Genomic DNA, 72089 nt, shown 5'->3' with positions numbered 1-72089 from the left:
GCCGCATCCTTATTCTGTATAACAGTTTAACTAATTATTTTCGCTAGCAAGATCTCATTTGATTATCCATTCCATAAACCTACTGCCAGCAGGCAAGTTTAAAGAAATATAATCTGATTGATTGGGGTAATGAGGGACTTAAAATTAGCCTATAGATAACGCATTTAACTTGTCGGCGAGGCGATTGAGCCGTACTGCAATCTGTTAATAAAGTTTTAAATCAATTAATCAATCAATGCCGTTAGAGAATCAGGATCTCTGCTATCGATACATGCTGGCTTTTCAATTGAAGCGGCCGCGCGCACTTATCCTGGGTCTCAAGTCTGGTTCGAGTTAACGAGACTGAATCCACCTTCGAGGAACAGGAAAATCCCGGCTTCAAACATCGGGTTAACTGAATCTGGATAATGGGACTCTTGATCGACTTAGTTGAACCAGGTACGGGGAATAGGGCCCTGGTCTACAAGATACACTACACGACCAAGGTACCCATGTACATGTCAAAATACTCCCAAAGGTCAGTGAATACCACGATCACAACACCAGAGGGAGCTCCACAAATCATGTTAAACCCAGATTCGGCTCAAACAAGGGACTAAACACGTTTCGCAATTATGCCACATCAATGTGGAACGCCCTACCCAAAGCTGTAAAGGAATGTGAATCACTACCCACTTTCAAAACCACTCTCAAAGAACACCTACGGGAGACTGCAATTCGAAACTGGCCCATGTAAATGTCCTAACCCAACCCCCTCCAATGTACAGTAAATGACCAAGTATGGTTTTGTCAATATTCCAATGTACAGTTTTGCTTGTACAGTTGTACAGTGTTCCCCCCCCCCCCACCCCTCCTACCCATAAATGTATAGATGTAGCAGTACTGTCTATCTGTATGTCATGTATGTCATATGTGTGTTTCACCACACAGACTGGATTGTGTTCCGCGACACAGATAACATTAATGCCTACACGGAGACAGTGCTGGACTATGTTTGTACTAGGGTGAAAGAAACAATCCCCACTACCAAAATGAAAGTTTACCCAAATCAAAAACCCTGGGTAGACAAATCCGTCCGTGAAGCTCTGAGAGAGCGCACCAAAGCATACAATGACGGCCTAGTGGCAGGCAACATGAATGACCACAAGGTGGCGCGACACAACGTAAGGAGGACAGTGTCAGAGGCCAAACGGCGCTACAGGGATAAAATTGAACTCCAGTTTGAACAAGCTGACTCTAGAGCTATGTGGCAGGGGCTCAAAACGATGACAGACTACAAAGGCGCCTCCCTCAAACTGAACAGTGACATCTCCTTAGCAAACGACCTCAATACCTTCTATGCGAGGTTTGATGCTGGTAATAACAACACCAGCTCACAAGCCTCGGCAATGGGGGGGGGGGGGGGTCGGCTGCTGATGGAGGCGCAGTGTTCAGGGTAACAGAGCATGAGGTGAGGCGGACCTTTAAAAAAGTGAATATCAGGAAGGCAGCAGGTCCGGACGGCATCCCCGGCCGCGTCCTAAAAGTCTGTGCCGACCAACTGGCCCCAGTATTCACTGACATATTTAACCTGTCCCTAGAACAGGCTGTCATCCCCACCTGCCTGAAGAAGTCCACTATTATCCCTGTACCCAAAAAATCCAAGCCTGCTTGCCTCAACGACTACCGCCCTGTAGCTCTCACCTCCATAGCCATGAAGTGCTTTGAGAAGCTAGTAAAGGGCTACATCTGCTCCTCCCTCCCCATCAACATGGACCCCCTGCAATTTGCATACCGCCCCAACAGGTCCACGGAGGACGCCATATCCCATGTGCTGCACACAGCAGCATCACACCTGGACAAGAGGCAGGGGAACTATGTGAGAATGCTATTCATCGACTACAGCTCGGCATTCAATACCATAGTCCCCTCCATACTCATAGCCAAGCTCAGGGACCTGGGCTTGGGCTATGACCTCTGCCAGTGGGTCTTGGACTTCCTGACTGGCAGACCCCAGGTGGTGAGAGCAGGCAACTGCACCTCCTCATCCATCACCCTCAACATAGGGGCCCCCCAGGGCTGTGTTCTGAGTCCCCTCCTCTACTCCCTGTACACACACGACTGTGTGGCTCAGCGGAGTAGCAATACAATCGTCAAATTTGCTGACGACACAGTGGTGGTGGGCCTGATCTCTGCCAACGACGAGAGGGCCTACCTGGAAGAGGTCAAGGTCCTGGCGGGATGGTGCCAGGAAAACAGCCTCTCCCTGAACGTCAGCAAAACAAAGGAGATGATTGTGGACTTCAGGAGGTCGGGGGTCAAGGACTACAGCCCCCTCAGCATCGACGGGGCACCGGTTGAGAGAGTCAACAGCTTCAAGTACCTCGGAGCCTACATATCCGAGGACTTGACATGGACCACACACATTAACAGTGTGGTGAAGAAGGCACGACAACGCCTCTACTTCCTCAGGCGCCTAAGGAAGTTCCAAGTCAGCCAGAAGATCCTTAAGAACTTCTACTCATGTACAATAGAGAGCATCTTGACCGGCAACATCACCTCCTGGTTTGGGAATAGCACTGCAAAAGACCGAAGCAGACTACAAAGAGTGACACGTGCAGCCGAACGCACAATTGGAGGGGGGCTCCTCACCCTCCAGAACATTTACTACAAGCGTTGCAAGGGCAAGGCTAAGAGAATCATTAAAGACTCCAGTCACCCGAACAACTGCCTCTTTGAACTGCTGCGGTCAGGCAAGCGATACCGGAGTCTCAAGGCGAGCACAGAAAGACTCAGAAGTAGCTTCTATCCCCAGGCCATCAGGCTGCTAAACGAACAATGAATGAACACTACACAACAACAACCACCAAACGCACATAGCACACACATCCACACGCACACACTCACTTTAAACAAACACACTGTAGCACCCACTCCACACACTTTATAGCACACACCCACTTTAAACAAACACACTGTAGCACCCACTCCCCACACTTTATATTTATGGATGAAGGATTGCACTACAACTCGTACACCTTACTGTAAATTGTACCTAAAATTGTACCTCATCCCATTTCTGCTTTGCACTAGATAGTACTGTACATTAGTACACTGCATAGTATTGTGTATTGTATATTATATGGTAACTCAGAACATTGTACATATGTCTATACCGAACACTGTGACCTCATTTTCTTCTTCTAAATTCATGCTATATTATGTTATTATGTTATTTGATACTATCTTGTCTAGCACAGTCTCTGGAGCGTAACAGTAAGAAGCATTTTGTATGAAAGTATTCTGTACTTCTGTATGACAACTATTAAAGAACTTGAACTTGAACTTGAACTTGTCCTGATGAATTGAAAATGGGGGACCCTGATGTAAACAAGACGAAAGTCTTTCTCTGGTCTGCATCCCCTTAACAATTGTGTGTATTGAGCTGTACTGTATTGTACCCATTCTGCAATCTGTTAATAAAGTTTTCAATCAATCAATCAATCAATTATTAGTGCAGCATTTCCGTTTCCTATGTGTGCAGTGCAAGCGCTTTGATTAATTTCCTCACCCGCGTTATTTGTTCTTAGTCAGCATTCTAGATAGTAGTAACTGCACACGGCATGGGTTTAATGGAACAATAGCGGGGCAACAGGGTCTCGGTGTAACCACTGTAACTGAGGAATAGTCCGCCTATACTTTCAAACTATAGTCAAATAAAATCATGGGAGAATTGATATCTGATCATCAAGGTTTTATTCACCTTCTTCCTCTTTCCACTCCACAACACAACAACGAACCTGTCACAGGCGCAACTCCACCTAATAACGTAGGCATCAATAATAACATAGTGTAGCGCCGAAGAATAGGAGTCGGAGGCGGGGTGTCGAAAGACAACGCTAAATGTTTATTCAACATCAACGTCAACGTTTAAATTACTTGCTAGCTAACAGGAACTTGTTTGCCGACAGGAAAGTAACAAACAATAGCGTCCTCGCATATGAATGACTCACAGAGGCTGTTGTTGTTTCTCACTTTGGTTTATTATAACTCCAGTTACAGGTTTTCCGTACACAAGATGGGGTGCATCACCTCTGCTTGACATTAGGAGACTCATCTCCATAACTTTCCATACATCAAGAGAGAGCACCCTCAGGTGTACCACCCTCTTATACTTTCCCACAGGTCAGCCCCTGCCCCCTCCCCTCTACCAACCCTGGGCTTGCGTGACTAATAGCGTCGCCTGTCAGCCCCAGGTTGGTAGAGTGCAGAGTGACAGCTCGGCCGACCAATCACCCCAATCCCAGGGTCGCTACATTACCTCCCCACAACAAAGGACGAACAAAATGTCCCACCCCCAATACCTGCTAAACACAATACCCCCACCCACACAGTACCCAAATCTACAACTACATAACTGCTAAATACCAGTGCTCAAATCTCACACAGACATGGGCAGGTGGAACTACTGCTGTACACACGCTGCACACACAGACACGTGCAGGTGGCACTACTGCTGTACCAGCAGAGAGTTCCACTTAATCATGGCTCTGTACATGGCAGAGAGTTCCATTCCATCATGGCTCTGTACACATGGGGCATATGTCCGTACGCCCGCCGGGTCAGGCTTTCAATGTCATCGGCCAACCCCCGCAGTGGCTCCCCGGGTCTTCTGGCGTCCCCGCCATCGAGCCCGCCATGTGCCATTGACGCCGCCATGTTGGTTTGCATCCTGGTCACCTTTGACCCCCGACTAGCGGGAAGCGGAACCCCGTGAAGCCTCGGTGGAACACTCTTGCCTTGGCCGGCGGATAATTGGATGATCCCCTCTCACAAATCATTGTCCATGTCTTCCGACCACTCTTCTCCGTCCTCTCCTTTCTCATTCTTCACTTTCTCGCCGCAGAAATCCATGCTGCCGTGCTAAAACTGATGCTAACTGAAGCTAAGCTAGGCTACGCTAAGCTAACGCACTCCTCCCTCGAAAATTTCCCTAAACCTTAATTTTCTTTACTTCTGACACCAATGTAGCGTCCTCGCTAATGAATGACTCACAAGGCTGTTGTTGTTTCTCACTTTGGTTTATTATAAGTTCAGTTACAGGTTTTCCGTACACAAGACGGGATGCATCACCTCTGCTTGACATTAGTAAACTCCATTTGAACTTCCCATACACCAAGAGAGAGCACCCTCAGGTGTAACCACCTCTTATACCTTCCCACAGGACAGTCCTTGCCCCCTCCCCTCTACCAACCCCGGGCTTGCGCGACCAATAGCGTCGCCTGCCAGCCTCAGTGGCTCAGGAGGTAGAGCAGTCGTCTGGCAATCCGGAGGTTCCCGCTTCGATTCCCGCTCCTCCCGGGCAGCGTGTCGATGTGTCCTTGAGCAAGACACTTAACCCCTAATTGCTCCCGATGAGCAGGTTGGCACCTTGCATGGTTGCCTCCGCCGTCTGTGTGTGAATGTGGGAGTGAATGGGTAAAATGTGAGTAACAAATTGTAAAGCGCTTTGGATAAAAGCGCTATTTAAAAAAGCAGCCATTTAGAGTGCAGAGTGACAGCTCGGCCGACCAATCACCCTAATCCCAGGGTCGCTACAATATTGTCCGTGCGGAACCCTTATCCCCAACACATAGTTCCGTGGGTGAATTATGTTGATCCACCACAATAGAACACATTAAATAGCTTACGCCAACTTATGAGGCTGTAACTGAGTGGCGAGAGTAAACAAAAAAAAAAAATCGAGACTAAACAAAAAAGACTAAAACTAAAACGCTCAGACCTGTAGTTGACTAAAACTTGACTAAACGAAAAATAGATAAAGGTGACTAAATATGACGAAAACTAAAAAGAGCATTTGAGACATGATTAAGACTAAAACAAAATGTTTAAATAGCTGACGAAATTGACACTGGCTGCGACTTACGCTCTTTAACAGTTACTCAACAGTGCACTCGACCCGACCATCGAGGATGGAAAAAGGGCCTGGAAGCCGATCCATGATGGAGAACAAGCTCACGGCGGCCAAACTAAACCTGTTGAACCGTCTCAAGGAAGATAAGGAGCGTACGTTCATGTTGGTTCTTCAGAACCAGCGCTATCTTCTTCCCTTTCATGTACGCAGGCCTTTCTTTCCTCCGTGGGAACCAGCAGGTCTCAAAGAGATACATTTCAGGCATCATTAGAGGTCATTAGAGGTCATCGGGGTCCATGGCGTCGTCCCACAGACCAGTACAGCAGTTAAACGTTTACCCTGGGAGGTGAACTGAAAGCTCCTATAGTCCAGCTCCACCTCCATCACACCTGGTTCATATTGACCCATGTTGGTTTCATCTCCGTCCCTCTGCTTTACTGTCAGGGGCCCACAAGGCAGCATTTCAAACGTCTCTGAGAGATTATTGTGTCAGGGTGTAGTTGTACCAGGTAGGCCTACTCATGCTGCTCCTTCTGTGTGTGTGTGTGTGTGTGTGTGTGTGTGTGTGTGTGTGTGTGTGTGTGTGTGTGTGTGTGTGTGTGTGTGTGTGTGTGTGTGTGTGTGTGTGTGTGTGTGTGTGTGTGTGTGTGTGTGTGTGTGTGGGTGTGTGTGTGCATGTTCATGTGCATGTGCATGTGTATGCTGAAAGGAATACGCCAACATTATGGGAAATGCTCTCACTGTCTTCTCCAGAGTCAGACATGTAGATAAGATACCAAATTCCTTTCCGAGTTCAGTAGAAAGCTATCCGGCTGCAAGTTAGCCTAGCTTAGCACAAATGACCTGAAGCTGATACAGATCAGCTAGCCTAGCCGTTGGCCAAAAACACCTCTCCCGGGGTTTTAAGCTAGGCTAGTGGCACGTATCCACTTCCATTCATTTGTGCTAAGCTAGGCTAACTTGCAGCCCGATACAGTAGCTTTCTATTGAACGCACGGAGAGAAAACTGGTATCTATCTTCTTGTCTGACTCCGGAGAAGACAGTAAGCACATTTCCCATAATGTTGGCGTGTTCCTTTGAGGGAGAATGTATGACAGAGTGTTGTTACCTCACTCAGGAGTCATTGTGTGAGTCAGGCGTCAATGTGCTATGACATCATCAAGGAGTTGTGTAGGGGATATGACATCATCAAGGAGGTGTGTAGGGGATTTGGGGAGAGAGAGAGAGAGGGGGGGGGGGGGGGGGGTCTTTATCTGTTTGTAATTAAAAGTCCTGGCTGATATCATATGGCTGTCATATATGAAGACTTGCACAGCGTCCCAGGGCTGTAGTTAGACCATTAATCAAAAACAACCTTAAAAGGGTGAGGAGAGAAGCTATGTGCACTACTGGGAGCTACACACACACACACACACACACACACACACACACACACACACACACACGCACATACGCACAGACACGCACACACACACACACACACACACACACACACGCACACGCACACACACACACACACACACACACACACACACACACACACACACACACACACACACACACACACACACACACACACACACACACACACACACACACACACACACATCCAGAGAAACACAAACATATGCATGCGGTTATCTCATACTCACACACATAGACACACACACCCCGATGACCTACAATGTTTATTTGCCCATTGAGGACACAGTGTGACTCAACAGTACATGTATGAAGTGTAACTCAAGCCTAGTCGTCTTGGGGCCTGATCACGTTGAAACCCTGCGGCCTCAGAGGAAGAATGACTTTGTTGGACAGTTTACAACAAGGCGGTTGGAATTCATCTATATACAGGTTTCCTCTTCCTCTTCCTCCACACATGCACAGAGCCCGCTGCTGCACATATCCATTTTCATCAGAGAGGTCAGAGGTCAAGTTGCTTCCACGCCTTTCTCAATGGTGGCGGGGGCGCCATAATGTATGACATTTACATTTTGTCATTTAGCTGAACGTTTTTCATTCAAAGCAACTTACAAATTGTCACATTGACACAAACAAGTCAGCAGGAAGGGGTACAACTCTGACGTCTAAGGGTAAGTGATATTGTTTATCTAGCAGTGTTCAACTTGAGGGCATAGTAGTATAGAATAGTAGGTAGTAGTATAGGCATATTAGCATAGTAGGTAGTAGTATATAGTAGGTAGTAGTATAGACATATTAGCATAGTAGGTAGTAGTATAGACATATTAGCATAGTAGGTAGTAGTATAGACATATTAGCATAGTAGGTAGTAGTATAGACATATTAGCATAGTAGGTAGTAGTATAGACATAGTACATAGTAGATAGCAGTATAGACATAGTACATAGTAGATAGCAGTATAGACATAGTAGCATAGTAGATAGTAGTTTTGATTAATTGATTGAAAACTTTATTAACAGATTGCAGAATGGGTACAATACAGTACGGCTCAATACAAACAACTGATAAGAGGAGGCATACCAGAAAAATACTTTCACCTTGTTTACATAAGGGTCCTCCATTTTCAATTAATCAAGACATTTATGACATACAAGACATGCAAATATACAGTACTGTTTAAGAAAAATAGATCATAAAAAAATATACATCCGAAGGGGAAGAAACTGTACATTGGAGGGGGTTGAGTGGGGGGGAGGGGGGATTTTGGCATTTACCGGGGCCAGTTTCTAATTGCAGCCACCCGTTTCTAAGATTGACGAAAATAAGAATTTATCGAAAAAATGCTAATTCTATCTATCTTTTATCGTAAAACCGAAAGGAAATGACTAAATCCAGATTTAACACTGCCATTGGAAAGAGGAGCCTTTTCCCTATCCATAGATGTATATCATAATAAGGTCAAGGTCAAGTTCAAGGTCAAATATGATTTTTTTTTTTTTGTATTTTTTTTTTGTACACATAAACAAACATGACAACACACGATAAGATATACAAGCATTAGTTGTCAGTGCACACACAGGTCAAATATGAATTTATAATTAAAATGGATTATAATTTATTACTGTATCTAAGGGCGGCTGGGTGGCGCAGCGGACATTGCGCTCATCACCAAGTTGGATTCCAAGTTGGTGACACCAACGCAAGAGACACCGGGTTCGAATCCGGCTGTCGGCGTTGCCTCCGGCTTGGGCCGGCCGTCATACTAACTCAATTGGCAGAGTTAACGGGTGGAAGTCGATGGGTAGTAATCTGGACGTTGTGGACAGCGACTCCTACAGGTCGGTTGGGGGACGCCTGCACAGCAGAGACAGGAAATGGCGGGGGTAGTGTGAGCCTCCCACACGTTACACCTCGCCACTGAGAGTCCGCGCTGGCAGGTGAAAAGATGTGACAGGCTGCCTCCTCGTGTATCGGAGGGGACACGTGATGCAAGGCTTCTATCCTCCCTACAACCGGCCAGTGGGGGGCATATGCGAGCAACGTTCAAGACAGGGGAGGGGAGAATTGGCACAGCGAAATTGGGATGGGAGAAAAATAGGAGAAAAAGTGGATACAAAAAAATGTATTACTGTATCTACAAATCCTTCTGTTTAATCATCTTCCCTTGCACAATTTTAACATGGTGTTATTCACCGGCAAAGATGCAAACAAAATCATAATTTATATTTTCCTTTTGTTTCATCACAATTTACTCAAGCCTAGTAATAGACAGATATTTCTGACACTGGGAATACATACCCCCAGGTCCCTAGATGTTCCTAGATACCAAGAACATGCAAATTGACCATGTGGAAGTGGAGCAATCATCCATTTACTTGGGCATGTACCTTTAGGCGAAATTTCTGAAAATAGGGCTACAAGATACAAGATACAAGATACAAGAGTTTTATTTGTCACGGCATACAGGCATACAGTGAAATGCGGGGGGTCTTGCCCGCAACAATGTGCATAATACAATAGTAATAATATATAATAAGAATCCAACCAATAGAGCGACATTGTGCAATAAACAAGTAAACAAAGTAGGGCATATCGGTATCTGTACATGAGTTATTTACAGAGCATGGTAGGACATGCTAGACATACAGCTTAACAGGTTAGAAGATGCAGAGCATAGGGGTCTTGAGGGTGTTTAGTTAGAAGATGCAGAGCATAGGGGTCTTGAGGGTGTTTAGTTAGAAGATGCAGAGCTTAGGGGTCTTGAGGGTGTGTAGTTAGAAGATGCAGATCATAGGGGTATTGAGGGTGTGTAGTTAGAAGATGCAGAGCATAGGGGTCTTGAGGGTGTGTAGTTAGAAGATGCAGAGCGTATAGGTCTTGAGGGTGTGTAGTTAGAAGATGCAGAGCGTAGGGGTCTTGAGGGTGTGTAGTTAGAAGATGCAGATCGTAGGGGTCTTGAAAGTGTGTAGTTAGAAGATGCAGAGCATAGGGGTCTTGAGAGTGGGTAGTTAGAAGATGTAGAGCATAGGGGTCTTGAGTGTGTGTAGTTGGAAGATGCAGAGCATAGGGGTCTTGAGTGTGTGTAGTTGGAAAATGCAGAGCGTAGGGGTCTTGAAGGTGTGTAGTTAGAAGATGCAGAGCGTAGGGGTCTTGAGGGTGTGTAGTTAGAAGATGCAGAGCGTAGGGGTCTTGAGGGTGTGTAGTTTGACGATGCAGAGTGTAGGGGTCTTGAGAGTGTGTAGTTAGAAGATGCAGAGTGTAGGGGTCTTGAGGGTGTGTAGTTAGAAGATGCAGAGTGTAGGGGTCTTGAGGGTGTGTAGTTAGAAGATGTAGAGCATAGGGGTCTTGAGTGTGTGTAGTTAGAAGATGCAGAGTGTAGGGGTCTTGAGTGTGTGTAGTTAGAAGATGCAGAGTGTAGGGGTCTTGAGTGCTTGAGTGTGTGTAGTTAGAAGATGCAGAGCGCCTGTTAACCTGCAATGAGTCTCCTGGCCATTTTATTTTTCGTTTTTGAGGAGTGCATACTTTTTTTGCAAACCAAAACAACATACGTTATACTTATAGCACATGCATGAGCCTGGTCTCTTTTGAAAGATGACATTCTGAAAAATTCACTTTTAGTGCTAACGTAATAGAGTTACATAGGTCTGAACTTGAGTTGTAAAAAAAACTTGTTACTCAAGTTTTTCTGTAGTAGTTAGTAGTCCAGAGGTAGTATTTCCCCAGAAGGTGGTATGGCTTACAAATCCAGATGGAGCCATAGCCTGAAGCCTTATGTAGTACATATCCGATCCAATTTCATAAAGATCCATTCAGAAATGAGTGATTAGGAGTGATTTTGGTAAACTGTGTACAAAGAAAAACTCAGTTTTCTCATAGACTTCAATTAATTTGGCTTCCTGTTAAAGAATTTAGTTGTTCACCTAGATCCCTGATTCACACATCCCCACATGGGGTATCATTGGAAGCCACAGTCATTGGCTACAACGATCCACAATCATTTTCGAGATCGGATCTAGATTGACGGAACTACTGCAGCCTGAGTCGGTAGTGGTATTTTGCGCAATACCGTGTACTTTGCACAAGCCTCAAATACAGGCATGTAACTCGAGTACCGCTGAACGGATTTTGTCGGATTTTGTTGCTATCGACAGGCAACAAATAAGCCTTCAATTCGATATATATATTGTATTACAAAATATGCACAACCGAGCCACTAGGGGTTGCCAAAGTGCCGGTTGCAAAAAACTTCCCATTTGTGAAAGAACAGGAAGTGTTAGGAGCACGCACACACACAATGTGTGTGTGTGTGTGTGTGTGTGTGTGTGTGTGTGTGTGTGTGTGTGTGTGTGTGTGTGTGTGTGTGTGTGTGTGTGCGCGCGTGTGTGTGTGTGTTTATCACTGGATAAACATGCAAGCAAGGCGTTGAACAGAAGGGCTTGGATATGAAGATGATTAGATGAGTCATCTAGGTCAAAGTCATAAACCACACTGTATTGTGCATTGTTTCTGTACAATAAAGCAGTACCTATTATTGTTCCAATATTATTTGGAAATGTGTGGAGAGCTGTGTAACTGTATCTCAATCCATACATAGATCTGTAAATGTGTACATAGATCTGTAAATGTGTACATAGATCTGTAAATATGTACATAGATCTGTAAATTCATACATAGATCTGTAAATCCGTACATAGATCTATAAATCTGTACATAGATCTGTAAATCTGTACATAGATCAGTAAATACATATATAGATCTCTAAATATGTTCATAGATCTGTAAATCCATAGATAGATCTGTAAATCCATACATAGATCTCTAAATCCTTACATAAATCAGTAAATCTGTACACAGATCTGTTAATGGACTCTACAGTATATCATCAATTATAAGGCAGGCCTCTCAAAGTCTTTTTACATGTGATTTTGTTACACTTCTGCTGTGGCAGAGATCTGAGGCCTGTGGTGATTTACATGTGTGGATATTTATGTTCATGTGAAATATAGGGACATTACATAGACTAACATTCATTCTGTAACTAACCTAACCCTAACGTACGGTTATGTCTATAACCATAGTTATATGAGTATAGCGGACGCTCTGCGTCTACTGGAATAAATCCCTGTATCAGTACTAGCACTGAATAAATCTCCACATGCACCTTTACACACCTGTTTGCCTGGCCACACCCCCATCCGCTCCTCTACATAAGCAGGGGTGTGGCCATACTAACAGCTCCTTCCCAAGTCTTTCACCACCAAGGCGAAGACCACAGGGTCCTCAGTGAGTCCGACGCAGAGCGTCCGCTATACTCATATAACTATGGTTATAGACATAACCGTACGTTATATATCGTATAGCTACCGCTCTGCGTCTACTGGAATACCGGAGCTGAGCAGAGCGGAAGCTCGACAAATGTACCCGCTGAGGCCCCCCACAACCATCAGAACCGGGGAGGACCCGAGCCCCCCAGACCCCCCTAGTGGAATCCGACTGTGCGAAGAGGGGTTTAGCAACTCAAACGCACAGGGTGAGCAGACCGTGGGACTTACCTTCCCACAGAAGAACCCACGACTACACAAACGTGCAACCCACATGCCACTAGGGATCGAACAGGAAGAATAAAACCCCCGTCACAACCCCTAACATCACGGGGTCAAGGGCAAAAACCCAACCCCGTGGCAAGGCCGTAGCAGCGGAGCGCGAAGGAGGACCCGGCCCCAGGAAGGGACCCCCCGGAAAAGGGGGCCTGGAGAGGCCAACGACGCCGCTGGATCGAGACCCCACCAGGCGGTCACTAGTGACACCACCCCCCACATCGCCAGCGTATTCGGACAGGGCCCATCCAAGAGCAGGCCCTTCCCCCCTACAGCACGCCGCCCTGAAGCACTCAAGAGGTCACAACCACAGCGGGATCAGGCAGCGCACCGGGGAGACAAACCCCAAAAAGAGGTCGATCCCTCAATCCAGGCAACAGGTCACTCGACCCAAGCCTGGAGCACTGCGGACTAGACAGGCGCCAAAGGGGTCTGCTGAAACAGCACCCCGGCGGAAGGGGCGTACGGTATGCTGTGCACCATGTCGCAGCCTCCACAAAAAAAACTCTAGAGGGGCCGAGGCAGAGAAGGCAGACACGATTGGCAGACATCATGAAAAGTGCGGGGGCACACTCACAGGCAGACGGGGTCAAAACCCGGCCTAACCCGAGAGTTGACTCCGCTACCAACACACCTGGAAACCAACCACCACCTAGGTTCTAACAGGAGGCGGTTGTTTCTATAACCCCCCAAGAAAAAACTCCAAAACACAACTGTGGGTATACACTGGCTATACAGCAGTACCAGTGTTTCAGTTTCCAAGAAGGGGTTAACCCAGGCTAACAGGTCGACGAGAACAAGTTCGGACCTGGGCCCGGCGGACCGGGACGTACACAGGGATGCCAGAGGGGTACAAGAACCACCTTTTCAGCCCCGTCCCAGCCCCGCCAAGCAGGAGAAGAAAGGGGCGAAAAAAGAATGGAGAAGGACCAGGCTCCTTAGCACAGCGCAAGGTACAACACAATATGGACCAAGCAAAAGTGAGGGATAACACGCAGTAACATAACCACGAACACCTCCATAACATCAAACCCTGCAACGCCCGGGCCGACCCGGCATTTTCCCCCCGAAAAAGCACAAGTCCCTCAGGGTACCAGAACAGCAGATCTGCGCCCCGGCGGACAACGGGTTAACTGACCTGGTCCGGCGTGACCAGAACCAGTCCTGTGCAATGTTCCCCCTAAGGTGCGCCCGTGCGCGTGCGCGCACATGGCAAAACGCTCCCGCGCACATCTGAGATCTGTCGCGCACAGAAGCGTTTGTGTAAAATATGCATGTAGTTAAATTGACTGCCGCGTTGCACCGAATACTACGGTAACCTGTTGCGTGTGACGTCACCAAGAGAAGCCTCGCTTTCAGTGCTTTGTGGGCGTCGCTACTGCGCGCTCACACAGACACACACAACAGATGAGGAAGTGGACAGATCTGACCAGCATCGCTGGCTCCTCCAATGCCAACGCGAAAATGTACATTACAGATTAACTCCAGAGAAAATTCCCAAGTTATCGTCCCGGTCTAGACTAATTGGAAGCGGAGTGCAACGCGTGCAAAGCTTGACCATATGTTTCTGTGTCTAATAAAAGTGGTGGCGATCTCAAAGCTCACATGGACACAGAAAAACATTACAAACAAAGCAGTGCGAGGCGAGAGTTTGATGGCAAAGTTGACCGAATTGATTGAAGTATGCAGCTATACAGAGGGAGAAAAAAAATTATTGAAAACTATTTTGATGCCTCAAAATGATGTTTTGGTTTGATAAGATGCTTGTTATGATACAATCATTCTAAGGATTATGTGTGTAATAAATTAGTTTAGTACACTAATTGCAACAAATCTGAAACTGCATAGTGCACTTTTAAATTAGTATCTTTGTGAGGTTACTGTTTTATAATTTACATTACATTGAAAAGATACAAAGATATATTTTTTAAGCTGGATTTTCTAATACAGAAGAAGTATTATTTAGAACATTACTTCATATTTTTCTTGTTGTTTATTTTGTCCAGTAAGACTTGAAAATATATATTATTTTGTCATAGTGAGGGGTGACGTTGCGAGCTCTCGAACCCCCGATGAAGACATTATAGCTTAGCCTTTTCTCTTAAAAACAAGAAATAATGTCTACGCAGCTCCTCTTCAATTATTTCACTAACTCAAAGTGGTGTATACAGACACTCGTCGTGGTGAAAACAAGGAAGGAGCTGTTAGTATGGCCACACCCCTGCTTATGTAGAGGAGCGGATGGGGGTGTGGCCAGGCGAATAGGTGTGTAAAGGTGCATGTGGAGATTTATTCAGTGCTAGTACTGATACAGGGATGTATTCCAGTAGACACAGAGCGGTAGCTATACGATATATAACTGTGACATTAAGATAGCTTGTCAAACAAAACCAGGACATGTCTTCATTTGGTCCCCAAATGTCCTGATTCCATGGTGTATTCGCAAAGTTGGTCTTGGTCTTTGACATAAACGTGTGCCACCTCCCCCACACTAAATACTTCATTTCGTTTATGAGTTCACATGTCATGCAATGAGTTACACGATGAGTTTTCAGATGACATGTTTTTAAAAAAATTCAGAATTCTACAGTAAGGTGTAAGAATGGGGGGGGGGGGTCGAGGTGTGAAGACATTGGTCCATGTTGCCGCCTCAGACCTCCTGGCCGCCTCAGACCTACTCCTATCCAAGCTCCCGGAGGGTCATCAAAGAGAAGCCGCCTATTCTCAGTCCTTGCCCCACAATGGTGGAATGAACTACCCATCCCAGTTAGGACAGCCGAATCCCGTCCAATCTTTCGCCGTCGACTAAAGACTCACTTCTTCAACCATTATCTGAAATGATTAAAAAAAAAAAAAAAAAAAAAAAAATCTAACCCTGACTAACCTTACTGTCATGCACTTGTCCTAATAAACTAACCTACACTGTAACACGCAACACTTGATGAACATTGTTACTCAGCTGATAGAGTTGTACCCTTCTTGCTGTCTTGTCGTACAGAACTTGTAAGTCGCTTTGGATAAAAGCGTCAGCTAAATGACTAAATGTAAATGTAAATGTAATGTTGCTCTGGTCTGAGAGGAGCCCCACTGACGAACGTAAACACAGTGGAGAGGTCGCTTATTGCTTATTAACAGCGGAGGAGTGCTGCCGAGTGCTTCCGCATTTTCCCTGATTGGCTGCGACACGCCCCGCGGCAGGCGCGGCAGCCGCAGAGCGGAGCGGCAGAGCTTGCGGCAGAGCTTGCGGCATTATGTAGCCGTAATCCGCAATGATTTTCATTCAAAGCAGCGCTGGCAGCCTGGCAGCCTGGCAGCGCTGCGGTCCGTGGTGACAAGTTCGAATCCCATCCTTTTTTTTTTTTTCGTGTATTCTTTCGCCGGTTAAGGTTAGGCATGGTTAAGGTTAAGGTTAAGGTTAGGCATTGTTTCGGAGTTGGTTAAGGTTAGAAGGGTTAAGTTTAGGCGCTGTTAAGGAGCTGGTTAAGGTTAGAGTTTGTCTTAGAGAATGGCAATATTCTTTCTATGGTTAAGGTTAAGGTTAGGCATGGTTAAGGTTAAGGTTAAGGTTAGGCATTGTTTCGGAGTTGGTTAAGGTTAGAAGGGTTAAGTTTAGGCGCTGTTAAGGAGCTGGTTAAGGTTAGCGTTTGTCTTAGAGAATGGCAATAGACAGCCTATTTCCGCACTGCCGCTCTCTCGCGCTGCCGCGGTCACATTGTCACATTCTTGCACTCCTGTTTGAGTCAGGCCACCTTCTTCTGCAGAAATGTACCGTTCCCATGTGTCTACTGCCACCTAGAGGCTTGGATCTATTCTGTCATGAGGTTACTGATCCCCATCACTCTTTCCACTGAGTGGCAGTAATGTGTAAAGGTATGTGTAGAGTTCTCTGAATCTCTGAGCGGCGCGGCAGCTATGAGAACTACCCCCTTTAGCTGTGTAGATGTAACATGTAACAACCCATCATCTACACTCATTCCACACACATCCACATGCACACACTCACTTATAAACAAACACTCACCGTAACACTCACTTTAGACACTTTAACACTACATTATATTTACCTATTTATTAAAGAGATTTGCACTACATTCATACCCCATTTGCATTTGCACCTTAAAGTTGTGTACCTCATTGTCTGTATTTGTACCTCACTGTCAGTGATGCCACAGATTACTTGTACAAATAATCTGATTACTGATTACTCCTTTAAAAAGTAATCTAGTTACTTTACTGATTACTTGATTAAAGTAACTAGGTTACGAAGTCGTCGTCTTTTTTGCTTCTGCGAAGCAACATCACCCATCTCATTAGGTAAGTGATAACGTTATCCAGTCTATCTCTCTCTACCTCTACCTCTCTCTCTCTACCAAATCCATTCTGAGACAACGGACTCAGTGCGTACTCCGCAAGTCGCACGTAACATGAATCTCTCTCTCACTCTCACTCTCACTCTCTCTCTCAAGTACCTGAAGTACACTATAAAACGAACTGGATAGTTGATTTAACTTCATGCTGAAGCCATTCTAAAATCAGCTATAAACGTAAACATGTGTGTGTGGCTGTGTGCGTGCGTGCACGAGCGCACGTCCCATCTCCGGTCTAGCTGACTGTAGGGGAGAGTGGGGTGAGAAGTGCCACTTTTTACTTAAATTGCCTTTAAAGCAAGGGGATTACAGTAATGCCCCCAACTAAAATATGTACATATAGTTTAGGATGTTGTGCATCCCTGGGGACAATCACTTTGGATCTTAAATAAACTGTTTCAGAAATATAGCTTTCGAAAAAAAAAGTGGTTTTGTGGCACAACTTGCCCCCGGTGCGGGGTAAGTTGTGACATTAGAGAGAATACACTGGGGTAAATTGTGCCATTGATAATTTTACATAAAACATATCATTTTAATCTCAAAAGCGGTAAAAGCATCCTGCAGATCTTCATCTCCTTTCCAACCTGACGTATAGTCTTCCCCTGTTGCACCTCTTTCACTGCTCTTTCCAACTTCTCAAGAGGAGTTGAAACCCTGTCTGTGCCATCCATGCCTTTATCTCAAGCCAACTCGACTACTGTAATGCACTCCTTACCGGCCTCCCGAAAAAATCCGATGATAACTATTTTATTGCAATGCACTATTGCATTATTTTATTCTATTTTACTAACTATTTTATTGCACTGCACTATTTTACTTTGTATCAGTGAATCATAGACGCCTGGCCATAAGAGCATTCGGAGCATCTCTGCTCTCCCACTATTGAACTTGGGGGAGCAAAGGTATGCTCTTGCTCCACCACTTTTTGATCATATGAAAAATATGATATATCCCCCCCCAATATATAAATCTAACCATAACTACGTTATGGTTAACTGAGTTTTATAGTGAAAAGAGCAGCTTTATTGGTCAAGATTGAAGGCTCTATATTGCAGGAAATTGCACATACAGGTTCATTAAATAAAAAAATAAAAAATTGCCGTGGAGGGGGTCGTGCTTGACCCCCTCCAAACCACCCTTGCCTGCCAAGAAAAATTTATAAAAAAAAGCGGGCACCAATCTGGGCTAAGCCCCGGATCTCCTACAATCCTAAATCCGCCCCTGCTACTCACCCCGCTCTCCCCTACCCCTGGCTCTCTTATCATCAGCATTATGAGATAGTAACTAAATAGTAATGCACATCCACTTGGAAAAGTAACTGTAATCAGATTACTGGCTTGTAAAAAGCACCAAGTTAGATTACTATTTACTGAAAAAAAAAGTTATCAGATTAGAGTAACTAGTTACTTGGTAACTAGTTACTGGCATCACTGCTCACTGTTTCCTAATTTTTACTCACTGTACTTCGATTGTACTTAGGCTGTACTTTAGATTGTATATTGTATTATTGTATATTGTATATTCCTCTTTTACTTACTGTGACAACCCTCCCCCACACTGTGTTGTCTTCCTCTGCTCTGGCTGGCAAAGCAGAGCTGGGGAAGGCTCGTCAGCTAATTGGTGCACACCTGGGCCAGTGTGTCCCAGGCACAGGATGTCAGAGAGAGGCTGCCTCTGATCTCTGGCGAACTCCCCATTTTGTTTTTGGTTCTTTGTTTGTCTGGTTGCTGTTTGTTGGTTATTTGGTTCTTTGGTCATTTGGCTGTTAATTTTGGTTCGTTTTTCTTTTGGTTGCTTTTCTTTGCTTTTACACCTACACATTTATGCTGCACATACACTCATCCACACACTGCTGACACACTGATACTCATATATATTGGCTGCTCCTTTAAATGACTTATAATAAATTCTTTGTTATTTCTTAAATTGTGCCTGTGTCTCCCTATTCTTGTTGCGAGCTTGAGCCAGTTCGTAACAGATGGTGGAGGTAAACGGTACTCTATCCCCCCCTCTCACAGTGAGCTGTGGTGTTCCACAAGGAAGCATACTAGGACCGCTACTGTTCCTAATTTATGCAAATTGAATGTCGTCAGTTTGTGACTGCAACTTGTTCTTGTTCGCGGACGACTCAGCCCTACTGGTCTCTGACAAGAACAAGTTACAGGTTGAAAAAACCCTCAGCTCTGAACTCGGCAGAATCTGCACCTGGCTCGCTGATAACAAACTATCATTACACCTGGGTAAAACAGAGTCCATTCTCTTCGGATCAAATAACAACCTCAGCAAGATCGACGGCTTCTCAGTTACAGTGGGTGACAATATTGTCACAAGGAAAGATGAAATTACATACCTAGGTTCCATCCTAGAGGCAAATCTTTCCTGTGACAAAATGGCATCCAAGGTAATAAAAAAAGTCAACCAACAAACTAGATTTTTTTTTTATCTACTTTTTCTCCTCATTGTCTATTTTTCTCCCTTTCCCCAATTTCATATTTGTCCAATTCTACCCCTCCCCTGTCTCGAACATTGTTAGGCCATGCCTCCGACAGGTCGGCTGCAATGTGGACGAAGCCTTGCATCACGTGTCTCCTCCGGTACACGAGGAGGCAGCCGTCGCATCTTTTCACCTTCACAGCTCGATCTCTCAGCGGCGAGGGTCTGCGTGGGAGGGACACACCGCCCCTGTTGCTTCCTGATTCTGCTGCGCAGGCGCACCAACCGACCTGTAATGGGAGTCGCTGTCCACAACGTCCGATCCCCACCCACCAGCTTCCCACCCCCTAATACTGCCAATTGTATTAGTATGAACGACCAGCCAAGCTGGTAGCAACGCCGAGAGCTGGGCTCGAACCCAGCATCTCCCGCGTTAGTGGCGAGCACCTTGCCCACTGCGCCACTTAGCCACCTACGAACTAGATTCTTGTACCGGATCTCCTCTCTGGTAAACAAGAATACCCTGAAGACTCTGGCAGGAGCACTTATTCAAGGGTACTACGACTATGCTTGCACCTCATGGTACCAAAGCACCTCAAAGTCGCTAAAACAAGATTACAAACATCACAAAACAAACTGGTCAGACTTCTACTTGACCTGACCCCTAGAACCCACCTAACCCCTGCCCACTTTGACAACCTAGGATGACTTAGAGTAGACGACAGAGTACAGCAACTTGCAATGGGCCTGGTCTCTACAAGATACACTATACGACTAAGGTACCCATGTACATGTCAAAATGTACATTCCCAAAGGTCAGTGAATACCACGACCACAACACCAGAGGAAGCTCAACAAATCATGTTAAACCCAGATTCGGCTCAAACAAGGGACTAAACACGTTTCGCAATTATGCCACATCAATGTGGAACACCCTACCCAAAGCTGTAAACGAATGTGAATCCCTACCCACATTCAAAACCGCTCTTAAAGAGCACCTACGGGAGGCTGCCATTCGAAACTGGCCACCGTAAATGTCCAAACCCCCCCACCCCCACCCCCTCCTAATAGACGGTCTCCTCCCCACCGCATGTATATATTCTCTCCCCACCGTATGTATATTTCTCTCCCACCCACCCACCCCCTCCTAATGTACAGTCTCCTCCCCATCATATGTATATATTCTCTCCCCACCATATATATATTTCTCTCCCACCCGCCCACCCCCTCCTAATGTACAGTCCCCTCCCCATCATATGTATATACTCTGTCAGGATCTATGGGTAACAGTACTGTATATTTGCATATCGTATATGTCACAAATGTAACAGTATGTCCCTATGCCATAAATGTCATGTATGTTGTGTATGTCATAAATGTCACTATGAATTGAAAATGGGGGACCCTGATGTAAACAAGATGAAAGTCTTTCTCTGGTCTGCATCCCCTTAACAATTGTGTGTATTGAGCCGTACTGTATTGTACCCATTCTGCAATCTGTTAAATAAAGTTTTCATTCATTAATTCATCATTCATTCATTCATTCATTCATTCATTCATTCATTCATTCATTCATTCATTCATTCCCTCCCTCTCAGGGGCTCATACAGAACCAAGCATTTTGCTGTAAATGACATGTATTTTATTGTGACAACTAATAAACAAACTTGAAACTTGAACTTGAAACTAGATCAGGAACTACCCCCTCTAGCTGTGTAGATCAGGAACTACCCCATCTAGCTGTATATAGAGGAACTACCCCCTCTAGCTGTGTATAGAGGAACTACCCCCTCTAGCTGTATATAGAGGACCTACCCCCTCTAGCTGTGTAGATAGGAACTACCCCCTCTAGCTGTGTATAGAGGAACTACCCCCTCTAGCTGTGTAGATAGGAACTACCCCCTCTAGCTGTGTAGAGGAACTACCCCCTCTAGCTGTGTAGATTAGGAACTACCCCCTCTAGCTGTATAGATAGGAACTACCCCCTCTAGCTGTGTAGAGAGAAACTACCCCCTCTAGCTGTGTAGAGAGGAACTACCCCCTCTAGCTGTGTATAGAGGACCTACCCCCTCTAGCTGTGTAGATAGGAACTACCCCCTCTAGCTGTGTATAGAGGAACTACCCCCTCTAGCTGTGTAGATAGGAACTACCCCCTCTAGCTGTGTAGATCAGGAACTACCCCCTCTAGCTGTATAGATTAGGAACTACCCCCTCTAGCTGTGTAGATTAGGAACTACCCCCTCTAGCTGTGTAGAGGAACTACCCCCCCTAGCTGTGTAGATTAGGAACTACCCCCTCTAGCTGTATAGATAGGAACTACCCCCTCTAGCTGTGTAGAGAGAAACTACCCCCTCTAGCTGTGTAGAGAGGAACTACCCCCTCTAGCTGTGTAGATCAGGAAATACCCTGTCTAACCTAAACCACTTCCTGGTTTGTGTGTCTTCTGTCCAGGTGGAGGATGATTTCCAAAGGCAGCGGGGTGGAGAGCCCGACCAATGGGGTGCTCGGCGTCCCCCAGGGCGACCGTGACATCAACCAGGAACAGGAAGTGGGTCTGCCCATCAAGAATCTCAAGGTCAAAGTTCAACAAAAGGAGGGGGAGGTGGAGGTCATGTGTGATAAAGAGAAGTCCTCTGTGGACCAGAGAGCGGGCATCGGGGACCTGAGTAAAGATGACCTGCTGAGGCTGCTGGGCGTCATGGAGGGAGAGGTTCAGGTGAGTTCTCTATGTGGTTCTCAACATGCGCTCTGACTCTGGGGACCTCCTGGGGTCCTTTAGGGGGTTCCAGGAGGTCCTCAGCTAAATTAAATAGAGTGTACTTTCATTGTTACTTTATTGAGTAGAAGTTGTGGAACTCTTTGCCTCCACATATTTTGGATTTCTATTTTCTGAAGTTTAAAAGAGCACTGAAATCTCATCTCCTAGCTCACCAATGTTTTCCATATGGGCTCCCTTTAGAAACTGTGGTCTGATGGCTTGTTGTATTTTGTTAATTTCTTCCTGTCATTATTTGTAGTTTCTTTACTTTCTTTTTTCTAAACTTGAGTGCCTACTTCAGTGTCTATCTGTAGATCTGCTTGTATGTATTATGAATTAATGTTCCTTGTGTGTGTTTGGGGAGGGGGGTTATTTATTAATATTTTATATTGATGATAATCTCAGTATAATTTTCCTTCTTGGAGAATGCCACATACAAGCCCCTAGAGGGTTTTTAGGCAATTCTCCCTCACATCTTTTTGTGATTATATTGTATCATATGTAATTGTTTTATATGTGTAAATAAACTAAACAAAACAAACAAAACAAAGTTGAAGCCCAATAAGAGAAGGTATGAGAGATGAGAGATGTTCTCTCCACCTACATCACAACTAAAGACCTCTGAGACGGAGGTCCCTGCGGCCTCATCAGTCCTGAAGCAGGCTGAGAGCCACAGCTGTACACCGTGAGAACCCACACCTTCTGACATCCAGGGTCAAGGGCCTAACATGGGTGTAACATTCAATTAGTTTGTGAATGAAAGGCCTCTAACAGAGTTCTCTTGTAAACAGTCCTCTTTAGTTTATAATCACATCTCCACCCAAATAGACAGAGTTTTCTATTGTCGTTCTATGATCTACGGTCTACATTTCCTACCTCATATAATTTTTTGCAACGTCCATTATCGCCGTTTTCACTTTTGGTTTTGGTGAAGTTGTAATGAGTCTGACCTCCTGACCTCCTAGCCTGTCAGACAGAAGCACAGGGTCATTGTTTACATTACTTTACCTCTAGTGCACTCTTTTAGCTAAGAAGTCACCCCGTGCTCGTGGTGTGCATGTGTGTCCTTGTGTTGGAAGAACACATGATATATGATTTTTGTTGATAGCTTTCCTTCTACTGTGCTCTATAGCGCCAATTTCAGCAAGTTGCAACAACTCCATTTGACACATTTAAGTATGTATTGTATGTCACCTTTAAGTATGTATTGTACTGTATGTGACACATTTAAGTATGTGTCATCTTTAACCCTTTAAAACGCCTAAATCTGCGATTTATTATACTTTATACTTATAGCACATGCATGAGTCTGGTCCCTTTTGAAAGGTAACATTCTGAAGTGTCTTACACAATAAATAAGAATAACTTTGAGCGCTAATGTAATAGAGAAACAGAGGTTTTAACACACCAAAATAAAGTATTTGCTCCTTACTTTTCAGTTGACTTGTAGAAGGGTCTGTACCTCTTTGTGGTCTTTTTTTGCACTGTAGCACCATCTAGTGGCTGATGTTGGCAGTAACACGTTCCAGAAAAAATAGACAGAGTTATGTCTGGTCCACAGCCTGTGTCTCTTTTCAGATCCCATCAATGTCATAATGAATTACCGTACATAATCAACGGGGAACATAGATCCTAAGTACACAGTACATTATAATATTTTGGTACTGAAGTGTGTATCTGGTGTGTGTTACAGGCCAGAGAAGATGTCATCTGTGTCCTCAAGTCCAAACAGACCAGTCCGGAGGCTCTGGAGTCCCGCTACGGTTCGGCAGCTGTCAGCCCAGCCCTGCAGGCCCTGCAGAGGGACGGTGTCCTCGCCAACACCCAGCCCCACAGCCATGTCTACCGCCGGCCCCTGGCCGAGGTCAGAGCACCACCGTACTGTCAGCGACCATGGTGCATGTTTCTGCCGTCACGTTGAGAGACCTTGTAACTTCAACTAGTCCCCGATGTCACATTAAAACCTTGTAACTTCAACTAGTCCCTGAAGTCACTTCAACTAGTCCCTGACGTCACATTAAAACCTTGTAACTTCAACTAGTCCCTGAAGTCACATTAAAACCTTGTAACTTCAACTAGTCCCTGAAGTCACATTAAAACCTTGTAACTTCAACTAGTCCCTGAAGTCACATTAAAACCTTGTAACTTCAACTAGTCCCTGAAGTCACATTAAAACCTTGTAACTTTATCTAGTCCCTGAAGTCACATTAAAACCTTGTAACTTCAACTAGTCCCTGAAGTCACATTAAAACCTTGTAACTTCAACTAGTCCCTGAAGTCACATTAAAACCTTGTAACTTCAACTAGTCCCTGAAGTCACATTAAAACCTTGTAACTTTATCTAGTCCCTGAAGTCACATTAAAACCTTGTAACTTCAACTAGTCCCTGAAGTCACATTAAAACCTTGTAACTTCAACTAGTCCCTGAAGTCACATTAAAACCTTGTGACTTCAACTAGTCCCCAAAGTCACATTAAAACCTTGTAACTTCAACTAGTCCCCAAAGTCACATTAAAACCTTGTAACTTCAACTAATAATAATAATAATAATTCATTTAATTTATATAGCGCTTCTCAATAACCCGAAGTCGCTGACAGTAGTCGGGAGCAGGGGTACAAACAAAGAAACGAAAGCAAAGAAACAAAAACAAAACAACAAAGAAACAAAAACAAAAGGAACATGAGACCATGGGGGGAACGGGGGAGACAGCCTGATGGCACAAAAAAAAAGACTGGAGACATATCAATCAGGTTGGAGGGGAGGGGGGGGTTTAGGGGTGGGGGGGGTTGAAGGCAAGGGAGAACAGGTGGGTTTTGAGGCGAGCTTTGAAGGTGGAGAGTGTAGGGGAGTCTCTGATGGACTGAGGGAGGGAGTTCCAGAGTCGGGGTGCAGTGCGAGAGAAGGCCCGATCTCCAAAGTTTTTAAGCTTGGATGTCGGGACAGTGAGGGAGGCAGTGGAGGAGGACCGGAGGGAACGGGTGGGGCGGTAGGGGAGAAGGAGATCAGTCAGGTAGGGGGGGGCCAGGCTGTGGAGGGCTTTGAAGGTGAGGAGTAGTGTTTTAAAGTTAATGCGGTGTTTGATCGGGAGCCAATGGAGGGAGTGGAGGACAGGAGTGATGTGTTCGCGGGACCGGGTGTTAGTGAGGAGGCGGGCGGCTGAATTTTGGACCATTTGCAGTTTATGGAGGGAGCGGGAGGTGATACCAGTGAGGAGGGAGTTGCAGTAGTCCAGGCGGGAGGAGATGAAGGCGTGAATGAGGGATTCAGCAGCGGGGGGGGAGAGGCAGTGACGGATTTTTGCGATGTTGCGGAGGTGAAAGTAGGATGTTTTCACGATGGAGCGGACGTGGGGGTCAAATGAGAGGGTGGGGTCAAGGAGGACACCAAGGTTGCGGACTAGGGGGGAGGGGGTGATGGTGGAGTCGTTGATGGTGAGTGTGATGGGTCCGGATCTGGTGAGGGTGGTTTTGGTGCCAATGTGAAGTCACATTAAAACCTTGTGACTTCAACTAGTCCCCAAAGTCACATTAAAACCTTGTAACTTCAACTAGTCCCTGAAGTCACATTAAAACCTTGTGACTTCAACTAGTCCCTGAAGTCACATTAAAACCTTGTGACTTCAACTAGTCCCCAAAGTCACATTAAAACCTTGTAACTTCAACTAGTCCCTGAAGTCACATTAAAACCTTGTGACTTCAACTAGTCCCTGAAGTCACATTAAAACCTTGTGACTTCAACTAGTCCCCAAAGTCACATTAAAACCTTGTGACTTCAACTAGTCCCCAAAGTCACATTAAAACCTTGTAACTTCAACTAGTCCCTGAAGTCACATTAAAACCTTGTAACTTCAACTAGTCCCCAAAGTCACATTAAAACCTTGTAACTTCAACTAGTCCCTGAAGTCACATTAAAACCTTGTAACTTCAACTAGTCCCTGAAGTCACATTAAAACCTTGTGACTTCAACTAGTCCCTGAAGTCACATTAAAACCTTGTAACTTCAACTAGTCCCTGAAGTCACATTAAAACCTTGTAACTTTATCTAGTCCCTGAAGTCACATTAAAACCTTGTAACTTCAACTAGTCCCTGAAGTCACATTAAAACCTTGTGACTTCAACTAGTCCCCAAAGTTACATTAAAACCTTGTGACTTCAACTAGTCCCCAAAGTCACATTAAAACCTTGTAACTTCAACTAGTCCCCAAAGTCACATTAAAACCTTGTAACTTCAACTAATAATAATAATAATAATTCATTTAATTTATATAGCGCTTCTCAATAACCCGAAGTCGCTGACAGTAGTCGGGAGCAGGGGTACAAACAAAGAAACGAAAGCAAAGAAACAAAAACAAAACAACAAAGAAACAAAAACAAAAGGAACATGAGACCATGGGGGGAACGGGGGAGACAGCCTGATGGCACAAAAAAAAAGACTGGAGACATATCAATCAGGTTGGAGGGGGGGGTTTAGGGGTGGGGGGGGTTGAAGGCAAGGGAGAACAGGTGGGTTTTGAGGCGAGCTTTGAAGGTGGAGAGTGTAGGGGAGTCTCTGATGGACTGGGGGAGGGAGTTCCAGAGTCGGGGTGCAGTGCGAGAGAAGGCCCGATCACCGAAGTTTTTAAGCTTGGATGTCGGGACAGTGAGGGAGGCAGTGGAGGAGGACCGGAGGGAACGGGTGGGGCGGTAGGGGAGAAGGAGATCAGTCAGGTAGGGGGGGCCAGGCTGTGGAGGGCTTTGAAGGTGAGGAGTAGTGTTTTAAAGTTAATGCTGTGTTTGATCGGGAGCCAATGGAGGGAGTGGAGGACAGGAGTGATGTGTTCGCGGGACCGGGTGTTAGTGAGGAGGCGGGCGGCTGAATTTTGGACCATTTGCAGTTTATGGAGGGAGCGGGAGGTGATACCAGTGAGGAGGGAGTTGCAGTAGTCCAGGCGGGAGGAGATGAAGGCGTGAATGAGGGATTCAGCAGCGGGGGGGAGAGGCAGTGACGGATTTTTGCGATGTTGCGGAGGTGAAAGTAGGATGTTTTCACGATGGAGCGGACGTGGGGGTCAAATGAGAGGGTGGGGTCAAGGAGGACACCAAGGTTGCGGACTAGGGGGGAGGGGGTGATGGTGGAGTCGTTGATGGTGAGTGTGATGGGTCCGGATCTGGTGAGGGTGGTTTTGGTGCCAATGTGAAGTCACATTAAAACCTTGTGACTTCAACTAGTCCCCAAAGTCACATTAAAACCTTGTAACTTCAACTAGTCCCTGAAGTCACATTAAAACCTTGTGACTTCAACTAGTCCCCAAAGTCACATTAAAACCTTGTAACTTCAACTAGTCCCCAAAGTCACATTAAAACCTTGTAACTTCAACTAGTCCCTGAAGTCACATTAAAACCTTGTGACTTCAACTAGTCCCTGAGGTCACATTAAAACCTTGTAACTTCAACTAGTCCCCAAAGTCACATTAAAACCTTGTAACTTCAACTAGTCCCTGAAGTCACATTAAAACCTTGTGACTTCAACTAGTCCCTGAGGTCACATTAAAACCTTGTAACTTCAACTAGTCCCCGAAGTCACATTAAAACCTTGTAACTTCAACTAGTCCCCAAAGTCACATTAAAACCTTGTAACTTCAACTAGTCCCTGAAGTCACATTAAAACCTTGTGACTTCAACTAGTCCCTGAAGTCACATTAAAACCTTGTGACTTCAACTAGTCCCCAAAGTCACATTAAAACCTTGTAACTTCAACTAGTCCCTGAAGTCACATTAAAACCTTGTGACTTCAACTAGTCCCCAAAGTCACATTAAAACCTTGTAACTTCAACTAGTCCCCAAAGTCACATTAAAACCTTGTAACTTCAACTAGTCCCTGAAGTCACATTAAAACCTTGTAACTTCAACTAGTCCCTGAAGTCACATTAAAACCTTGTGACTACAACTAGTCCCCAAAGTCACATTAAAACCTTGTAACTTCAACTAGTCCCTGAAGTCACATTAAAACCTTGTGACTTCAACTAGTCCCCAAAGTCACATTAAAACCTTGTAACTTCAACTAGTCCCTGAAGTCACATTAAGTAAGGGATAATGTATAGCTACGAGGTCATTGTCGCAAAATAATTGACCGACACGGAGTTTAAAATACCGAGCCGCTTCGGCGAGGTGTTTTAAACGTCAGTGAAGGTCAATTATTTTGCGACAATGACCGAGTATAGCTATACATTATCCCGCTTATTACATGGCTAACTTACTAACAATATACCTAATTCATTTTACATCGACTCGCAACACTGGTTCTGGCTGCGTTCTGGCTCCGCTCGTCGCTCCGCCCCCTGTCATCGCCGGCAGCAGAACACCGGCAGTGTCTAATTGCACTGAAACAGTGTGTGTCAGTGGGCTTGATTGCGAACAGCTGCGCACAGCGGTCATTATTGAAAAAACAGCGGTCATTATTGAAAAATAATGACCGCTGTCGGGGGGCTATTGACCAATCACAAGCAAGCATTTCGGCGAATGTGAAAACGCCATGTAATAAAACCTTGTAACTTCCACTAGTCCCTGAAGTCACATTAAAACCTTGTAACTTCCACTAGTCCCTGAAGTCACATTAAAACCTTGTGACTTCAACTAGTCCTCGAAGTCACATTAAAACCTTGTAACTTCAACTAGTCCCTGAAGTCACATTAAAACCTTGTAACTTCAACTAGTCCCTGAAGTCACATTAAAACCTTGTAACTTCAACTAGACCCCAAAGTCACATTAAAACCTTGTGACTTCAACTAGTCCCTGAAGTCACATTAAAACCTTGTAACTTCAACTAGTCCCTGAAGTCACATTAAAACCTTGTGACTTCAACTAGTCCCCAAAGTCACATTAAAACCTTGTAACTTCAACTAGTCCCTGAAGTCACATTAAAACCTTGTGACTTCAACTAGTCCCTGAAGTCACATTAAAACCTTGTAACTTCAACTAGTCCCCAAAGTCACATTAAAACCTTGTAACTTCAACTAGTCCCTGAAGTCACATTAAAACCTTGTGACTTCAACTAGTCCCTGAAGTCACATTAAAACCTTGTAACTTCAACTAGTCCCTGAAGTCACATTAAAACCTTGTGACTTCAACTAGTCCCTGAAGTCACATTAAAACCTTGTAACTTCAACTAGTCCCTGAAGTCACATTAAAACCTTGTGACTTCAACTAGTCCCTGAAGTCACATTAAAACCTTGTAACTTCAACTAGTCCCCGAAGTCACATTAAAACCTTGTGACTTCAACTAGTCCCTGAAGTCACATTAAAACCTTGTAACTTCAACTAGTCCCCGAAGTCACATTAAAACCTTGTAACTTCAACTAGTCCCTGAAGTCACATTAAAACCTTGAAACTTCAACTAGTCCCTGAAGTCACATTAAAACCTTGTAACTTCAACTAGTCCCCGAAGTCACATTAAAACCTTGTAACTTCAACTAGTCCCCAAAGTCACATTAAAACCTTGTAACTTCAACTAGTCCCCAAAGTCACATTAAAACCTTGTAACTTCAACTAGTCCCTGAAGTCACATTAAAACCTTGTAACTTCAACTAGTCCCTGAAGTCACATTAAAACCTTGTGACTACAACTAGTCCCCAAAGTCACATTAAAACCTTGTAACTTCAACTAGTCCCTGAAGTCACATTAAAACCTTGTGACTTCAACTAGTCCCCAAAGTCACATTAAAACCTTGTAACTTCAACTAGTCCCTGAAGTCACATTAAGTAAGGGATAATGTATAGCTACGAGGTCATTGTCGCAAAATAATTGACCGACACGGAGTTTAAAATACCGAGCCGCTTCGGCGAGGTGTTTTAAACGTCAGTGAAGGTCAATTATTTTGCGACAATGACCGAGTATAGCTATACATTATCCCGCTTATTACATGGCTAACTTACTAACAATATACCTAATTCATTTTACATCGACTCGCAACACTGGTTCTGGCTGCGTTCTGGCTCCGCTCGTCGCTCCGCCCCCTGTCATCGCCGGCAGCAGAACACCGGCAGTGTCTAATTGCACTGAAACAGTGTGTGTCAGTGGGCTTGATTGCGAACAGCTGCGCACAGCGGTCATTATTGAAAAAACAGCGGTCATTATTGAAAAATAATGACCGCTGTCGGGGGGCTATTGACCAATCACAAGCAAGCATTTCGGCGAATGTGAAAACGCCATGTAATAAAACCTTGTAACTTCCACTAGTCCCTAAAGTCACATTAAAACCTTGTGACTTCAACTAGTCCTCGAAGTCACATTAAAACCTTGTAACTTCAACTAGTCCCTGAAGTCACATTAAAACCTTGTAACTTCAACTAGTCCCTGAAGTCACATTAAAACCTTGTAACTTCAACTAGACCCCAAAGTCACATTAAAACCTTGTAACTTCAACTAGTCCCCGAAGTCACATTAAAACCTTGTAACTTCAACTAGTCCCTGAAGTCACATTAAAACCTTGTAACTTCAACTAGTCCCTGAAGTCACATTAAAACCTTGTAACTTCAACTAGTCCCCAAAGTCACATTAAAACCTTGTAACTTCAACTAGTCCCTGAAGTCACATTAAAACCTTGTAACTTCAACTAGTCCCCAAAGTCACATTAAAACCTTGTAACTTCAACTAGTCCCTGAAGTCACATTAAAACCTTGTAACTTCAACTAGTCCCCAAAGTCACATTAAAACCTTGTAACTTCAACTAGACCCCAAAGTCACATTAAAACCTTGTGACTTCAACTAGTCCCTGAAGTCACATTAAAACCTTGTAACTTCAACTAGTCCCTGAAGTCACATTAAAACCTTGTAACTTCAACTAGTCCCTGAAGTCACATTAAAACCTTGTAACTTCAACTAGTCCCCAAAGTCACATTAAAACATTGTAACTTCAACTAGTCCCTGAAGTCACATTAAAACCTTGTAACTTCAACTAGTCCCCGAAGTCACATTAAAACATTGTAACTTCAACTAGTCCCTGAAGTCACATTAAAACCTTGTAACTTCAACTAGTCCCTGAAGTCACATTAAAACCTTGTAACTTCAACTAGTCCCCAAAGTCACATTAAAACCTTGTAACTTCAACTAGTCCCTGAAGTCACATTAAAACCTTGTAACTTCAACTAGTCCCTGAAGTCACATTAAAACCTTGTAACTTCAACTAGTCCCTGAAGTCACATTAAAACATTGTAACTTCAACTAGTCCCTGAAGTCACATTAAAACCTTGTAACTTCAACTAGTCCCTGAAGTCACATTAAAACCTTGTAACTTCAACTAGTCCCCAAAGTCACATTAAAACATTGTAACTTCAACTAGTCCCTGAAGTCACATTAAAACCTTGTAACTTCAACTAGTCCCCGAAGTCACATTAAAACATTGTAACTTCAACTAGTCCCTGAAGTCACATTAAAACCTTGTAACTTCAACTAGTCCCTGAAGTCACATTAAAACCTTGTAACTTCAACTAGTCCCCAAAGTCACATTAAAACCTTGTAACTTCAACTAGTCCCTGAAGTCACATTAAAACCTTGTAACTTCAACTAGTCCCTGAAGTCACATTAAAACCTTGTAACTTCAACTAGTCCCTGAAGTCACATTAAAACATTGTAACTTCAACTAGTCCCTGAAGTCACATTAAAACCTTGTAACTTCAACTAGTCCCTGAAGTCACATTAAAACCTTGTAACTTCAACTAGTCCCCAAAGTCACATTAAAACCTTGTAACTTCAACTAGTCCCTGAAGTCACATTAAAACCTTGTAACTTCAACTAGTCCCTGAAGTCACATTAAAACCTTGTAACTTCAACTAGTCCCCAAAGTCACATTAAAACCTTGTAACTTCAACTAGTCCCTGAAGTCACATTAAAACCTTGTAACTTCAACTAGTCCCTGAAGTCACATTAAAACCTTGTGACTTCAACTAGTCCCTGAAGTCACATTAAAACCTTGTGACTTCCACTAGTCCCTGAAGTCACATTAAAACCTTGTGACTTCAACTAGTCCCTGAAGTCACATTAATACCTTGTGACTTCAAAAAGTCAATGTCAGCAGGAATTAAGAAAATAAAAGCCTGCCTTTCAGATTAATGGCCATGGATTTATGTATAGTATACAATTAATCTTGTACAGTATATAAGTGTTGTATTGGTTTATAGGTCAGGCTCAACCTAAGCATTCAAGAAAAGCACAGAAATCTGTGTGTGATGCTAAGATGCTAAAATCAGATACTGAAAATAACTGTGATGTGATCATAACATTGTTAACCTCTCCCTGCAATAGACTTTTCACCAATATAGATGCTTTTAACTTGACAACATAAACATTCTAAAAGCACCAGGGTTTACTTCCTGTTGCAATGTTTCATATAAATAACTGACAGGAAATAAACATGGCTCCAAACTGTTCCCTAGCAACACAATTCCAGCAAAACTGTCACTTCATTACTCTGTACTCGTACTTGTGCAATGACAATGAATTTAATCGAATCTATACTCAAAACTAGAAAATACTCCAAAACTATCTGCCATGTTAAGGTAAACCTAAGGAAATGTAGACATGCTTAATGTGAGGTTCAGTATGATATTTAGACATGGTAAATGTGGGGTTCAGTGTGATATTTAGACATGGTAAATGTGGGGTTCAGTGTGATATTTAGACATGGTAAATGTGGGGTTCAGTGTGATATTTAGACATGGTAAATGTGGGGTTCAGTATGATATTTAGACGTGGTAGGACATGAAGGAACGTAATGTAACATAACGTAACTTTATTTAACTTAACTTAACTGTTAATATGTTACTGCATGTGGCTGTAGGCCTGTTAGTACTGGATGGGGTGGCAGTACAGTGTGAAGGTAGAGAGGTTGCCCTTGAGCAAGGCCCTGAACCCCAAACTGCACCAGGGCTGCTCCACTGTGGGTGACCCTGACCTCTGACCTATCTCATGAAATGCATGTATGTAGGAAGGAATAAAGACACATTTGTGTCCTTGTGTCAGTTGACAATGAAGATGTTTATTGTTTAAAAGGATCCCCATTAGCTGTCACCTAAGTGGCGAGCTAGTCTTCCTGGGGTCCACATAGAAAGACAACAGAAAACACAAAACATAACAACATGAGTTACATATGACAATCACAATTAACAATGATAATCTAAAAACAGTAAAACATTGTAGACATCATTATCAACATCAGAATATTTTGCTCACATATTTAAGTAGTGCATTCTCAGGTGGTATTTGAAAGACACTTTACTATTCAATTTGCTTATGTTCAGTGGGCAGTTATTCCAATGATTGATGGCACGATAAACAACAGTCCTCTTTAAAGCATTTGATTTTGGACGTGGTAACATAATCTGTCCATCATCAGCTGACCTAGTAAAATAAGAATGAACCTGACTGCACCTGACAATTTGTTTGTATAAGAAAACAGGTTGAGACAAAAAGACAGTGTTCCTGAAAAATGTAACTGTGTTGAAAACCAGCCTATTCTCTACCGTTAACCATGAGAGTTGCCGGTGCATAGTGATGGTGTTTGTTCTCATGGAACAATGTAAAACTAACCTTGCCGCTCTGTTCTGGGCAGTTTGCAATTTCTTTAGTTGACCTTTGGATGCAGAGGACCATACTGGTGCACAATAATCTAGGTGACATAAAATTAAAGATTTCGCCACCTGTCCCACAATATATGTAGGGACATAAGAAAGACATTTCCTCACCATGGAGATACCACTCCCCATCTTCTTCACTATGGTATCAATGTGTTCTGCCCATGACAGCTGGCTATCAATTATTATGCCCAGTAGTTTTACTTTATTTACCTGTTCTATGGGTTCGTCAGACACGTTCAAACTCATTTTTGGTATTGATGACAATTTATGACTCGAACCCAAGATAATTGATTTGGTTTTTGAGATGTTTAGTACCAACTTATTCCGTTTTATCCAATCAAACACCATATTTAACTCAGCTGATAAAACATTGTCCAGTTCACTGACAGTTTTTGCAGCATAGTACAAACGTCTTTCTAATGATACAATATACAATATAACAATACAATATAACAATGTAACAATATACAATACAACAATATACAATATAACAATATATAACAATATACAATATACAATATAACTATATACAATATACAATATGACAAATATAACAATATAACAATATACAATATACAATATAACAATATCCAATAGAACAATCTGTGCTAGTGATATTTGGCCTTATTGCTATTGTATATTGTCTGTGTACATAACATGTACTGTGTGTGTATGCGCGCGCATGCGTGTGTGTGTGTGTGTGTGCGTGTGTGTGTGTGCATGTGTGTGTGTGTGTGTGTCTGTGTGTGTGTGTGTGTCTGTGTGTGTGTGTGTGTGTGCATGTGTGTGTGTGTGTGTGTGCGTGTGTGTGTGTCTCAGCTGGAGAAGCTCCAGGAGAAGCACACAGAGACCTACAGGCGCATGCTGGGGCAGCTTCTCCTGGCAGAGAAGTGCCACCGGCGCACCGTTCAGGAGCTGGAGACGGAGAAACACAAACATGCCGACTACATGGACAAGAGCGACGACTTCACCAACCTACTGGAGCAGGAGAGAGAGAGGTGAGAGAGAGAGAATACAAAAAAGAGCAATTAACTTTTGGACACACCTAAAACAAAGTGACCCCCTCTCGTACCATTATCAAGCCCTGCAGTGCCAAGAGCTGAGGAGCATCAGGAACCACCTTACCCAGCTGGTCCTGAGGCTGAGTCCACAAACCTGCTCTCTTAACACACCTCAGGAACAGAACACATCACCAATCAGAATAAATCAAATTACTACACAGCTAAAACAAAACTACATCACCTATTGGAAAACACAAACAAAAGCACAGAGCAAAATTCAGTGCTATCTGGCTCTAAATCGACAGTACACCATAGCAGATTATTTGAGCATGGTGACTGATCAACAACTAAAAAGAACCTTGCCAAAATACAGACTGAGTGAGCACAGCCTCGCTGTTGAAAAGGGGAGGTACAGGAAAACCTGGCTTCCTGCATAGCAAAGGCTGTGCTGTCATTGCATCCGCAGTGAGCCTGAAACTGAGTTGCACTTCCTCACCAAATGTGAAAAATATAAATATATTAGAGAAACGCATTTAAAAAAAATTGAATTAATAACAAAAGGTTTTCTTGCACTACCAGATACAGAAAAACGACCAGTCCTACTAGGGGAGGACTCAACAAGCTGTGAGCTAGCAGCAGCCTATGTTGCTGCCTGCCATAGACTGAGGGACAGTGAGTGACAGTCACCTGACATGTTTATGCCGTAATATTTGATGTTTTATTTTATGATGATAATTTTTGTATGTACTATGACATTAATATCTGTTTTGTAATCCATGTTTATGTTATTATTAATCATTTGCTTTGGCAACATGTACAAGTTGCGTCATGCCAATAAAGCCATTTGAATTGAATTGAATTGAGAGAGAGAGAGAGAGAGAGAGAGAGAGAGAGAGAGAGAGAGAGAGAGAGAGAGAGAGAGAGAGAGAGAGAGAGAGAGAGAGAGGTGAGAGAGAGAGAGAGAGAGCATACCAAGTCCTCACCAAGTAGAGACAAACAGAGAAAGAGGGAGAGAGAGAAAGAGACAAGCAGAGAAAGAGGGAGATAAAGAGAAAGAGACAAACAGGGAAAAAGAGGGAGAGAGAAAGAGACAAACAGAGAAAGATGGAGAGAGAGAGAAAGAGAGAGAGAGAGAGAGAGAGAGAGAGAGAAAGAGACAAACAGGGAAAGAGGGAGAAAGAGAAAGAGACAAGCAGAGAAAGAGGGAGAGAGAGACAAACACAGAAAGAGGGAGAGAGAGAGAAAGAGACAAACTGAGAAAGAGGGAGAGATAAAGAGACAAACAGAGAAAGAGGGAGAGAGAGAGAAAGAGACAAACGGGGAAAGAGGGAGAGAGAGAAAGAGACAAACAGAGAAAGAGGGAGAGAGAGAAAGAGACCAACAGAGAAAGAGTGAGAGAGCGAAAGAGACAAACAGAGAAAGAGAGAGAGAGAAAGACAAACAGAGAAAGAAGGAGGCACACAAGTTCTGACACTAGTTGACCTTCATGGGGTCATGATTACATTGAGTGTGTAGGGAGCCTCAAACACGCAAGATAGAAATTAAGTGAGAGAGAGAGTGTGTGTGGCCCCACTAATTAATCTGCTCTGACAGAGATGAAAGGGCTCAGCTGACCATAGCTTGTCTGTGTGTGTGTGACCCGTCCCAGGCCTCAGTCTAAACGATGCTAGTTAGCAACACATACCCTGAGCTCAGCAGAGCAGTCACAGCACTGTGACGTACTTCTCTCTAATGGTGAATAAAACTCACTATGGAATAATTTATTGAAGTTGATATCAGCTATGTTTTGACCTTTGTCTCGTATTTTTTAATTTTTTAATATTGAATGAACTACGATTTTTAAAACGTCTTGTTTTTCCAACATAGTAAAGGTAGCAAGGACATAATCTGTCACAATTTGTTTAGGTTTATTAAGATAATTCTCAATACGGGCCTCCTTGTAACAAGCCAAGGAGTTTTGACAAAGCTCCTTGGCTTGTGTATAAAAATGTCATCTGTATTACAAATATGTTTATATCTCAAAATCTGACTGAATGGAAGGCTCCTCTTGAGCTCTGGTGGGTGATAACTGCTATAATGGAGAAACAAATTACGATCCATCTCTTTTTTTTAAACTTCGGTATGGACAATATTGTCTCTCTTTTTCACCAATACATCAAGGAATGCTATGGAATGTGAGTCATAATTCAAAGTCAACTTAATAGTCTCTTTCTGAGTTAATTTAGATTTAGAATCTTTATTTATGTCCACATAAAGACAATGTTTAAAGGACACAAATATTATCAGTGCACTTGTACATTGTGGGTTATTCTGATACAGTCGTGCCCAAATTGACAATGGCAACCAAAGTTACACACACACATGGATGATGAACCTGACAATCTACACACAGCTCATGGATACAGATAGCAGCGTCTTCTCCAAATTGCCCGGCTGCCAATAATTGCTGACACTGAGCAATATCTTGCTAATTGTTTGGCTCTTCTCTTCGGAAGACCGGCCATCTGAAGGCCTCTAACACCCAACTTATGGACATGACCCAGGCTTCCAAATATGAAGACTAAAAGTTTACAGTTGTAGCCGAGTTGTGATATGGTATGGTCTAACAGTTGATATTTTGGTTGTAAAGGCTTCCTCTAGACGGTAGTCAAACGTGCAGCCAACTTCTAGGATGAGAACCTCTCTGTTATTCTCATTAACAATAACAACATCGGGGGTGTTTGCTGAAATATCAGAGAACAATGAATTGTCCCTACACAGATTGAGCATATATGGCTTCACACTGGTGTGCTTATACAGCTTATATGTTGCAGGTGACCCGAGTGTGGAACTGACAGTGTCTGCAATCAGATCCACGATCCTATCATGCCTACAAATGTAGAGCCCTTTGTATGCATGACAGCCATTGAGTATGTGAGACATGGTTTCTGTTGTCTGTTCGTGACCATGGTGTATGCAGTGTGGGCTATGACTGCCAGGGAACCAGATGGAAAGGTTGAGCATTGATGGTAAAACCTGTAGCCTAGCTTTTAAAGTAAAAATTATGATGCTCTCATCTATAGCTACATTTTTTAAAACTGCGTGCGAGACAGAGTGGTCAGCGGCAGGGAGACAGGCAAGCTTCCCTTGCAGTTTAAGCTCAGTCCAGTGTTGACGTTGGCGTTGTTGTTGTGCCGACATGAGATGGCCACGGGCATTGGTAAGTGGCAGTTCCTGCCACGTTCCACAGATGTCAATGGTGGCCTTCACAGAGATGGTAGGGTCAGAGATGATCTCCTCAGAAACATTAACAGCGTCTGAGTCCGGCCCCACCCACTCCAGGGCCACGTTGGACCAGCCGCATAGGTCATTCAGGTCTGGCCAGTCAGACCACACCCCGAATCCGGGGGCACGGCTGTCCAGCTTTCCACTTGCTTTCTTCTTGTAACCCAGGAAGTTTGGATCCGACCCACACGCCAGGGGGACCTTGCGTCTCTGCAGGTCTAAGAACAGAGAGGCTCTGGCCTGCTCTCTGATGCGCTGGTCGTCACTGTTCAGCATGTGAGAAGATGACTGAGTCTCGTGGCAATGTACGTCCATTCAAAGTTGGGAACACCCAGGCCGCCCCTCCGCATGGTATGGAATATGATGTCCCGTGTTGAGTGAGTGTTCAGTCCAGTCCATTGTCTCACCATCTGTACAGTTTTATTGTTCATCTCACAAAGGAATTTGCGAGGAATATGTACATTTGAGAATAGGTGCTGAACTTTGACCAGGGCTATCTGTCTGACTGCTTCAAGCTTCATGATGAGTGGCATCAATTAAAAAGTGGAATCAATTAAATCTAATCTGGTTGAGTAATCAGAGATAATTTCACTCACTTGTTGTTCCCATTCACCTGCCATATTAAATTTATGACCCAGATAGGTATATGTTTCATGACGTGCGTAGACTCTCAGTGGCTTGTTATCAACTGTAAATGTGAGAATTATATCTGATTTTGCTCGGTACCAGCGGTTTCCCCCGCTCCGCCTCTCATAGAATACAGCACATTTAGCATATTTGACCTCTAATCCAGACCACTCTAGGAAGGAGTCGGTTCTGGAGAGCATGGTGTTTATGACAACCTCCTGTCTGGAGGCTATTATTACATCGTCTGCATATCCCTGGACGGGGTTAGGGGAAATTACATTAGGGGGAGCGCAACTACAAAGCCATTTTAACCATGAGTTGATAGCGAGTACAAAGTTAACTACACTCCATGGACAGCCTGTCTTTATACCTACTTGGAGTGGGATTGGGTCTGTGAGCTGTTTGCCACAAATCACCTGTATGTATGAACCAGAGTAAACATCCCTAACAATGTCAATGAAAACCTGGGGTAGATGTATTTCCTCAAGGGCTGTCAGCATGACATTGTGTGCTAGGGTTCCAAAAGCATCATGGAAATACAGAAACACTGAATAAAATTGACTGGACTCGTGTTTGAAATCATTAATGCCTGTTTTGAGACAGAACACATGCTCATTCATGCCCTGCCTGTTGATATAGGCCTTTTATTTGGGAGACAGTATGTTTTCATCAACAAACCAAGGCAAGACACGGTCAAGGATACATTTCATATACCTTGTAGATGGTAGGAAGAAGTGAAATGTCTCTCCAGGTTGATGGGTTGTCCGGGATATTGTCTTTTTTGGGAATTCTGTGGACGAGAGCACCCTTCCATGACTCAGGCACTCTTTTGTTCTCCAGGCAGGCATTAAAGATTGATGTTAGGATACCTGGCTGCGTGGCTTTGAGTGACTCATAAGTGACACCGTCCATGTCACTCGATTTATTGTTAGGGAGAGCGCGCAGCACTGTCTCCACCTCCTCCTGCCTAGAATGCGCGGTGTTCGGGGAACAGACTGGCTCCGTGGGGGATAGCGTGTGATGCCATGGTGGTAAAGGGAGAGGGTCGCCAATACGCATTTCTCCCTGACATTTTTTGCTGATAATAAGATTGCTCGCAGTTACTGGGGCACGGAGGGGGGCTGGGATATTCACTGTTGTTTAACACAATCTGAATGGCTTTAGAACGTTTGTGTTGCCACACACACACACACACACACACACACACACACACACACACACACACACACACACACACACACACACACACACACACACACACACACACACACACACACACACACACACACACACACACACACACACACACACACACACACACACACACACACACACACACACACACACACACACACACACACACACACACGTGCATAGTATGTCTGGGAAACCAGTGTTTTTACAGCCGCTGTGACATTGAGTTGTCAGTGTCCCATCCTTCATCTTGTTCCTATCGATGTGAGTGTGAAAGTGAAAGGCTCCTCTGCCAGACCTCTACAGGAATGTGGCGAGTAGGAACCAGGAGGAGACCTCAGCCTGACTTGTAGCCATCAGCGACTATTTCTCATTCAGTTAACAGGCCAATTTGCATGTCAAGAGGTGAGAATATTTAACTGGCACACAGGTATGTGAGATACTCCATGGAAGGAATACCTCCCGGTGCTCTTCTCTGGGCATGCCTGTCATGTCATGTAAGTCATGCATGGATATTACAGTTGATTAGAGTTGATGCAGGTCTACAGTATAGTGATGACGATTAATAATCCATCATTCCACCAAAGTTTCATCGTAAACAGACCTTTTACAGCCACAGAATAGGCCTATTCTATTCTTATTCTTAGGCAATTTGTTTTGTTATTCTTATTCGTGACTTTGTTCTGATTAAATGTCTAAATGTTTACTGTGAGCAATTTGTAGTGTCAAAAAGGGATGATTAAAGTATTTCTATTCTATACAGCAAATGCTGCATATTTACCTATTAGTGTTAGTCCTTGTATCAAAGAGCTCAGTCATATTTAGCAGTTGTCTAGTGTTAGTCTTTGTATCAAAGAGCTCAGTCATTTACCTGTTGTCTAGTGTTTGTCTTTGTATCAAAAAGCTCAATCATATGTACCTGTTGTCTAGTGTTAGTCTTTGTATCAAAAAGCTCAATCATAATTATGTACCTGTTGTCTAGTGTTAGTCCTTGTATAGAAGAGCTGTCATATTTAGCAGTTGTCTAGTGTTAGTCTTTGTATCAATGATCAGTTAACTAGTTAACTATAACTATACACACTAGCACTGTACTGCACACACTATCACTGCACTGTACACACTATCACTATACTGTACTGTACACACTATCACTATACTGTACTGTACTGTACACACTATCACTGTACTGTACACACTACCACTATACTGTACACACTATACTGTAATGTACACACTGTATTGTACACACTACCACTATACTGTACACACTATACTGTAATGTACACACTGTACTGTACTGTACACACTGTACTGTACACACTATCACTGTACTGTACACACTATACTGTACACACTATCACTATACTGCATAGTACACACTATCACTGTACTGTACACACTGTACTGTACACACTATCACTGTACTGTACACACTATCACTGTACTGTACACACTATCACTGTACTGTACACACTGTACTGTACACACTATCACTGTACTGTACACACTATCACTGTACTGTACACACTATACTGTACACACTATCACTGTACTGTACACACTATCACTGTACTGTACACACTGTACTGTACACACTATCACTGTACTGTACACACTATCACTGTACTGTACACACTATCACTGTACTGTACACACTGTACTGTACACACTATCACTGTACTGTACACACTATCACTGTACTGTACACACTGTACTGTACACACTATCACTGTACTGTACACACTATCACTGTACTGTACACACTATCACTGTACTGTACACACTATCACTGCACTGTACACACTGTACTGTACACACTATCACTGTACTGTACACACTATCACTGTACTGTACACACTGTACTGTACACACTACCACTATACTGTACACACCATCACTATACTATACACACTATACCATATACCATTATGCCAATACCTTCGGCTTCAAACCTATCCTTTTCGTTTGTTTATTTATTTATTTATTTGTAAACATTCGAATTAAAAATAATTCATTCATTCACTATACTGTACACACCATCACTTTACTGTAGTGCACACACTATACTGTACTATACACACTACCACTATACTGTACACACTGTACACACTACCACTATACTGTAATGTACACACTGTACTGTACACACTGTACTGTACACACTATCACTGTACTGTACACACTATACTGTACTGTACACACTATACTGTAATGTACACACTGTACTGTACACACTACCACTGCACTGTACACACCATCACTTTACTGTACACACTATACTGTACTGTACACACTATACTGTACACACCATCACTTTACTGTAGTGCACACACTATACTGTACTATACACACTATCACTATACTGTACACACTGTACACACTACCACTATACTGTAATGTACACACTGTACTGTACACACTGTACTGTACACACTATCACTGTACTGTACACACTATACTGTACTGTACACACTATACTGTAATGTACACACTGTACTGTACACACTACCACTGCACTGTACACACCATCACTTTACTGTACACACTATACTGTACTGTACACACTATACTGTACACACTATCACTGCACTGTAGTGTACACAATATCACTGCACTGTACACACTATCACTGTACTGTACACACTGTACTGTACACACTATCACTGCACTGTACACACTATACTGTACTGTACACACTATACTGTACTGTACACACTATCACTGCACTGTAGTGTACACAATATCACTATACTGTACATACTATCACTGTACTGTAGTGTACACAATATCACTGCACTGTACACACTATCACTGTACTGTACACACTGTACTGTACTGTTCACACTATCACTGCACTGTACACACTATCACTGTACTGTACACACTGTACTGTACTGTACACACTATACTGTACTGTACACACTATCACTGCACTGTAGTGTACACAATATCACTATACTGTACATACTATCACTGTACTGTAGTGTACACAATATCACTGCACTGTACACACTGTACTGTACACACTATCACTGTACTGTAGTATACACACTACTACTGCACTGTACACACTATACTGTACAAACTATCACTGTACACACTATACTGTACAAACTATCACTGTACACACATTACTGTCGTGCTCTTACTGAGCACTTCATGTTTTTATTTGTGAAGGCGGTCATTACAGTAGAACACATTGTTTCGATAGCTCTTTGGCGTCATGTCAGCTTTAATACACAGCCTCTTGACAGACAAGTCGCAGGTGCGTTTTTGTTCTGTCCTGTATCATATACCAGTCACTGTCCTGTCTCATATACCAGTCACTGTCCTGTGTCATATACCAGTCACTGTCCTGTCTCATATACCAGTCACTGTCCTGTGTCATATACCAGTCACTGTCCTGTCTCATATACCAGTCACTGTCCTGTCTCATATACTGTACCAGTCACTGTCCTGTCTCATATACTGTACCAGTCACTGTCCTGTCTCATATACCAGTCACTGTCCTGTCTCATATACCAGTCACTGTCCTGTCTCATATACCAGTCACTGTCCTGTCTCATATACCAGTCACTGTCCTGTCTCATATACCAGTCACTGTCCTGTCTCATATACCAGTCACTGTCCTGTCTCATATACTGTACCAGTCACTGTCCTGTCTCATATACCAGTCACTGTCCTGTTTCATATACCAGTCACTGTCCTGTCTCATATACCAGTCACTGTCCTGTCTCATATACCACTGTCCTGTCTCATATACCAGTCACTGTCCTGTCTCATATACCAGTCACTGTCCTGTCTCATATACCAGTCACTGTTGGGATGGTTTAGGTCATCTCTTGTTTTGCATCATTATTTCTTGTAACTACTACATGAGCAAAGTGATCAAATCTCTTCATAAAGGTCTTTGTCTGTAGAAACATGAAAAAGGAGCAGATTTAGGGGGAGTGGCAGAGGGCCTCCCTTAGCCGGGGTCCCGCCCCCCTTCACAGAGTCTAGGCTAGAGCAGCACACAACACACAGCCCTGCCATATATGGGCGAGGTGACATCATCAGCCAGAAGTCCGTTGGTGCTCCACTGTATTTATTCACCTTTCATTGTCTCGATGACACGCTTGGAATGTGACATGAGAACGGGCCCCTGTCAGCTCTCATGTACTCTCAGAGGATTCTGGACAAGGGCAAATGTGTATCAGCAACTTGTAGTGCATCCACTGTGGGTAAGTTTGGATTGTGATTGGAGTTTGTGATGGACTTTTTCTGTTGTTTTAAAGGTTCTTGCATTTCAGAATAGGAGATAAGTAAAATTAAATAAAAAAAATATATATATTTGGGCTTGTTGCAATAGTTTAAAGTTTAATGTTTGTTTTGGCTGTAGTTGTGGTGGAAGTAACCTGGTATAGATTCTCTCTGAAATAAATGTGGTTTTGTTTTGCATTGCAAAAAGGTTGCGTTTGTGTGTCCTCTCTCTCTGGTCCGGGGGACAGTGCAGCTTTGCATTCAGTGTGCTTTGCATGAGACTCGTTGGAGGCTGAGATGAGTTTGGACATGAGCAGCATAGAAAGGAGCCCGGATAAAGGAGACCGCTTGGTGATGAGCCTTTACTACAACTGTCCAGTTCTCACACTCCCAGCAGCAAGGATGGGAAAATAGCTAAGAGTATTTGGCAGTTATAGCAAAGGTCTTTGCCAGTTCCCATTCAAAGGGTACAGCTGGCAAAATATCACATCTTAGGACATGTCGTTTCCTTTAACAATACAGAACACAATCTTTAACTCACCACACCACTACATGATCAGTCAAATAAATCAAATGTACTCTTATATCAACCGTCATGTCAAATTCTCTGTCTTATATCAACCGTCATGTCAAATTCTCTGTCTTATATCAACCGTCATGTCAAATTCTCTGTCTTATATCAACCATCATGTTAAATTCTCTGTCTTATATCAACCATCATGTCAAATTCTCTGTCTTATATAAATCGTCCTGTCAGTTACTCTCTCTTATATCAATCGTCCTGTCAATTACTCTGTCTTATATAAATCGTCCTGTCAGTTACTCTCTCTTATATCAATCGTCCTGTCAAATACTCTCTTATATCAAATGTAAAATACAATCCTGGAATCTATAACATAGGCACCACTGCACTGTTGCAGTCACCTTTACATACTGAACGTGTATTTGTGAGCCTGAGACTGCAGTTGACAAGTCATACATTTTCACATAGTCAATGTCACACAATGTCACACAATGACACAGCAGTGAATGATATTCCAAATGGATTTGATGAAGAAACTACATCTTCATCTACATTCTACATCTAATAGAATAATTGTTTACCCTTGTAATGTTACTCTACCTCGCTGCAGTGTGGCTATCTTTAGTATTTGAAAAAGCTTTGATCATTCTAGGCGGCTGGGTGGCGTAGCGGAGATTGCGCTCGTCACCAATGCAAGAGACTCCGGTCTCAACTCCCCGAGTCAGCATTGCCTGCGGCTTGGGCCAGTCGTCATACAATCTCAATTGGCAGAGGTAGCGGGTGGAAAGTCGATTTTTTTTTATTTGATTTTTTTATTTGAAGTCTTTATTTCGAACATGCAATGAATACAACAAACAATAACAAAAAAGAAAAAACAACTCAATCTGCATGTTCGAAAAGGAGTAGGAAGAAGTATACACTTATTTAATCCTACCCCTTTTCCACTACTCAAATTAGTGTACCATTTTAAACATAAAAAAGAAAAGAAAAGAAAAGAAAAAAAAAATATATATATATATATATGCAAAACAAAAAACAAAAACTATGTATAAAATAAAATAAAATAGAAAACAAAATAAAAATGTAAACACCCGTGAATATCAAGTCCCTTCTTCATCCCTGTACCTTGTGAACATAATTTCCTTATACATCAGTTTGAATTGTCTCATGTTTGGACATTGCTTTAGCACCACATTTAGACTGTTCCACAGTTTCACTCCACATATTGAGATGCAGTGTTTTCTCATGGTAGTGCGTACGTTTAGCACCTTTAAATTGTGTTCTCCCCTCAGATTATAACCCCCCTCCCTATCAAAGAACAATTCTTGAATGTTTCTTGGAAGTGCATGACTTTTTGCTTTATACATTAATTGTGCCGTTTTAAATTCCACAAGATCATTTAACTTCAATGTCTTTGACTCCAGAAACAATATGTTAGTGTGATCACGATAACCTGCAATGTGAACTATCCTTATGGCCCTTTTTTGGAGTATAAAAAGTGGTTGTAGTGTAGACTTATAATTGTTTCCCCAGACTTCAGCACAGTAATTTAAATATGGTAAAACTAGTGAACAGTAGAGAATGTAGAGTGATTTTCTATCCAGGATGTGCTTTACTTTACTCATGACTGAAATGCTTCGTGAGAGTTTAGATTGGACATGTTTTATGTGAGGTTTCCAACAGATTTTATGGTCTATTATTACACCTAGGAATTTATTTTCATAAACTCTTTCAATAATCACATCATTTATTTTAACTTGTACCTGAGTATCCAATCTACAGTTTCCAAACAACATAATTTTAGTTTTGCTCAAGTTCAATGATAATTTGTTTCTATCAAACCATTCCTTCAATTTCTTCATTTCAGATGTGATGACCTCTAAAAGCTGCTGGACATTCTCACCAGAAAAAAAAAGATTAGTGTCATCCGCAAATAAAATACATTTAAATATATTGGATACTTTACATATCTCGTTAATGTACAAGATGAACAGTTTTGGACCCAACACTGACCCCTGGGGGACACCACAAGCAATGTCCAAACATTCAGATTTATAATCTCTCATTGTCACAAATTGTTGTCTTTTATTTAGATAGCTTCTTACCCAGTCCAATACTACCCCCCTGATCCCATATCTCTCCAATTTCCTGATTAATATATCATGATTAATAGTATCAAATGTTTTTTTTTAGGTCAATGAATACTCCAGCTACATGTTTTTTTTTATCTATGGGTGGGCATTGGACGTTGTGGACAGCGACTCCTACAGGTCGGTTGGGTCACGCCTGTACAGCAGAGACAGGAAGCATCGGGGGCAGCGTGAGCCTCCCACGCGTTACTCCTCACCACTGAGAGTCCGTGCTGTCTGGTGAAAAGATGCGACAGGCTGCCTCCTCGTCTACCGGAGGGGACACGTGATGCAAGGCTTCTATCCTCACTACAGCCGACCAGTGGGAGGCATAGTCTAGCAACGTTCAAGACAGGGGAGGGGAGAATTGAAGGGGAGAATTGGCGATACGAAATTTGGATGGGAGAAAAATTGAAAATAAGGAGAAAAAGTTGATAAAAAAAAAATAATAAAGCTTTGATCATTCTCAATAGAATGTTGAGTAAATAATTATTGAATTATAAATAGAAGAATGCTTCCCAAAAAAAATAAAGATATTTTGATATACCAACTGTGAGGTTTTGCCCGCTGCTCACTACCTTTTCTCTGTTTCTTTAAGCCTATACTGTTTATTTCCCTTCTATACTGTTTATTTTCCCTTCTCACTCACTCTCTCTAGCCCCCACCCTCTCGTTCCTTACCCTTAGTGGCCACACCTGTTCGATATTCTATTATCTCTCGCACCTGTGGTGGCAGGCTAATTAGTCCCCCTGTGGGCTTTAAATACCAGGGCGCTTCCCCTCGTTTTGGCGTGGGGTCGTGTTGTATACTTGCCGAGTCATATTCTCTAAACATCTAGACTCTTTCGGGAGATCCTCTGTCTGCCTATGCTGTTCCATTCTCCGGCGTCGAGATGTTTGCTCCAGCCTTCGCCAGCTGTCGCCGTTGCCTGTGGGGGAGACTGGTCTGCGCTCCCTGTACTTCCACGGGAGGCACCCCAGCGTTCCACTGCAGACCCCCGCGCAGCTGTTCGTCCTGACGCACATCCAGACCAGCGCAGACGCTCTCCAGTCCTCAGCGCGCAACGCGCATCTTCCAAGGACGCTCGAGCTTGGCACGCTCTCCAGACCAGCGCGCAACGCGCATCTTCCAAGAACCCTCGAGCTTGGCACGCTCTCCAGACCAGCGCGCTACGCGCATCTTCTAGACCTTCGTGCTTGGCACACTCCTCCTCGCAGACGCACCCCGACGCGTCTCTCGGTTCCGGTGCGCACTCAAGCAGTGGCGCACCACTCTGTTCCCCGGCTCCGACAGTCGGCTACCCGGTGACGACACCTTCGCCACCGCCGCCTGTTCCAGCACCACTCTGTCCTCGGCTCGGACTGCCGGCTCCCCGGTGGCGATACCCTCGCCACCGCCATCGCCACCGCCGCCTGTTCCAGCACCACTCTGTCCTCGGCTCGGACAGCCGGCGCCCCGGTGGCGACGCTCCCGCCCCGCTGCCTGTTCCTGCACCACTCTGTCCTCGGCTCGGACAGCCGGCACCCCGCAGCTGCTGTCCCTGTACCTTTACGCATACGCCTGGGTGAGTTTTGATTGTGATGTCACTCACTCAGCGTAATGCCCCTTGCCCTCGTCCCGCTGCTGTTCCCCAGCGTATTGCCTCTGTTTTTGGTTCTCACTTAGAATAGTATTTTTGGACTTTACATCTCCCCCTGTGTGTTTGTCACACGAAGATATTATTACTTTGTTCACTTTGTTATTTGGACTGTTCTGCACCTGCTCTGTTTTTTCCCTTTGTGCATTAACTATCTCCTCTGTCCTGCAGAGCGGCCCAGATGATTTCCACCAGTCCTCCCCAGTTCCTCCCTGTTCCCCAGCCCGCCTCCGCGGGCCTCAGTCCCCTCTGTCTCTAGTTCTCCCCTTCTAGTTCCACCTAGTTCCTGGTCCCAAGTTCTCCCCTTCTAGTTCCACCTAGTTCCTAGTCCCTAGTCCTCTATCCCTAGTTCTCCTAGTCCCTAGTCCTCTATCCCTTGTTCTCCTAGTCCCTAGTCCTCTATCCCTAGTTCTCCTAGTCCCTAGTCCTCTATCCCTAGTTCTCCTAGTCCCTAGTCCTCTATCCCTAGTTCTCCTAGTCCCTAGTCCTCTATCCCTAGTTCTCCTAGTCCCTAGTCCTCTATCCCTAGTTCTCCTAGTCCCTAGTCCTCTATCCCTAGTTCTCCTAGTCCCTAGTCCTCTATCCCTAGCTCTCCTAGTCCCTAGTCCTCTCTCCCTAGTTCTCCTTGTCCCTGGTTTACCTAGTCTCTAGTTCCTCTGTCCCAAGGCGTTCCCTTAACCTTCCCTTAGGCGTTCCCTTACCTTCCCATAGTGTTCCCTTTTCCTGCCCGCCTCTTAAAGGCACCTTTCCTTCCCCTCATATTATATTCCTGTATTTGTGATTCTCCCTTAAAGGGACAGTGCCCTTTTCCCTGTTTTTCCCTGTTGTTCAATAAATATCTGTTTCTTGGCAAACCATCATACCTGTCTTGTGTTGTGCGATTGGGGTCGGTTACAAACCATAACAGTACGACCCCACCAAGTCTACGACCCCAGCCAGCACAGACTGTGTATGTTGAGTTTGCCTTTTTTTTCTTGTCCCCTCTAGCTCCCCTGTTAGCCCTGTTAGCTTCCCTGTTAGCCCAGTTTAGCTTCCTTGTTAGTCCTGTTTAGCTCCCTTGTTAGCCTGTTACTCCCCTGTTTAGCCCAGTTTAGCTTCCCTGTTTAGCTTGTTAGTCTCCCCGGTTAGCTCCCCTGTTTGCTTCCCGTTTTGCCCTGTTTGACCCCCCTGTAGCTAGCCATGCCCTGGCAGCTAACCCAGTTTCCCTCTGCATGGCCCCGGTCTGCTAGCTTGGCCCCGGCTGTTAGCACAGCCTCTATGTTAATGCAGCCTTGCAGCTGGCATAGGCCCTGTAGCTAGCCAGGCCCAAGCAGCTAACCCGGTCCCTCTGCATGGCCTCCACTTTTTTGTGTAGTTTCTCCCACTGCTAGGACTGCCCTTCAGCTAGCAAGGTCAGTATTCCCACAGCTAGGACTGTCCTTCCAGCTAGCTTGTTCTCTCATGCTGGTCCAGCCCTGTCTGCCAGCCTAGCTCCGGCAGCTAGCGCAGCCTCTATGTAGATGTAGCAGTACAGCTAGCATAGGCCCTGTAGCTATCAGTGCCTTGGCAGCTACCCTTTCCCTCTGCTAGCCTAGCTCGGCAGCTAGCGCAGCCTCTATGTTGATGTAGCAGTACAGCTAGCATAGGCCCTGTAGCTATCAGTGCCCTGGCAGCTACCTTCCCTCTGCTAGCCCTTTCCCGGTGCTACCATGGTTACCCCTTTGCTACCCTGCTTGCCCCTCAGTTCCTCTAGACCAGTTGCTCTAGACCAGTTCTCTAGACCCAGTTCCTCTAGACCAGTTCCTCTAGACCAGTTCTCTAGACCAGTTCTCTAAACCAGTTCTCTAAACCAGTTCTCTAGACCAGTTCTCTAGCCCAGTTCTCTAGACCAGTTCTCTAGGCCAGTTCTCTAGACCAGTTCCTCTAGACTTGTTCTCTAGACCCAGTTCCTCTAGACCAGTTCCTCTAGACCAGTTCCCCCAGTTACCCCTCGGCGACCCTGTTTCTTTTGCTAGCCCCACTCTTGTGGTGGCTTCCCCTGCTGGCTTGGCCAGTACCTCTTGTTTTGCCCCCTGCCACTCTGTCTGTATTTGTTTTGGGTCGCCGGGTGGCTCCCGTTGGAGGGGGGGATACTGTGAGGTTTTGCCCGCTGCTCACTACCTTTTCTCTGTTTCTTTAAGCCTATACTGTTTATTTCCCTTCTATACTGTTTATTTTCCCTTCTCACTCACTCTCTCTAGCCCCCACCCTCTCGTTCCTTACCCTTAGTGGCCACACCTGTTCGATATTCTATTATCTCTCGCACCTGTGGTGGCAGGCTAATTAGTCCCCCTGTGGGCTTTAAATACCAGGGCGCTTCCCCTCGTTTTGGCGTGGGGTCGTGTTGTATACTTGCCGAGTCATATTCTCTAAACATCTAGACTCTTTCGGGAGATCCTCTGTCTGCCTATGCTGTTCCATTCTCCGGCGTCGAGATGTTTGCTCCAGCCTTCGCCAGCTGTCGCTGTTGCCTGTGGGGGAGACTGGTCTGCGCTCCCTGTACTTCCACGGGAGGCACCCCAGCGTTCCACTGCAGACCCCCGCGCAGCTGTTCGTCCTGACGCACATCCAGACCAGCGCAGACGCTCTCCAGTCCTCAGCGCGCAACGCGCATCTTCCAAGGACGCTCGAGCTTGGCACGCTCTCCAGACCAGCGCGCAACGCGCATCTTCCAAGAACCCTCGAGCTTGGCACGCTCTCCAGACCAGCGCGCTACGCGCATCTTCTAGACCTTCGTGCTTGGCACACTCCTCCTCGCAGACGCACCCCGACGCGTCTCTCGGTTCCGGTGCGCACTCAAGCAGTGGCGCACCACTCTGTTCCCCGGCTCCGACAGTCGGCTACCCGGTGACGACACCTTCGCCACCGCCGCCTGTTCCAGCACCACTCTGTCCTCGGCTCGGACTGCCGGCTCCCCGGTGGCGATACCCTCGCCACCGCCATCGCCACCGCCGCCTGTTCCAGCACCACTCTGTCCTCGGCTCGGACAGCCGGCGCCCCGGTGGCGACGCTCCCGCCCCGCTGCCTGTTCCTGCACCACTCTGTCCTCGGCTCGGACAGCCGGCACCCCGCAGCTGCTGTCCCTGTACCTTTACGCATACGCCTGGGTGAGTTTTGATTGTGATGTCACTCACTCAGCGTAATGCCCCTTGCCCTCGTCCCGCTGCTGTTCCCCAGCGTATTGCCTCTGTTTTTGGTTCTCACTTAGAATAGTATTTTTGGACTTTACATCTCCCCCTGTGTGTTTGTCACACGAAGATATTATTACTTTGTTCACTTTGTTATTTGGACTGTTCTGCACCTGCTCTGTTTTTTCCCTTTGTGCATTAACTATCTCCTCTGTCCTGCAGAGCGGCCCAGATGATTTCCACCAGTCCTCCCCAGTTCCTCCCTGTTCCCCAGCCCGCCTCCGCGGGCCTCAGTCCCCTCTGTCTCTAGTTCTCCCCTTCTAGTTCCACCTAGTTCCTGGTCCCAAGTTCTCCCCTTCTAGTTCCACCTAGTTCCTAGTCCCTAGTCCTCTATCCCTAGTTCTCCTAGTCCCTAGTCCTCTATCCCTTGTTCTCCTAGTCCCTAGTCCTCTATCCCTAGTTCTCCTAGTCCCTAGTCCTCTATCCCTAGTTCTCCTAGTCCCTAGTCCTCTATCCCTAGTTCTCCTAGTCCCTAGTCCTCTATCCCTAGTTCTCCTAGTCCCTAGTCCTCTATCCCTAGTTCTCCTAGTCCCTAGTCCTCTATCCCTAGTTCTCCTAGTCCCTAGTCCTCTATCCCTAGCTCTCCTAGTCCCTAGTCCTCTCTCCCTAGTTCTCCTTGTCCCTGGTTTACCTAGTCTCTAGTTCCTCTGTCCCAAGGCGTTCCCTTAACCTTCCCTTAGGCGTTCCCTTACCTTCCCATAGTGTTCCCTTTTCCTGCCCGCCTCTTAAAGGCACCTTTCCTTCCCCTCATATTATATTCCTGTATTTGTGATTCTCCCTTAAAGGGACAGTGCCCTTTTCCCTGTTTTTCCCTGTTGTTCAATAAATATCTGTTTCTTGGCAAACCATCATACCTGTCTTGTGTTGTGCGATTGGGGTCGGTTACAAACCATAACACCAACCTAATGTTCCCGGTCTTTTGCTTTTGTCACCCCTCTCGCCTTCAGACTGAAGAGGTTACTGGAGAATGAGAAATCATACCAGCTGCGGAAGGAGAGGGCACACACCAAGCGCCTGGCCAAGGTGCGCGAGGAGCTGGTCAAACTGAAGTCCTTTGCCCTGATGCTGGTGGATGAACGGCAACTCCACCTGGAGCAGATGGACCAACAGAGCCAGCGGGTCCAGGGGCTCAGCCAGCAGCTGCAGCAGCGCGAGCAGGCACTGGGCGAGGCCACGGGGCATGCTCAGGAGGACAGCCAGAGGGTGTGGACCCTGGAGGCCGAGCTTAAGGAGAAGTCGGCCAGGTTCCTCCAACAGCACGAGGAGATGAGCGCCAAGCTGGCCGACCATGAGACCCACAACCGCCTGCTCAATGCCAAACTCTCTGGGCTCACGTACAAAGTGGAGGAGTTGGAGGAGAGCAATGGGGCTTTGAAGAAATCTGAGGAGGAACTGCAGGAACTGAGGGATAAGATCAGCAGTGGAGAGTGTGGCGACTCCAATTTAATGACAGAGTTGGAGAACCTCCGTAAACGAGTGTTGGAGATGGAAGGAAAGGACGAGGAGATCACTAAGACCGAAGCGCAGGTCAAAGAGTTGAGGAAGAGGCTGCAGGAGGAGGACAGTCACAGCAAAGAGCTGAGGCTGGAAGTGGAGAAGCTCCAGAAGAGAATGGTGGAACTGGAGAAGCTAGAAGGTGCCTTCGACATCAGCAAAGCGGACTGCACCCAGTTACACGCTGCTCTGGAGATGGAGAAGAGCCTGACCAGGGAGTTTTCGGAGGAACTCGTAGCACTCAGGATTCGCATGAAGGAGCTGGAATCCTCCGAGTTGAGATTAGAAAAGTCTGAGCTAAGCCTTAAGGACGACTTGGGCAAACTAAAGTCACTCACTGTCGCTTTGATGGATGAAAGAAAGAGCCTGATGGAGAGAATGAAGCTAGAGGATAGGAGAAGGGAGGATTTGTGCAGGAAGGTCAACGCAGAGGAGAGCAAAGTTATGGAGGTGACTGAGAGATTGATAGAGGAAAGCAAAAAGCTCTTGAGATTTAAGTCTGAGATGGAGACCGAGGTGGGGACTCTTACCATAGAAAAAGGGGAGCTAAGCACTAGACTAGCTTATGAGATGGATAAAAGTAAGGATCTGAGCTCTAAGGTCAGCCAAATGAGGTTAGATGGGTTTGAGCAAGCAGAAAATCCATCACAGAAGAACATAATCAAATGTGAACTGGGGCGGGTTTCTGATACCACCATGAGAGAAGATAACAAAGTAAAAGAACTGACTTTTGAAATTGAGCGTCTTAAAAACCGCCTCAAACAGCTCGAGGTGGTGGAGGGCGATTTGATCAAGACGGAGGATCAGTACGACCTTTTGGATAAAAGGTTCAGGACAGAGCAAGACAAGGCCAACATTCTTTCCCAGCAGGTCGAGGAAATGAGGAGTCAGATTGCTCGGAACAAAGCAATAGAGAAAGGAGAGGAAGACAGCCGGGAGGATGACCTGCAACAGAGCTGCAAGAGAGAGGTGGCCAAAACTAGAGATCTGCAAGCCGACGTGGTGGCCCTCAAGGAGAAGATCCACGAGCTGATGAACAAAGAAGACCAGCTCTCGCAGCTCCAGGTGGACTACAGTCTCCTCCAGCAGAGGTTCCTGGAAGAAGAGGAGAAGGCCAAGAACATGAGCATCGAGGTGTTCCACCTCAGCAAAGAGCTGGAAGTGACTAAGAGGCAAAGCCGAGCTCTACGGCCCAGCTTGAATGGCAGGAGGATGGTGGACATCGCCATGGCGTCCACCGGAGTGCAGACAGAGGCGATAGCGAAAGGGGCGGTGGAGGAGGACACCCCGGCTGTGTTCATCAGGAAGTCTGTCCAGGAGGAGAATCACATCATGAGCAACCTCAGACAGCGGTGCTTGAAGAAGCCGACAGAGAAGACGAACGCTCTGGAACGCTGCCCTTCATCTGGTAGCGACCTCGGCATGAAGAAGTCCTGGATTCCGTGGATGAGGAAAAAGGAGAACACACCTCAGGTATGTGGCCTGGAAAAGCCACTGTCACTGCACATCAATGGAGAGACCTTGCCCTCTGAGCTCACTGTGTCCCAGAAGCCGGGGCACTCTGTACACATCCGAGTGACGCCGGACCATGAGAACAGCACAGCCACTCTGGAGATCAGGAGCCCCACCGCCGATGACTTTTACTCCAGTTCGGCTCCGCTCAGCCCCAACCCGGCCCACTCCAAACCCAGGATCACCATCATTCCCACCCAGTCCACAGCCACTCAGAGGGCCAGGTGCAGCACCGCACCACAGGGCCCTGAAAGAGCCACGTCCCCAGTCACCATCACAACAACATCCAGATCTTCCTCCTCGGCTTCAGGAAGACCCCTGTCTCCTATCTCCATTATGACAGTCAGCACCTCCGTGCTGTCGGACAAATCCTCCTCTCCGGAACACCAGGAGATGACCATGGGCCGGGCCGTGTTCAAGGTCACCCCTGAGAAGCAAATGGTCCCCACCCCCATCAGGAAGTACCACACCAACACCAGCATCATCACCACCACCACCACAGAGGAGAACAAGATCCACATTCATCTGGGCAACACCAATGGCCCCAAGATGGTGCTTAGGCCTGTCGCTATGGTAACAGAGAGCAAGGGGATGACCTTGTCCACTGGGACTGTCCTACGCTCCCCCCGTCAAAGTACAACCACCACCAGTGTCAAGACCACACCTAATAAAGTGACAAGCAGTATTACCATCACTCCTGTCACCTCTACCGCTTCCAGGCAGGCGCAGCCCACAGTACGTTTTCTCAACTTATTCTCTTGTTCATGATTTCTTTTCATTACGTTCCAAAATATTTATGAATGCATCATACAAAGAGGGAGACATAATCTTTGACGGGGAAACATTATTTTTATTGTGACAGATACTTCTGTCGTTGTTGTGTAATATACTGATGGGTGAGCGAGGCGACATTGTGGTGGCGTTTCAACAAAACAAACGTATAATGTGCTCTTTGTGGAGCAGACGGATGGCGGGACAGAGACAGCTTCATGGAGAGACCTCCTAAAACATGGAGCCGTAACGCCATGGCAAGCTGCCATCCTGTTACAATCACTCTCGCTCTTATAGCTGCCATGCTGTTACAATCACTCTCGCTCTTATAGCTGCCATCCTGTTACAATCACTCTCGCTCTTATAGCTGCCATGCTGTTACAATCACTCTCGCTCTTATAGCTGCCATGCTGTTACAATCACTCTCGCTCTTATAGCTGCCATCCTGTTACAATCACTCTTGCTCTTATAGCTGCCATCTTGTTATAATCACTCTGGCTCTTATACAGTAGCTGCCATCCTGTTATAATCACGTTGGCTCTTATAGCTGCCATCCTGTTATAATTACTCTGGCTCTTTTTAGCTGCCATTCTGTTACAATCATTCTGGCTCTTTTTTATTTTTTTATTTTTTTTCTCCGCCCGATTTTTTTATTTTTCTCCCCATCCCAATTTAGTCGTTATGCCAATTCCCCCCCTCCCCTACCTGGTTGTTGTGCGCATGTTCCTCCTACTGGTCGGTACAAGGGAACCCTGAAGTCCACCACATGCTTCCTCTGACACATGTGGAGACAGCCAGTGGCTCACTTCTCACCTGGCAGCGAGGACTCTCATTGGTGAAGCGTAACGCGTGGGAGGTCACGCTGCCTTCACCACTTCCTGCCTTTCGCTGAGCAGGCGCCCAGACCTGACCTGTAGGCGTCGCTGTCCACAACGCCAGATTACCACCCACGACTTCCCTCCCCCTAACCCAGCCAAACGAGTTAGTATGACGATCGGCCCAAGCCAAGGCAATGCTGACTCCGGGAGTCGAGACCGCAGCCTCTTGCATTGGTGACGAGCGCAATCTCCGCTATGCCACCTGACCGCCACTTCATTCTGGCTCTTTATACAGTAGCTGCCATCTTGTTACAATCACTCTGGCTCTTTATAGCTGCCATCTTGTTACAATCACTCTGGCTCTTTATAGCTGCCATCTTGTTACAATCACTCTGGCTCTTTATAGCTGCCATCTTGTTACAATCACTCTGGCTCTTTTTAGCTGCCATCCTGTTAAAATCACTCTGGCTCTTTATAGCTGCCATCTTGTTACAATCACTCTGGCTCTTTTTAGCTGCCATCCTGTTACAATCACTCTGGCTCTTTATAGCTGCCATCTTGTTATAATCACTCTGGCTCTTTATAGCTGCCATCTTGTTATAATCACTCTGGCTCTTTATAGCTGCCATCTTGTTATAATCACTCTGGCTCTTTATAGCTGCCATCTTGTTATAATCACTCTGGCTCTTTATAGCTGCCATCTTGTTATAATCACTCTGGCTCTTTATAGCTGCCATCTTGTTATAATCACTCTGGCTCTTTATAGCTGCCATCTTGTTATAATCACTCTGGCTCTTTTATAGCTGCCATCTTGTTATAATCACTCTGGCTCTTTATAGCTGCCATGCTGTTAAAATCACTCTGGCTCTTTATAGCTGCCATCTTGTTATAATCACTCTGGCTCTTTATAGCTGCCATGCTGTTATAATCACTCTGCTGGCCACTGTTTACATTCCCAAACAGCCGTGCAGGGCTCAATGCTCTCTCGCTGACACACAGCACGCCCTGAAACCTGAGCCCGGTAAACACTCCAACTGAAAGAACAAATATTATTATAATTTTTTTTAAACTCAAACAGTTCATATGCCTTTAATGTCCCCCCCCCCCCCCCCCCCGTCGTTCTCCTTCTCCTCATGGATCAACTGTACGACAACCCTCTCTCTGCTCTGTGTTACACTATAAAGATAATATAGAAGTTTTTGAATTAAGGTTGTTGAATAAGTTCATAATGTTATCTTGATGATGCATGTTGAAAGATACTATAAAGATAATATAGAGGACACAAATTATCACAATTTTTATTCTGCCTATTTGTATGCACTTCCTGTCAAATTCATCACTTCCTGACACTTCCTGGGGGCGACAGTGGCTCGGGAGCCAGTCGAGCAGTCGTCTGGTAATCCGGAGGATCCCAGTTCGATTCCCACTCCTCCCGGGCAGTCTGTCGAAGTGTCCTTGAGCAAGATACTTAACCCCTAATTGCTCCCGATGAGCAGGTTGGCACCTTGCATGGTTGCCTCCGCCGTCGGTGAGTGAATGTGTGAGTGAATGAATTAATGTGAGGAACAAATTGTAAAGCACTTTGGATAAAAACGCTATATAAATGCAGCCATTTACCATTTATTCCTGTCAGTTCTATGCTCATTTGATCTTACTAGCTCTTATGCACCGTTCCGCCTAGACTCACACTGTGATTATTGTATTGTAAATGAGGGCTATTTTATTTTATTGATTTATTGTACTGTAAATGAGAGTACTGTAGATTACTATTTTATTGCACTGCACAATTGCATCATTATTCTATTTGACTAACTATTTTTATTGCACTGCATTATTGCACTATTTTACTCTGTCTATTCTATTTTACTCTTTTATTACTGTCTATTTTAAAACTGCCATAGAATCAAACCGTAAACAAAGATGCCTATTGGGATGTTAGATCCTAATATGAAAAACGATGTGATTTAGTGCTCTATGTCTTACCTTGACCTTGTCTATTTTGCTGCTATCTATTTTATGCAAATTTTATACTTATCTTATGTCTGCACTTTATGTATTGCTCTTGATCGGCCACTTTTTGTGCTCATTTTATGGCTGTCTTTTTTTTTTTTTTTTTTTACTGCTGTGAAGCACTTTCAGCTGCAATTCTTGTATGAAAGCTGCTATACAAATAAAGTTTATTATTATTATTATTATTACTACAGGCCGGGCACGACTACAACCCTCCCCGCACAGGACTGACCCGCATCCCCATGTCCAAAAGCCTGAAGACAGGGAAGACCGTGCTGGGAGCCCTGGGCATCGCTGGTGGTGTGAGGCTGGAGTCCCGAGCTGAGAGTCAGTCCATGAGGATAGAAGTGAAGAAATCTGCCTTTCAGAGTGGAGGCAAAGGCTGATGGGCCTTTTGAGAGAACTAACCAAGTCCAAAGTGCTGAATCAGTGGTGGTATCCATGGTTACTGTATCTAAATCAAACTATTCTATTGTACTGTTCTATTGTACATACATGTCTTGATGAATTGAAAATGGAGGACCCTGATGTAAACAAGACGAAAGTATTTTTCTGGTCTTCATCCTCTTAGCAGTTGTTAGTATTGAGCTGTACTGTATTGTACCCATTCTGCAATCTGTTAATAAAATGTTCAATCAATCAATCAAACTGTACCTGCTGAGAGATGCAGACAATGGATAGACAAGTTAATAGCTGCACTGTGCCTTTATTCAACTCAACATTAAATATAACACTAAACATTACAGTGTACGTTATAATGTTGTTGTACTTGAAATCAGGAATATATATTTGTATTTTGAGCTTTTCTGTTTCATATGGATTTCTATTACATAGATGGCAATTAATTGCTTCATACCTACAGTGTGTATTTAAACTGGGATTTGGGTCAAATATTATACAAGGCTATTGACCACAACTAAATATTTCTTGCATCTGTGATTTTCGCCTACAGTGAGTTTTCTGTTGATATATTTTGTAAAGCATTTGATTTATCAGAAGTCACAGTATTTGTTTTGATGTAAGTGTGTACACTTTTGTGTAAAGTATTTTGTAATGAAATGTAATTTAAATAAAATAAAGTTGTGAGACGACAATTTGACTTCATGATATTGGTTAGACAGGCAACACGAAACATAATTCATGATATTGGTCGTGAAACAGGCAACACGAAACATAATTCATGATATTGGTCATGAAACAGGCAACACTAAACATAATTCATGATATTGGTCCGACAGGCAACACGAAACATAATTCATGAAATTGGTAGGGAAACAGGCAACACAAAACATAATTCATGAAATTGGTAGAGAAGCAGGCAACACAAAACATAATTCATGAAATTGGTAGAGAAACAGGCAACACGAAACATAATTCATGAAATTGGTAGGGAAACAGGCAACACAAAACATAATTCATGAAATTGGTAGAGAAACAGGCAACACGAAACATAATTCATGATATTGGTCCGACAGGCAACACAAAACATAATTCATGATATTGGTCCGACAGGCAACACGAAACATAATTCATGATATTGGTCGTGAAACAGGCAACACGAAACATAATTCAACACGATCATCATGTGATTGAGATTGTTTCTCCAAAGCCTCCGTCCGTGACTGAATGGCCTCTTGTTTACGAGCACAAGCTGGCAGGAGCTCCTGCATGCGGCCATTCCACTCATTTCACATGAATTTGCCAAGTTTGTATTGACCTGCTGTGTTTAACAAGAGAATGAATGGAAGCCTGGGATGTTCTCACGGTCATCTCAGTCTTTCAACACTCACTCACCAGCCCCTCAGCAGTTAAAACCACCGCTGCCACTCTGAAGGAGAGAATGACGTTGTTTCCAGTCAAGTTGATGAGTCAGGCCTACATAATGTACATATGTCAACTGACCCTGCAAAGGTAAGTGTCTTCAAATGTTACTGGATAAAAGAAAAGGCAATCATAGAACTCACGGGGCGACAGTGGTTTGATTGATTGATTGATTGATTGATTGATTGATTGAAAACGTTATTAACAGATTACAGAATGGGTACAATACAGTACAGCTTGTACTGTATTGTCCCCTTAACACAATTGTTAAGGGGATGCAGACCAGAGAAAGACTTTCGTCTTGTTTACATCAGGGTCCCCCATTTTCAATTCATCAGGACATTTATGACATATACATGACATACAGATAGACAGTACTGCGACATCTATACATTTATGACATAACAGATTTGCAAATACAGTACTGTTTGTGATACAAAAAGTGTCCAGAAGAGAGTATATACATTTGACGTAAAAACTGTACATTGGGGAGGTTGGGGAGGTGGGGTGGGGGCTGTACATTGGAGGTGGTTAGTGGGTGGGGTGGGGGGGGGGGGATGTTTGGGTAGGAGGGGTGGGTGGGGAACACTGTACAACTGTACAAGCAAAACTGTACATTGGAATATTGACAAAACCATACTTGGTCATTTACTGTACATTGGAGGAGGTTGGGTTAGGACATTTACATGAGCCAGTTTCGAATTGCAGTCTCCCGTAGGTGTTCTTTGAGAGTGGTTTTGAAAGTGGGTAGTGATTCACATTCCTTTACAGCTTTGGGTAGGGCGTTCCACATTGATGTGGAATAATTGCAAAACGTGTTTAGTCCCTTGTTTGAGCCGAATCTGGGTTTAACATGATTTGTGGAGCTCCCTCTGGTGTTGTGATGGTATTCACTGACCTTTGGGAAGTATTTTGACATGTACATGGGTACCTTGGTCGTGTAGTGTATCTTGTAGACCAGACCCATTGCAAGTTGCTGTACTCTGTCGTCTACTCTAAGCCATCCTAGGTTGTCAAAGTGGGCAGGGGTGAGGTGGGTTCTAGGAGTAAGGTCAAGCAGTAGTCTGCCCAGTTTGTTTTGAGATGTTTTTTATTTTGACCAAATCTTTTTTATTTTCATTTTTTTCCAAACAAGAAACAACATAGCACAATAATGACAATAATACATAACAGACATCCAAGAACACAAACTAACACAACAATGATTAGACAATAAATTAGACCTATTATATATTGGATACACAACCAGTCAAAACAAGTTGCCACAAAGTAAAAGGATAACAAAATAAAATCTTTACTATAAAAAAGGGGCTTACCGAACCCCCTCCACCTTCAGGCCCGACACCCGCAAGCCACAACCCCGGAGGACCCACAGCCCGGACCCCGCGCGAGCCAAAGCACCACGCCTCTTTAGTGCCTCGACCCGCAGAGACCCCGAACCGCGGTCCCCCCCCAGCCAGAGCCCACAATCACCAGACCCAGATCAGAAGGGGGTCAGAAAATGTACATAGGATCAATATTGAATGAAAAATAATAAACAAAACAAAAATACAAAAAACACCATAACCATCAACATACATGAATATTCGCTCGTTCTCCCATCAAGATAGGTGAGAATCCATACCTTTGGACATCTGGTTGTATCCAGCGTGAGGCAATCAGCTTTTTGGCAGCGGTCAGACCAGCCAAAATGAGCCTCTTTACTTGTACAGAGGTCGGCAACTGAGAAACATCATTTAACAACAAAACAGAAGGCAAGGCCGGTATGGTTAGAGAGAAAATCTCTGATAACTGAGTGGTGACATTTCCCCAGAAGATCTCAACAGGAGGGCATTCCCAATACATATGCATATATGTTCCAATGGCACCGTCTGGACACAACCCAGGTGGCCAGCATACTCGGCCCGATTCCGGCTACTGGTCGGCACACTCTGCCGACTCGGCTCGCCAAAGATAAACCGGCTCTGGCCCGGCTCTGGTTGCCGGGGCAGAGCCGACTCGGGCTCGCCAAAGATAAACCGGCTCTGGCCCGGCTCTGGTTGCCGGGGCAGAGCCGACTCGGGCTCGCCAAAGATAAACCGGCTCTGGCCCGGCAATGGTTGCCGTGCCAGAGCCGACTCGGCTCACCAAAGATAAACCGGCTCTGGCCCGGCAATGGTTGCCGTGCCAGAGCCGACTCGGGCTCGCCAAAGATAAACCGGCTCTGGCCCGGCAATGATTTCAAAATAAAATACTTTGAGAATACAAAAATTACAATAAATAATAATAAAGCAATAAAATAAGATGTGAGGGATTATTTGTGGAATGCATAACGTATATTATATATACCTGCTACATTTACGTGAGTGAATGGGTTAAGTTATGAAGTGCTTCGGATAAAAGCGCTATATAAATACAGTCCATTCATAACTACTGCCTGGTGACACACACTTAACATTCCCTTAGTTCACATGTCAGAGCAGAGAAAGACGTTTGTCTTGTTTACATCAGGGTCCCCATTATGTCATATATATATATCATGACATTTATGACACAAATCGATCTCTAAACTCTAAACTCTCTAAATCTCTAAACTAACCCTAAACCTAACAATGTTGTATGTCTCCGTAATGGTATTATTCTGGCCTGGTAGGTTAAGCCGCCATTCTACGCAGTTTCTATATCTATCCCACCGTGTCTGTGTAAAATCTTGTACACGTTCTTTCTGAGCGGACATGAGATGCATATAACATTGTTTAGAAACCTTTTTGCGAACTTTAGAAGGAGGACTTCCGGTCAGCTATAGAATGGAGTAAGTCGCATGTGACACAGCTGCTCACCCGTTTTTTTTTTTTTTCGTTTTAAAAACATATTTATAAACCACCAATGCATTTAAAACTTGACGCATATATCAACTGAGATTATCAACTAACTATATTGACTGAAAGATTCGAGATGCCAATAACAAGGAAAGATAAAACGCTTCCAAAACCAAGCGCAGAAGACCCCCCTGTGGCCGCGGGATACGTTCGCAAAATCTTGACGTGATGGCATCCCCCTCAAATTCAACCCCTACAAACACCTCCTCAAACACGGAATATATCATCCGGGAAATGAAAAATGAAATGAAAAAAATGGAGAAGACAATAACCGAAAAAGTAGATGCTATCAAAGAATCTATCGAAGGCAAAATAGAAGCGCTAAGGGTGGATGCCGATGCACATATTAAGCGCACCGTGGCACTGGAAACAGGTTTGGAAGAACACCAACAAAATTTCGGTCGGATCTACAAAGACGTAGCTGATATCAACGTTAATCTAACGGCTGAGATGAAGGGAAACTACAAAGAACTCAATACGGAGCTCAACGATATAACGGTTGAGCTTAAGCGAATCAATGAAGAACAGAAAGCTAAAATATTCGAGATGGAATATCAAAGTCGCAAGCTGAATATTCGTATAGTCGGTCTGGACGAAGAGTTTGCGACAGAATTACAGAAAATCCTGGGACCAACGATCCTTCCTAAGGTACCTGAGGTGGAGCAGTGCTACAGATTGGGGACCCGATCCAACGCCAATAACGTTAGACCCAGAGTGATATTGGTTATCCTGCGTCAAGTCAGAATAAAAGAAATGATCATTCGTGAAACTCGCAGGATGAAAGGCAATCTGAAATACAAGGATATATCAATACACTGTTTTGAAGATTATTGTCGGGAGGTGGTGGACCTGCGAACCAAGTTCAAGACGGTGATGTCTCAACTCTATTTGGAGAAATACAAACCCATATTAATATACCCTGCAAGACTTTGCATCGTCGATAAACAAGGAGTAAGGGTTTTCCTCAACTCGCCTGAAGAAGCAGCCAAATACATGGCAGCACAAAATGCAGGATAGTGTATAAACGGCCTTTTAATCTCTGTTAGGCATGGACACCATATAGTATAAACTTTAATGAACCGCTGATTTGGGGCAGAGAGACCTACGAGCTCAGAGTTATTGAATGTTTTCCCCGTTGGGCTTCTATTATTGTGGACATATTGGATTCAAAATTGGAACGATACAGAGAAGATGAACATGGCGTCGAAGTGATCCTTATTTTAAGAGTATGGAATTCTAACAACATTCCAGAACATACTGGAACATTCTAACACTGTAAAAACGACATATTGGAACAATCTAGAACATCTAAAACATTCTTTGATATAGGGAACATTCTGGAATAACAGCAATACGTGGCCAGACATACAGCCAGAAGCCCTTCGGGGGAATAACCAACAGCATCTAGCTGCAGAATCACAGAACCATCACAGCAGCGGCCGGCTGAGGACCGGTGGGCCCATATCGGAATAACATTTTTCACAACGGATCATCGCCCACCCATGGCCAGGGGAAATGCTGCATATACGTATTTAAAAACTGCTTTTTATTAATTGGAAATATTCCACTACTTCTTCAATTTATACTCTAGGTGTTTAAGCATAGCAAATCTCTTTAAAGATCTAAGTTAATGTTCTCTTCTTTTTTTTCTTTTTTCTTCTCTTTTCTATGATTTATTGAGGTTCTCTTTTCAGTTCAATACCTCCATATTATTCTTGGGTTATTATAAATTACACAAGTTCTTATAAAATGTAAGTGATTATGGCATGATAATTGAAGCTTATTTTTGGTCTTTATTTTTAGTTTTATCTTATTTAAATTTTTATTTAACGGGAAAGTGGCCAAGCCACAGTTGACATTCTACTTATGGTAGAATTTAGAATGTTAGATCCTATGGTATACATAGGAATGTTAAGGATAATTGGATCATTCTGGGATATCCGGTGGTTTAAGGGAGGGAGTTATACGGGTAGGTTGTGTTCATGGAACACAGTCCTGTACGATTCTCGGTGGGAGGGGGGAATAGGGGATTTTTATTTGTATATATATATATGTTTTTAAGCTCGGCTCTCAACGGGACCTCAATAATTGGATGTACATCTATTGTAGCTTCGCACTCCAGAAGCATTACCAACAACTACACAACAACATGTATAGATTATGGCTAGTTTGAATATAATGATCTGGAACACTGGTGGAATAAATAATCAACACAAACGCAAAAGCGTGCTCACACTGATGAAAAAAGAACAGGTGGACGTGGCTCTGCTAAGCGAAACGCACATTTTAGAGAAAGACATAGATTCATTAGCGGACAACACATATCATAACATTAGTCACTCTTCCTTTGGAACGAGAACTCGGGGAGTAGCCATAGTCGTTAGACGGAAATTGAACATTGAATTGAAGGGAGTATGGTCTGATGCAGATGGTCGGATAACTATAGCTAAGATTTTACACAAGAACAGGAAAATAGCGCTGGTAGCGGTATACGCCCCAAGTTTATACGAAGTTCATTTCTTCACTACACTTACCGGAGTAATGTTAGACCTTCCCGAATACTCATTTATAATTGGTGCGGATTTTAATGCCATTTGGAATCCAAGGATGGACAAATCAAACCCCTCCTTTTCCAGCGAACAAAAAAATTCATCAAATGCATTAAAGGATTGGTCGAAGATTACAGGTGTAAATGACTTATGGCGATCACTTAACCCCACGACCCGGAAGTACTCCTGTCGATCTGCGAGATATAACACTTTTTCCAGAATAGATAACATTTTTACATCCCCGAGACTATTTGATAACTACGATGTGGAAATGATACCCAATGCATTATCAGATCACTGTTATTTACTCCTAAAAGGAACATTTGGTATACTATCAACCCGAGCCCCAAGATGGCGATTTAACACGATGCTGCTCAATAACAAGGAATTCATTACACAAATCAAAGAAGCTCTTACGGTATTCCTTCGGATGAATGCGAATACGGTGCAGGACCCCAGAATATTATGGATGACGACAAAGGGAATGATCAAGGATTTCACTGATAGCTTTTCCTCCCAAATACGCAAGAATCGATGCTCAAAACTGGATGAACTGGAAACGCTTTACTCAACGTTATTTAATTCTTTACAACACAACAACTCGGTTCGACTGGAAAATCAAGTCAATATACTAAAAAAAGAGATTAACGCCATATATAGACAACAATCTGAAATGCAAATACGCAGCACAAGACAACAGCAGTACTCCCAAGGTTCCAAACCAAGTCACCTATTAGCTATGCGATTAAGAGTCAACGCAAAATTTGCAGATATAACTACCATTAGAGCACAACAAGGACTTGTTACAGAACCCAAAGAAATAAACACGACATTCAAAGAATTCTACTCCAACTTATACAAATCAGATACAACCTTCGATCCAAACAAAATGGACACATATCTTAATCAAATTAACCTCCCTAAACTTTCAGAGGATGACGCTAAACAGTTAGAAACACCGATCACACTAGATCATACAGTAGGTGTCAAACTCATGGCCCGTGGGCCAAATACGGCCCGCCACGTCATTTGATGTGGCCCCCCAAGAGCTCAGGTAATTTTTTTTTTTTTTTTTTTTTTACATTAATATTGGGTTAAAAAATAGCAGTGTTAAAATAATTGTGGGTTAATGCGTTAATAAAGCTTTGACTTTGACAGCCTTAGTTATTACACATTCTTTACACATACATGTATGTTGAACATCTGAGGTATTGATGAAGTAACAAAGGAAAAAAGCCAAAAGCACTTACTCCTCAGACATTCTTTGACAATTTTACAGCCCAAAATACAAAAAAGATCCAGGCGGAATAGGTAACAAAGGGTTGAAGAAATATTGTCTGAACTGTCAGATGCAAACTGGCTGTGTGACATAACCGAGCATCTCGCTCAATTGAATAAGACGCAAACAAGTCCCACCCAAAACTTGACCAATATAGTTGTGAACTGAGAACCCTTATTTTGTTATTTTTGAGTACAGTTACAGTTGTGTGTTCATGCAGACACATAATAGCAATTTCATTACGAATTGAAAATGGGGGACCCTGATGTAAACAAGTCGAAAGTCTTTCTCTGGTCTGCATCCCCTTAACAATTGTGTGTATTGAGCTGTACTGTACTGTACCCATTCTGCAATCTGTTAATTAAAGTTAATTAAACTATCTTCTATTAGTTGGATGTATGGCCTCTGCAAGGTTGTGTGCAGCCATTTGTTTTTGTAACATCTGCTACAACATCTGTGACAAAAAGGTTTTGAACAAACTTAATGTCATAGCTTGTATTTGATGATATTCTTCTTTGTTATTTACTTGAATGGTTTGATCATTGATTGATGGAGTAATATGGGGTTCTGATAAACTAAAATTATTTGTTAAAATAACATAAGCTAACATATATTTTTACATTTATGCAAATGCATATGCAATATGTATAACTTGAATAAGTAATAAATACAGAAACAACATGTTTAACAATATGTAAATGAGTAGCTACATTTATTTTACATTACATAAACATTTATACGGTCTTTGGCCCTTTGAGGGCAACCATAATGCTGATGTGGCCCTCTGTGAAAATGAGTTTGACACCCCTGCACTAGATGAACTTAGGGAGGCCATATCTGAAATGCAAAGTGGTAGGGCTCCTGGAAGAGACGGTATCCCACCAGAAATGTACCTCTCTTGTTGGGACATAATTGGACCCTTATTACTAAATATGATTTTATACTCAGTCAAGGAGGGGAACTTCCATAAGAATGACAATATTGCACTCATAACAGTCCTCCTTAAAAAAGACAAAGACCCACCGAGTGCGGTAGTTATAGACCTTTAAGCCTCCTCGGAACCGATATCAAATTGTACTCTAAGGTATTAGCCATCAGACTACAAAAGCATATGACGTCTTTAATTCATCCGGACCAAACTGGCTTCATAAGAGGTCGCTTGATCACTGATAACATAAGACGATTACTACACGTACTAGATGCCAACAAGGAAGACAACACACCTAAGGCGATACTGTCCCTGGATGCAATGAAAGCTTTTGACAGGTTGGAATGGTCGTATCTATGGGCAGTATTAGAAAGGATGGGGTTAGGAAAAGGATTCATTGATATGATTAAAGTATTATACAAAGACCCATCGGCCATGATTACAACAGGTACAATCATCTCCGAAATCTTTCCGGTATCACGCTCAGCCAGACAGGGTTGCCCTCTTAGTCCCGGACTATTCGATCTATCATTAGAGCCTTTAGCACAATATATAAGACAATCCCAATCCATAGAACCAATCATAATCAAGGGCACACAACACAAAATTAGTTTATATGCGGACGACGTAATACTGTTTATGCAAAACCCCAACACCGCATTGCCTCATCTTCTCAAGCTGATTGAGGACTTTGGAGGTCTATCGGGATTTAGGATAAATTGGCCGAAGTCGGCCTTCCTCCCACTTAACGCCCTTGCAAAAAGAAATATAACCCTCCCAAAAGAGATACATATGGTAAAACACTTTAGATGTTTGGGAGTTGAAATATTCCCTACCATAAGCCAAACGGTGAAGCACAATTACATAAAAATCCAAAACAAAATCAAATACGACCTTGTCAGGTGGTCAAACCTTAAAAACTCAGTACAGGCACGGATATCAATAGTTAAGATGGACGTCCTACCTAGAATCAACTTCTTCAGCTCAATGCTACCGTTACCCCCTCCAAAGGGTTACTGGAAAGAATTACACTCCTCCACATACAAATTTATTTGGAATAACAAACCACCACGTATAAAAAGATCCACCGCACAGAGAAACAAAGCAGACGGAGGTATGGCATTTCCAGATTTCTACCACTACTTTAAGGCGTACACTTTAAGACCACTAACAACATGGTTTGATCCCCAAGCATTAGTATCCTGGAGAAATTTAGAAGAAAATATAGTAGCTCCACATAGGCTGAAGGGCATAGTATACACCAAATGATCAATTAAGCAATGCGAACGGAAATTTGGCCCCATAATCACTCATGCGATCCGGATATGGCGCGAAACACACAAAAAATATTCTACCCCACATAAATGGCATAATCATACTCCCTTATTCAATAACAATGCACTCTTGATTGGAAAACAACCTATAAGATTCCCTAGATGGGAAAAGCAAGGCATACACTCATTAGGAGACGTTTTCAACAAACAGGGTTTTTGTAGTTTCAATGAAATACGCAAAAAAATTTATCTCACCAAGTCCACATATTATTTTTACGCACAGTTATTGGCATGTTTGAAGGCTCACTGTGTTCCATTAAAGATACCAATTGTACACCACAGATACCACACATTTTTCTATGAAAGAGAGACATCGAGAGGTTTTGTATCAAATCTTTATCATCAATTACTAACGGCCTTGTATGAAACCCTCCATCTAGACTCAGTCTGGAGGAGGGATATACCAGACCTGGAGACAGACTTTGACTGGCAAGAGGCCTGGGCAAATGTATGACTTGCATCAAGGAACCCGGACCATCAACAAATCAATCTTAACTATATTCACAGGACATACTTAACTCCTATAAGACTGAACAAAATGGGTCTTAAACAAGACGCCAAATGCTCCATATGTACAAATGGGGACGAAGGGACATTTATGCACATGTACTGGGACTGCCCACCAGTTAAGATATTTTGGAAAGAAGTGACCCAGCAATTAGCAAATCTCTTAACTCTGGATATACCTGTACACCCCTCTGTATTACTGCTGAATGATGTCTTTGAGCATGCAGTACCTCCACAGCTAAAGAGATTGGTTTTATCCGGTATCACAGTGGCTAAAAAGCTGATAGCATCACGATGGTTTCAACCGGAAAAAATGTGCCGGAAGGTCTGGACTCTTACATATCTCGATGTGATTTATCAAGAAATATCTACAGCAAGAATTTTGGGTCTCAATGAATCCAAAATGACATTGTGGTTAGAAGTGGTGGAGAGAATAAAAGCTAGCATATAATGGTAGTGTCTGGTTAGGAACAAGTTATAATGGTTGGATTATCCAATGGGGGGTCCGGGAGGGGGGGGTTCGAGCTGGAGCATATGTGTTGTGAAGGGCCAGATTAAACCGAATATATATATTTATTTATATATATATATTTAATTGTATTTGTATATTCTCTAATATTCCCTGATATCCCTTGTATATTCCTTGTACAATATGCATTGAATATCCATTCTAGCCTACTGAACATCCCATAATAGTCTCCATTCTACTATTGGTCGAGACCTTGGTGCCAGGCTGCCATACCCCTCAGACCCAGTTCAAACGTACCGCTCCACATGTACGAACAAGTCCTAGTTCCGCGTAGGAATCTGGCTACCGCACCACTAATGGGACTATTTGTTCATAGTGCGTATATATACTGCGCTACTAAAGTAGGACTTTCTTTTCAGTCCAGTTTCTTACCCTCCAATAGAGTCACAGACGTAAAGCCTCCCCGCGACGCCACGTGTGGGAGTAAGGCCAAGTTCGCCTACCATCGGTATTGAGACATCGTGTATATTAATATTTGAATAGTCATATTTGGCACTATATCGTCGAGTTGGACGTAGTCTATTAAGCTAATAATAGTCTGTTAATATATAGTGCTTCGTGCGGTGAGAATACTACCGTAGTCAGTACCCCATCGTTTCGGGCAGAGAACTGGCTGCTTACCCAGGGTGGTTGACCCCATGTGAAGCTGCACCCGAGGAGCCCCAGAGCCGACGAGCGAGTGGACCTGTATACCGGATTATTCTACCGACGACAGCCCGCCTTCCCAGGCACGGATTATGCTTTGTATACTTTGATTACTCCATGGATAAAGACCCCCGACACTGCCGTGTGTTGGAACCCCCCCCCCTGGAGAGGACGCAAGGTGAGGAGACGCTCTGCAAGACGAGGTCGCTTCACGTCTCTCCCCCGTGGACCGGAGAGAGCCGGCCCACAAAGAGTCCACCTGCTTTCATCTGTGGTCCAAGGATCGCCGGCGCATTGAACGGCACTACAGTGGGTTCACCTGGGATACCCTTGGCCGGACGAGGCAGCCGGATTCTACCCCCCCCCCTCCTACTCCTGTCGGCTTACAAGCGACCGGATTAACCCCCCCCTTAGTGTATCCAGTCTTATAATCATTAAAGTATCATTGCTGTTATTCCTTAACTATTCCAGGTCGTATATTTACCACCTGCGCCATCAGAGATTGGACATTCTCTATTGATATACCGACGAATACTCTTTGCCATAAAAGTGCATACTATTTCAATTCATAAATGTAATTAAGTGATTAAGTGCTTGCTCTACACACCATTGCTGTGTAGTAATAAACGCATACTTCGACTTCGTACATTTGTGTTGGATCCGTTTCATCTACGTGAGAGTGTTTATGATAATATATTTATGCCGTGTACTGGGTGGCCGAATATTAAGTACAAAGGTAGTGGTAGTAAGTATCATATCTAGTAATACAGTCAGGGAATTGTACCCCTCAGTTACAATTGGTCCTTCGAGCCGGAGGGTAATCAGTGTAATATTAATATAGTGTTATTAATATTGAAATGGCCTATGATGAACACTCCACGAAACGATCCTCCTAACCAACGCCCGCAGCGCGAACGACGGCTCCCTCAGTACTTAGAGGCCTACGCTGTCAGTCAACAACCTAGTCTTCTACTAACAGTAAACGCGGTAAAACTAGAAAGTAAAAGTATGTCTAACCCCAACGCCCAGACTACCCCGACCATAGAGGCCCCTACGGGCTCTAATGTAACTGACCAAGTTCACGGTGGGGACCAGTGGGAACCAGACATGACTTCACACCCCGCCAGTACTG

General features: G+C 44.1%; 1 protein-coding gene across 1 annotated transcript; it reads left to right on the top strand.

Moving 5' to 3' along the window:
• Positions 1-22171: 22171 nt before the first annotated feature.
• LOC311248543 (filamin-A-interacting protein 1-like) lies at positions 22172-59524 on the top strand (the record flags this gene model as incomplete). The annotated part of the gene is made up of 5 exons (XM_084338014.1): positions 22172-22429; positions 24165-24335; positions 34900-35078; positions 52850-55643; positions 58702-59524. The coding sequence occupies 5 exons, from the start codon at positions 22172-22174 to the stop codon at positions 58891-58893; spliced, it is 3594 nt and encodes a 1197-aa protein (XP_084194140.1). The 3' UTR covers positions 58894-59524.
• Between the last annotated feature and the right edge of the window lie 12565 nt (positions 59525-72089).

The sequence above is a fragment of the Notolepis coatsorum genome (genome assembly GCF_963971535.1).
Source record: "Notolepis coatsorum genome assembly, chromosome: 2".
Taxonomy (NCBI): Eukaryota; Metazoa; Chordata; class Actinopteri; order Aulopiformes; family Paralepididae; genus Notolepis; species Notolepis coatsorum.
Note: the sequence above shows the minus strand (reverse complement) of the source record. Positions and strands in the feature narration are given on the sequence as shown.